The sequence below is a fragment of the Rousettus aegyptiacus genome, unplaced genomic scaffold (assembly GCF_014176215.1).
Source record: "Rousettus aegyptiacus isolate mRouAeg1 unplaced genomic scaffold, mRouAeg1.p scaffold_m13_p_2, whole genome shotgun sequence".
Taxonomy (NCBI): Eukaryota; Metazoa; Chordata; class Mammalia; order Chiroptera; family Pteropodidae; genus Rousettus; species Rousettus aegyptiacus.
Window position 1 is genome coordinate 155,784,277 of NW_023416295.1, and position 64,659 is coordinate 155,848,935.

The 64,659-nt window shown below is 36.3% G+C and overlaps 1 protein-coding gene across 3 annotated transcripts; it reads left to right on the forward strand.

Annotated features, from left to right (window-relative positions):
• The first annotated feature begins 9,965 nt into the window (after positions 1-9,965).
• Positions 9,966-33,904, forward strand: CD163 (CD163 molecule). Of its 3 annotated transcripts, none has more exons than XR_004955757.1 (17): positions 9,966-10,098; positions 11,318-11,404; positions 12,375-12,695; positions 15,003-15,323; positions 20,185-20,505; positions 21,074-21,394; positions 23,180-23,494; positions 23,593-23,907; positions 24,291-24,383; positions 24,465-24,779; positions 25,857-26,177; positions 26,891-27,199; positions 27,932-27,961; positions 28,169-28,282; positions 29,492-29,708; positions 30,730-30,791; positions 33,683-33,904. XR_004955757.1 is itself a non-coding variant. In XM_036237157.1 (17 exons), the coding sequence occupies exons 1-16, from the start codon at positions 10,053-10,055 to the stop codon at positions 30,759-30,761; spliced, it is 3,372 nt and encodes a 1,123-aa protein (XP_036093050.1). In that variant the 5' UTR covers positions 9,966-10,052; the 3' UTR covers positions 30,762-30,791; positions 33,683-33,903. The 3 variants fall into 3 exon arrangements, 2 of the variants coding, with proteins under 2 accessions (XP_036093050.1, XP_036093051.1); XM_036237157.1 differs by having other exon boundaries at positions 29,492-29,602; positions 33,683-33,903; XM_036237158.1 differs by lacking the exon at positions 11,318-11,404 and having other exon boundaries at positions 9,973-10,098; positions 29,492-29,602; positions 33,683-33,903.
• Positions 33,905-64,659: the final 30,755 nt, after the last annotated feature.

Sequence of the window (64,659 nt, forward strand, 5' to 3'; positions counted from 1 at the left end):
TTGTATATTTTGGATATTAGGCCCTTATCAGAGGTGTTGCTTGCAAATATATTTTCCCATTCAGATGGTTGTCTTTTTGCCTTGTTGACAATTTCTTTTGCTGAGCAGAAGCTTTTTAGTTGATATAGTCTCATTCATTTATTTTCATTTTTACTTCCCTTGCTTTTGAGGTCATATTTATAAAATACTTTTTAAGTCCAAGGTCCTTGAGTTTCTTTCCTATGTTTTCTTCTATGCATTTTATTGTTTCAAGTCTTATGTTCAGGTCCTTAATCCAATTTGAGTTAAGGTTGGTGTGTGGTGATAGATAATAGTCTAGTTTCATTCTTTCACAGGTGGCTTTCCAGTTTTCTCAGTACAATTTATTGAAGAGGCTTTCCTTTCTCCACTGTATGTTTTTGGCTTTTTTTGTCAAAAATTATTTGCCCATGTAAATATAGGTTTACTTCTGGACACTTGATTCTCTTCCACTGGTCCATGCATCTACCCTGCTGCCAATACCATGCTGTTTTGATTACTATTGTTTTGTAGTATAATTTGAAGTTGGTCAGACTGATGCCTTCAGCTTCATTCTTTTTTCTCAGGATGGCTTTGGCAATTTGGGGTCTTTTGTGCTTTCATATAAAATGGATGATTTTTTTTTTGTTCTATTTCTTTTTAAAAAACTGATGGTATGTTGATGGGGATTGCATTAAATCTGTATAATGCTTTAGGTAATATGGTCATTTTAACTATGCTGATTCTTCCAATCCGAGAACAAGGAATATCTTTCCATTTCTTTGTATGTTCTTCAATTCCTTTTAATAGGGTCTTGTAGTTTTCATTATTTCATTACATAGGTCCTTCACATGTTTCATTAAATTTATTCCTAAGTATTTTATTCTCTCTGTGGCAATTGCAAAAGGAATTATTTTTTCCATTTCTTTTTCTGACACTTCATTATTAGAGTATAGGAATGCTATGGATTTTTTAATGTTGATTTGTAACCAGAAACTTTACTGTATTTGCTTATTGTTTCTAGTAGTGTTCTTGTGGAGTCTTTAAGGTTTTCTATATAGAGAATCACATCATCCACAAATAGTGACAGTTTGACTTCTTTGTTTCCTATTTGGATGCCTTTTATATCTTTCTCTTGTCTAATTGCACTTGCTAGGACCTCCAATATTATATTGAATAACAGTGGCGATAGTGGACAGCCTTGCCTTGTTCCTGATCTTAGAGGGAAGGTTTTTAGTATTTCACCATTAGGTGTAAGTTGGCTGAGGGTTTGCCATAGATGGCCTTTATTATGTTAAGGTACTTTCCTTCTATACCAATTTTTATGAAGTGTCTTAATCATAAATGGAATTTGTATCTTGTCAAAGGCTTTTTCTGCATCTATTGATATGATCACATGATTCTTATTTCTTCATTTGTTTATGCGGTGTACCACATTAATCAATTTGTATATGTTAAACTATCCCTGTTCCCCTTGGATGAAACCCACATGACTATGGTGTATAATCTTTTTAATATGTTGCTATATTCGGTTTGCTAGTATCTTATTTAGGATTTTTGCTTTTGTGTTCATGAGAGATATTGGTCTATAGTTTTCTTTTTTTGTTATCTTTACCAGGTTTTGGTATCAGAATAATATTGGCCTCATAGAATGAGTTGGAAAGTATTACCTTCTCTTCAATTTTTTGGAAGTGTTTGAGGAGAATAAGTATTAAATCTTCTTTAAATGTTTGGTAGAATTCACTGGTGAAGCCATCTGGTCCTGGACTTTCACTTTTTGGAAGGTTTTTGATGATTTTTTCAATTTCCATACTGCTGATCAGTCTATTTAAATTTTCCAGATCTTCTTGATCCAGTCTAGAAAGATTGTATTTTTCTAAGTACTAGTCCATTTCTTCTAGGTTATTAAATTTGTTATTATATACTCTTACATAATATTCTTATATGATCATTTGTATTTCTGCAATATCAGTCATAATTTCCCTTCTTTCATCTCTGATTTTGTTTATTTGTGTCCTGTTTTTTCTTTAGTGAGTCTAGCCAGGAGTTTGTCAATTTTATTAACCTTCTCAAAGAACCAGCTCTTTGTTGCCTTTATTTTTTCTATTTTTGTTTCGTTTTGTTTTGTTTTTAATTTCATCAATTTCTGCTCTAATTTTGATGATTTCTTTGCTTCTGCTGACTTTAGGCCTCATTTGTTCTTCATTTGCTGGTTTTGTAAGATGAAGCATTAGATTGTTTATTTGGGCTTGTTCTTATTTTTGGAGGTAGGCCTATAATGATATGAACTTTCCTCTTATAACCGCTTTTGCTGCACCCCAAAAGTTTTGATATGTTGTGCTATCATTATCATTCATTTCTATGTATCCCTTGATCTCTCTTATATATTCTTTCTCCAACTCAGTTATTCTTCTGTAGCATGTTATTTAATCTCCACGTATTTGTGGTTCTTTCTGATTTCTTTTTCAGTTGATCTGCAGTTTCAAAGCATTATGATCAGAGAATATGGTGGGTATGATTTCAAACCTCTTATATTTGTTGAGGCTATCTCTCTGTTCCACTATGTGGTAAATTCTTGAGAATGTTCCATGTGCACTAGAGAAGACTGTATAAGCAGCTGTTTTGGGATGGAAGGCTCTGTAAATGTCAATTATGTTCAGCTGGTCTAATGTGTCATTTAAGGTTGTTATTCCCTTATTGATTTTCTGTTTGGATGATCTGTCCATATCCAACAGTGGGGCATTGTCTCCTACTACAATAATGTTTTGGTCTGTTTCTCCCTTTAGTTCTGTTAGTAATTACTTTACAGATTTCAGGGCTCCCTGGTTGGGAGCATAGATATTAATAAGTGTTATGTCTAGGTTTTAAATTTTTTTAAATATCTTTAAACATTCTTAAGGTTTAGTCTAGGACATTGTTTTTTTATTAAATAAATATTTGATATTTGGGGTCTTGCTGTTATGACTTATTTGGTGGAATCAGGGCAGCATTTAGTCTAGGGCTAGTTATTCTCCACCTTTGTGGCAGGACTATTCTTTACACTCTACCCAATGTCCCATGGGTTTGTGAGTTTTCCATATTGGATAAATAAAACAGTTACTCTTCCAGGCCCTACTTGGCCCTGCGTGAGTGCTGGGCAGTGTTAACTCTAAACCTTTCATCATTCTTTCCCCAGGCTCAGTGCTCAACTGAATACACGAAAGTACCTTCTGTAGATCTCCACTGTATTCATTTATCTCTCTCTCTTCTCCTCTCTTCTCCTCACCTCCTCTCTTTCCCTCTTTTTCCCCTCTCCCTCCTTAGCTCTCTCCTCTATGGGACTCATTTCTGGAAATTCTAGCCACCTTGGTCTTTTAGATCCTTAGCTCCTTCTTCTCAATTCAGGGATTCCACTGATGACTGTCTGGGTTGCCTGTTCCACATTCTGGAAACCTAAGGCAGTAAACTAGAGCAGTCGTGGGACTCATTTTGTTCGTTTCTCATCTCTCATGGATCACTGTCCTTTGTTGGCTGATGTCCAGTGTCTTGAAAATCATTATTTCACATATTTTGTCTGTTTTTCACATATTTTGACTGTTGTTTCAGGTAAGACCACAAATATATTTCCTTTTTCTTTATTTTCAATAGAAGCAGAAATTTTTGCTCATTAAGATTTTTATCTTTGTGGGGGAGGAAAAAATGGCATAGATAGAGGCTCTGTTCATCCCTCTGGCAACCACATCAAAGTTGTGATGGGAACAAGGAGCAACCAGCAAGGAAAATTGCCTGGGATCTAGATGAACAAGCCATACGACTAGGGAGAAATCTAAGGAATCACCCTGCAACAGCAGAATGTAGAACAGGGACTGGATGTGAGGCTACTTGGTACTGAGCAGCCAAGTTAGATGGGGGCTGTAGTAGTGGCAGTGGCATTTCCCAGCTGCAGCCAGCAGCTGCACATGCCTCTTAAAGGGGCCATGTCCATGAGCGATCTTTCATGGTGACGGACCTGCTCACTCTGAACACCAGTGCCTGCCTGGCTGCGCAGCAGGGCACCAGAGACTTACAGGGGGACACTGAGTTGTTGGAGTGAGGGCTGAGGTAAGACTTGCTCTGTACAGAAGTGCTGGTGATATCCATTGTTTCTCTGTTGAGCCCTCCCCACTTCCAGTGTGCAGACACAGTGCCACCATAGCAGAGATGTCATCAAACTGGATAACAGAGGTCACTCCACCCAGAGGATTCCCTAAAACTCCGCCTTCTCCAACTTAAAGACCCACCCAAGCCATATTCAGGTGTCTTTACTTAGGTGCCCCTTGCTGAGCAGCGCCTAGACTCACACTGATGGTAGTTGGTCTCAATTTCTGGTGTGGCCTTTTGAGGCAACTATAAGCACAGCATTGGTAGATTGCTTGCTGAATCTTAACAGGTAGCCCTGGAGGGGTAGAGGCTTGGGCTAAATTTGGCCTGCAGCTGAACCCCTCTCAGGACTGTGTCACTGGACACCTACAACACAAAGCCACACTAATAGGACTGGGAAGCTTAAGAGCTTTGCTTAATACATAGAAACAGACACAGAATGGCAGTCAAAATGGGAAGACAAACAAGCAAGAATCATATGAGAGAACAGAACAGAGATCCAGATATAATGGAGTCAAGCAATCTAACATGCGGAGTTCAAAACACTGGTTATAAAAATGCTCAAAGAACTTATGGGAAGTGTAGATGAATTCAATAAGAACTTCAACAAAGAGATAAAAGACATAAAAAGGGAAATGGAAATTATAAAAGGGAACCAGTCTGAAATGAAGAACACATTATCTGAGATGAGAAGTATATTAAATGTAATAAATAAAGTGAATAAAGGAGAGGATCAAATGACCTATGTAGAGGATGGGAAAGCCAAGGACAGTCAATCAGAATGACAAGAAAAAAGAAGCCAAGACTATAATAATAATTTAAGGAGTCTATGGGACATTATTAAATGCCAAAATATCAGCATCATAGGGGTACTGGAAATAAAACAAGACGTTGAAGAGCTATCTGAAGAAATAATGGTGGAAAACTTCCCTAACCTGGTGAAGAAAATTGACATAAATCCCCAGGAAGCTCAGAGAGTCCCAAGAAAGAAGAACCCACGGAGGCCCATACCAAGACACATCATAATTAAAATGCTGGAGGTTAAATATAAAGAGAGAATTTTAAAAGCAGCAAGAGAAAAGCAGTTAGTTACCTACAAGGGAGCACCTATAAAATTGCCAGTTGATTTCTCAAAATAAACTGTGCAGGACAGAAGGACTTGGCACAAAATATTCAATGTGATGAAAACCCAGAATCTACAACCAATATTACTTTATCCAGAAAAGCTATCATTTAGAGTTGAAGGACAGATAAAGAGCTTCCCAGACTAAAATAAGCTAAAGGAATTTATCACCACCAAGCCAGTATTACAGGAAATGTTGGAGAGACTTCTTTAAGAAGAAAAAACATGTATCTAAAAACAGAAATAAAGAATGGTAATAACTACATTCCTATCAACAAGTACCTCAAATGGAAAAGAATTAAATGCTCCAGCCAAAAGATAGAGTAGCTGAATGGATAAGAAAACAAGATTCCTACCTATGCTGCCTACAAGACTCTCGTCAGATTAAAAGACACACACAGTCTAAAAGGAAAGGGATGGAAAAAGATATTGCCTTGATGAACCTAGAGGGTATTGTGCTGAATAAATTGGTTCAGATAAAGACAAATATCACATAATTTCACGTACATGTGGAATCTAAAGAACAAAATCAACAACAACAAAAAAAATGGGAATAAACTCATAAATACAGAGAATATGTAGAGGGATACTAAATGGGAAGGGAATTGGGGAAACAAGAAAAAGGCAAAGGGATTAAGAGGTACAAATAGATAGTTGCAGAATAGATATGGAGATGTAGAGTTTAGCATGGGGAAGATGGTGAATAATGTTGTAATAAATGTGTAAGAAGGAAGAAAGGTAGTAGATTTAGTGGGATGATCACTTTGTGAGTTATGTGGATCTCTGATCACTATGCTATACAACTGAAACTGGTATATTATTATATGCCACTATAATTTTTATAAAAACTCATCGAATTGTATTTCAATAAAGATGGGAAAAATAGATTTTGATCTTTGCACCTGTAGTATTTTTTAAATTAGGCTCTTATACTTTTAGTAGAGTTTTGAAATAACATTCTCCTTTTGCTGCACTTTCTCTTACCTTTATTTCTATTTCCACCCTGTCTGCAGTCATCCTCAATATTACCACCAAGGTAATATAGATAATACGCAAAACATCTCGATACTCTTATTTTTAAAACCACTTAATGTCATTATATATCTTTAATATAAAGTTCAAATTTTTTACCACAGATTATAATGTCCTTCTTCATGTAGCCTTTGTTCACTTCTGCAACAATAATAGCGTTATCAACAACATTTACTACAATACTAAAATAACAAAAAATTGAGTACCTACCATTTGTCAGGGGTTGGTGGATGTCTTGTTGAAAAAGAAGACACAGTTCCTATCCTTGGTATATTAAGCCTAGCAAGTAAGATGAACAATAAATAATCACGAAGAGTATGAATTACGATCTTCAAAGTACAGGTTACCATAGTGCCTATTTTCTCAAATAATCAAAGATTAGAGTAATTTTTCCTAGTGAAGTGGTGTTTAAATGAAACATTATATATAATGTTAGCTCAATAAAAAATAGAAGTGGGAATGCAGTACTCACAGAAGAAATAATACATGTAAGAGCTTTGGCTTGTCCATGAAATGGAAAGAAGTCAGCGTGCACATGTTGACTGGATTCTCCTTGGAAGACTGGATTACCCCAGTTCTTGTGTACCACTAACACCAGACAATATTTATGTCTTCATGATCTATATATTTTTTATGTTTTTATATGCTTTTATTCTTTTGTATGTGCTTTTTTTTTTATGTTCTATGATCCCGTTATCTTCTTTCCTTTTGACAAAGTCCTTCTCATATTTTAGGACATAATTTAAGCATCTTTTCATAGGAAAGAGTTTTCTGGCTGTTCATTCCCATCTCCCAGTCGATATGACCATTTCTTTTTTTCTTTTTCACTTTGTGCTTTGAACCTATTTCCATTATTGTTATCATATCTGACACTCTTACTCAACTTTGAGTTATTTATAGCTGAAATAATGTCTTATAAATTATTATTTTACCATTTATAGAATCTGTAATACTCATGACTAATTTTATTGCTGCTCTCCATTACATTAGAAAAAAATGCAAGTGCTTTCTAGACAATCTACACAAAATTATTTATCAGACACACTTAATTATGGAAACTATTAAAATTGGTTTGATAAAATGTTATTTAATTACATTTTGCCTATTTTACTTTAGTGTTTTTTTAGTCTACTTTATTTACTGCTTTTTTTTTTTTTTTACATTTTAGAGCATTACACAATTACGTTTTCTCATTTCCTGACCTACAATCAAATACCTTAAACAGAATTATTTTTTTAATTATCAAATCAGGTAAACCCGAAATGCAAAAATTATACATATGACAATTAATTTACAAAATAAAATTTACCAAGACGAATCCTAAGATTTTAGGAACAGTCAGTTGGGAGATCTGACCAAATTTAGTGATCAGCTATTTACATATCCAAAGACTAATCTATCTAAACTCCCAAACCAGAAGTTTAAAAGTTTTTGTGAAATCCTCATTGGATGAAGGAGAGAGTGATGATTCAAACCTACCCAGCCTTAGTTCCAAATACTGGGCTATTTCTTCACTCTGCAACTGAATAGGCAGCATCTCAGTTTGTCAAACACCTAAGTATCAACATTGTGTGCCATTATGCACATAAGAAGGCTAATTGTTCATTAGTTAAGAAATGAGTAGTCATTAAATTATATCCACACTATTTCCCCCAGCTCACCAGCCCTTACTGCAATCCCAATATGCAACCTGTGTCACATAGGGATAAGCCATATTATACACACATACACACACATGAATATATGTATACATACACATGTATGCATACACATGTATATATACACATGTATGCACATGTGTGTATATATATGTACGCAAAATACTAAGTACAAATGGCAATTAACAGTCCTTGCAAAAATCCATTCTCAGTTGAAGCTATGGCTCCTACGCCTTGGGATGGTTTTAGACTTCGAAAGTGAAAAATACTGCTAAAATTTCACTTCCTTGGGACAAAACTTGATTGCTTGTTCAGTTTAGTTCTCAATCTAAAAATAGCAATAGGGTAAGTATAAAAAAACAGCCAAGCGAGTGTAATTTTTCTTTCCAATTTGGCCAAGCTATTTATTGAAGTTACTGCTAACTAGGCTAGAAAATCTGTAGTGCCTTCCAATGTTTCTTGCCTACCTGACTATCCATGTGCACGTTTCATATTGTGTCAACAGAGCCTGTACCTCGAGGGTCAGCTGCTTGGCAGCCCTAGCTGCCTCTGCAATAACCTTGTGATACAGGCCTTTGCCCTTTTTATTAAAGCATGACTGGAATTTTTCTAAAAAGGGAGACAGTTGCAAAAAAGCAAGGGAAGATGTTGTTGGAGACCCAAACCATGAAATATGGGCATCCGCTAGAACTAAAAGGCCGTCATCTTTCCAACTCACAGTTGTAATAAGAATACAGGTTGGCCACCAGGAAAGCAATATTTCTTTTGCTGAACAATGTCCACTACAAATATGGTCCTGCCGTCTGGTGTGACTAGTTAGAGATGTTTTTTGGAAAAGACTCATTTTCGAGGAATTAGTGAATTTTTTCTTTCTTCGAAGAGGAAGACGTGAAGGAAGTGGAAGGTTTATGCATACAGCATAGAGGAAAATCAAAGCTTTCAGAACTACACTCAGTTGGAGGGTTTCAAATCATTTGTGCTATCAACGCTACATACCAAAGCACTGGAAAAGTCAGATTTCTTTTGACTTTGGGACACGTAAACATAGATATTGCTTTTGCTGCCCCTTTTGCCCAGTCTCTGTGGTTCATTCCGCTCACCAGGCACAAACACTTAATTTGTATCCTGAACCTCACTGCTGGCCTTGTCAGGGCCTTTGGAGGGACTCTACATTTTCTGAAGAGGCCTCATCTGCTAAGCAGGTAAAGGTTCAACAAGACTGGAGCTTGGGTGCCATCTTGCCACTCCACATTATCTCAAGTCCTGTCTTTAGAGGAGGGTCATTTTCTTCATTCCTATACCTTTGCGGTTTTAAATAAACCCAAGATTAAGGGGTACCTAAGCTAGAATGGTGATAACGATATGTAAAATAAACTTTTGAATGTGCATTTTTGGATGTAGAGGTTTTATTTTGTTTCTTTTGTGCCTTTTCTTTGGTAATTTTCAATACTTCCTGAACTTTTGCATGATCCTCTTACTTTGGAGAACTTTTTAAGGTATGTAATTGAGCTTTCAGTGTATTTGCCTGAGAAGAAACTTTGACTATTCTGCCTCTGCTGTGAGCAATATTTGAAACCTTAAACATGGTATTTCTTTTCTGGCTTTCATTTTGGTTTTTCCCATCTACTTTATGGTCAGGTTTCAATTTTTTGCTCATAGTAGTTATACTTTAATTTCTCCATTTTTTAAATCCTATATTTAGAAGAGTCACTTGCACTGCAACCTTTTCTAATTTATGTTTTTCCAACAATAACAACACTATTTTTACATTTGTCGCACAGAATTTGTTTGGGTCGTAGTCCAAAACAAAGTGCAGAAATTTGAAATATTCAATCCAACAACAGTACATGAGTTAATATTTCCCCTTAATTTTGTACATCTGTAATGAATTTTTCTCAGTTCCTTTGGTTGGTTTATGTCCTGTATTGAAGAAAACATGAGTATGAAAGGGAAACTCACTCTTTGAATGACTTTCCTTTTTGAGTTGACTCCACCTCCGTTATACAGCCTTTCTGGGTTTTTTGTGGAAGTGAATGATTTTTAGAGTTCTTAGTGGTCCTCTTCTTTAAGAGAACATTTCTAGGGAATGATACCAGAAGATTTAGAAGTCATAAGACTTTGGGATGGACAAACTCACAATGGTGCCATACGAAAACCCTGGATCTTCTGGTAAAGCTTGTCATTTATTCTACATTTATCTTTTAATGGAGTATAGCATTATTCTGTTAGTTAGTGGATCTTATTTAATAGTGATTGGCATCAGGAGAGTAAGGAATGAGAAAAGGACATTAAGTTTATATGGCAGGACCTTGTATCTGCCATAGATTCTAAATTGAAAAAATGTTATATGGATTACATTTAGCATCTATTTTGTAAAACTAGTAAGGTGAAATTAAGTAAAGAACTGAAATCAACTGAACTATATTGACTATAAGAGCCATAGTTGTTAGAAAAGATAGAACATATCAGAATGATTATTAATCAAATGTTAATTACTTAGAAAAAATTTGGAATGACACTCCTGAGTGTTGAAATCTACTTTGTGATTTATATAGATGTATTAAACTCATTTAGAATTTTTACATTTTTTTCAAGCTTGTTTTATTGAACTATAACATATCACATGAAAGCACAAACCATAAGTGCAAAGTTCAGTGACTTATCCAAAAATGAGTGCTATTGCATGGCTGCCACAGCATTTTTATTTTTAAATTAGTGTCAGGTTAGTGTAGGAAGGAGAAATAATAACTGAGAGTGATAACAGCTGTAAAGTGCATTTTATGCTGTATCTGAAGATGAGGTCTAATATTTGGGATTTTCCAATATAAACATAGTTACTTTATTCCATCAATGTATTGTTTGGCTGCTATTTAACAGGCACTATTTAAGGTACCAGTTGAACTATGGTGAACATGATAGATATAATTCATTCTCTCATGGAGTTTAACATCTAACAATGTGGATCAGGTAGCTTGGAGACAGGAGCATCAATAGTTGAATATTGGTCTGTGCCTTCAGAGAAAACTACCCACTTATAAGTTTCATTAATGCCTTTTCAATTTTCGAAGTTTTAAGTCTGCTCTTTCAATTCTTTTTCTATCTCCAATTCTCTTCTAATTACTCCCTCCAAGTACACTCATTTTCATGAACATTTCATAAACATTTTCATAAACATTTCATAAACATAAACATTTTCAAAGCTATTTCACTGAGGCTGTATGACCTTGGATATGACTTTTTTTCTGTCTACCTTGCCAGTTAAAAGGAAGGGTTTTCTGCCTTGGTTTGATCGTCTTAGTTAATCTCAAACCTCTGAAATCATCTGCCTTCTCCAAAGCCTCTTTTTTGGGAAGACTATACTTTTGCCTTCTCTCTTATTTTTTCACAGACTTTAGAAAATATTTTGTCCACTTGAGTCCTTTCATTATTGCTGTGGTCTCAGTTTTCAGTGCCTGTTTGATTACCAGTTCTCTTGGTGAGTATTTTGTCAAATCTACTTGCAGCCTTAGCTGCAATGATTCTGACGAGAATCATTGAAAAGCAAATAATTCCCCTGAAGACCAAATAGTATCTAAAAAAATGCTTCGTGGTTTCAAAAGATCAGATATTAAATGCACAAAATAAGAACCTAATCATATGACACATAAAAATTGAATAAAATAATAGCACAGTTTTCCCCAAATAAAATAAACTTTCACAGGAAAAAAAATGCATTTTACTTAAAGATTTGAATTAATGTCTAACTAAAAAATGGGGAACAATACAGAGGAAGAGAAACCTCAGAATTATTGGGGTCAAAGAGAATTTTAGAAACACTTAAATAAATGCAAACACAAAAATTTATCTTCAGATGTATTGAGGAAGTTCAGGTATGTGTATCAGTGCAATCACTGGTTCCTCTGTTAGCTAAAATAATCGTTAGGTGGTAGCTGAGGTACTTGGGAGAAGTACGGGGGAGAGGGAATTTATTTCATGGTAGGAGATAATTAAAACATATCTCCATCTCGACTTCCATTTAAGTAGATACATTTCTGTCAGATTTCAACTAGTATTTTTTAAATGTATGTTATTTTACACATATGTGTGATATAGGTGTAAACTTCCTTATAACGGTCTTTTCATCCTCACCATCAGCCTTCTTTCTGCTTATCTTGGGATTTTGGAGAAATTGACATTATAAAGAGTATCAACCATAAAATGATATCATATAGTATTGTGTTTACTAGCTTTAGTGGTTTATGTCATTGTTTAATTTGAAACCTGTGATACTAGTTTTTGTATTTGAATTCCTATGACATAGTGTTAATTTTCCTATTATACTATGGATAGGTCCAGGATTATTTCTCAAACCTGGTTTTGGAAAATATATAGGTAGTCTAAAGAATGACAATTCTCTGTTTGCTCTTTGGATTGTGACCAATTGCTACCTTTACCCATTGTTGCAGGAGGAACAGAAAAGGAGCTGAGACTAATGGCTGGTGAAAACGAGTGTACTGGGAGAGTAGAGGTGAAAGTCCAGGGAGAGTGGGGAACTGTGTGTAATAATGGCTGGGACATGGATGAGGTCTCTGTGATTTGTAGGCAGCTAGGATGCCCAACTGTTATCAAAGCCACTGGATGGAATAATTTCAGTGCAGGCTCTGGACGAATTTGGATGGATCACGTTTCTTGTCGAGGGAATGAATCAGCTCTCTGGAACTGCAAACATGATGGATGGGGAAAACATAACTGCACTCACCAACAGGATGCTGGAGTAACCTGCTCAGGTAAGACTTGCATAAGTCAAAGCCTTTACATGAAATACTTTGTGGGAAAAAATATGTAGATGGGCTAAAAACAAAAAAGAGCCAGTTTTCCGTAAGTAATCTAGTCTACATATAAAATTAACCAATTCATTGCTAAAAGACCAGAAAACACATGACAACGCTCATATTTTAAAAATATATAAAAAGAGATTCTGAACACTTTAATCAATAAGAAAGCGACTAGCTTCAATTTTTTATTCAGTAACCTGACTATAGCCTCCAACTCTTACATAAAAAATCATGGTCAACCCTCTCACCTTCCAGCCTCTCTCTTAGAGACCGTCGCCTCTATAAGACTGATTTCAGAAAGAACTAATCTCTACTCAGGCATTGTGGTAACACAGGCTAGTATCTAGAAAACTGCTGGACTAAATTCCAGTTCATCCACTCATTAATGTTATTATTTTGAGCACATTTTTAAAGCTTTCTAAACTTCAGTTTCTCATGACCCAGTGATAGAATACATGTAAAGCTACTAGTACATTGTCTGGTATGTAATAGATGTTAAAAATTTTCCCCATGGCTCATTGCATCTCATTACCTTGACAACTCAATTCTCTTTATTCTTCCTTCTCTTTCTCTTTCCTTCTCTTTTTCCTTCCTCCCTCCTCCCTGATTCCTCCCCTCCTCCTCTTCTTTCCCTCCTCCTTTCCTCCTCCCTCTTTTTTCTTCTCCTCTTCCCTCCTCTTCCTCCTCTTCCTTCTTCCTCTTCTTTTTGTCTTTTGTTAATCATCATTCAAAAAAAAGCAATAGTAACATGTACATCATTTACAGCAGTTAAAAATTATAATAAATCTTCACCTAAAAATTATATAATTGTATTAACCAATGTTACCCCAACAAACTTAACTTTAAAAAATTATAACATCTTGCCAAGCTCTTAACCATAATTATGTCTATAGAGTTGACTTTTTAAGCTAAGACACAGTGTAGTACTTTTAATTCTTGTTTTCTATTTTTTTTATGCTTAAGGATGGAGTTAATTAAACTTGTTTTTTTAAGTTTATACATCTAAAAGTCCAACTGGTATGTAATAATAGGAATGCATAGCTACTCAAATCACTAGTTTCATGAGGTTTCGGAGTCTGCATTTTGGAAACTCCACACAGATTAGCACTCAATCCTCAGATCCTCTGCCTCTAGGGGAATTTTTTTATTATCACATGCATGGGGGTAATATACCTCAACAGCAAAGAGAATAAACACTGGTGCTCTACTACTTTTTTTTTTTTCTATGTACTGGCTCTATTATTTTCTAGGTGTTTGATACTTGCCAGTTATTTAACCTCAGTTTGTTTATCTGAAAAGTAGGAAAAGTGGCAATAACACAGATTTCTTAAAGTTGTGAAGACTAAAGAGAGGACATATCTGATACGCTTGGAACAGCATGTTTTAATTGTGAGCTATTTTTATTATTAATTGTTTATAATCAAAAATCTTGTTACGTGAAGGTCTTTGCCTGGAGTTTAGAACTTTTAAAATTGAATTACTTTTTCAAAGATGGGCTTCTAAACAGTTTTTATTTTCATATGTACCAAAATTTCAACTCAAATCTCCTTTTCTCAGGTATCTTAGCCCTCATAAAAAATTTAAAGTATAGTATACAAAGAAAATTTTCTTTATGAAAAAGCTTTTTTTTGCTATAAATGGTCCCAGATGCTTTGAGGATAAAAAAATTTTTTTTTTTAATTTAAACAGGAAATTGGTAAGAAATGAATTATTTTGATTGACTTTTGTTCTCAATTGCTAATAGTTTGGTATACTACAGGGTGCTCTTGCAAAATATTATGCATGCTTATACATTTTATTTTTCTTTTTTCCATTTTCTAATTTCAAATTCAACTTTAGACAATTATTCATGCTCTGAACTGTCTGTAATATAGATTAAATAAAGATTTTAAATGTTCAATAAATGACCAGTTAATCATTTTTGCTACTTTGTTGTTCAAACCAGTTTTACTTTTTCTAGTTTTTTAAATTACTAATTTGAGTTGATTTTATCTATTTCTACATAAGAGAATGTTTGTTCTTGCAAAAGAATGAAAAAAAAAACAGAAAGTAAATTTAATCTGCAAAACATTTTCTTTGGTAACTAGATAAAAGTCTTGTTAACTTGTTTTTAAAAGATTAAAATTCTTCGATATGTGAAGATGGGCAGTATGCAAAATGAGGCACCATTTTAAGGACATAGTGTCCCAAGAAATCTTATTTTCTAAAATTTCTTCTGAATGAATACCACTTTGAACTCTGGTCTTTTCTCTGCTCTAGATGGATCCAGTTTGGAGATGAGGCTGATGAATGGAGGAAACCGATGTCTAGGAAGAATAGAGATCAAATTCCAAGGACAGTGGGGAACAGTGTGTGACGATAACTTCAACAGAGATCACGCTTCTGTGGTTTGTAAACAACTTGAATGTGGAAGTGCTGTCAGTTTCTCTGGTTCAGCAAACTTTGGAGAAGGTTCTGGACCAATCTGGTTTGATGATCTTGTATGCAATGGAAATGAGTCAGCTCTCTGGAACTGCAAACACGAAGGATGGGGAAAGCATAATTGCGATCATGCTGAGGATGTTGGAGTGATTTGCTTAGGTAAGGACTGGTCTGGGTTTGTTCTAGTCTCCAAGAGAAGACCGGGAAAAAAAAAAAAAACAGTGAGGATAAGAGTCCTAAGAGGTTGAACTCTTAAATGTATTAAGAAGTCGGCTTCCTTTGTCATTTCATTATTACCTAATTTCAGGTTCCAGTTCTGATACCAGTGGAGTTTTTACAGTAAGTGCAATTAGGAGTGATAGATTAGGGAGGAGGAATGAACAGTGAAATTGAAATCCAAGTAATGAGGATAGAAGGAGGTGTTCAGAGAATAGTCCAATCAAAAAAAAGGAAAGAAAGAAAGAAAGAAAGAAAGAAAGAAAGAAAGAAAGAGAAAAGAAATAGCTTAATTATTTTACTTTCTGAATGAATTTTAAAGCAAATCACCTTATCATGCTCTGCCTACAATAGTGTTCCCTTTAGCCACATTAACCCACCCCTTCCCAAACTATTAGTTCAAGTTCACCAAATCAAATCATTAATACAAAATTGTTTTTTTCCTATTAAAACCTCATTTATGCTACTGCTGTGGTAAGAGCAGGCACTGTGTCTATCTAGAGGTCTGAGGGGTTGGGAGAATGGGAAAAAGGGTTAAGAAAGTATAAATTAGTAGTTGATAGATGGTGATGGGGATGCACGGCACAGAGAAGGCAGTTAGCATTGATGTAATGGTTAGATGTAGAACCAGAGAAGGGGTAATCAAGGGGATTGTTTCATAAACTATATAAATGTCTAACCAATGTACTGTATACTTGAAACTAATAAAATAAAAATTTTTACAAAGTGTTTCATGTTCTATGCTTGATCAGGGGCCATGAATAATGGATTTGTACGCTCAGGGACGGCATTCACTTTTCACTTGAGTTCTTAGTTTGAAGAAGACCTCATATGTCTTGAACTCTAAGGCACATTTATGATTAGAGTAAAAATGTTCCTGTATTAACCAAGAATCTTTTTTTTTTCTTTCTTTTTGGGGGCAAATGAAGGAATCTCAATTTAAACTAAATTTAAACTGAGAAAATACTGACTCAGAAACCTGAGAAATTCGGGAAGTACATGACTGAATTCAAGCACTTAAGCAATGTCATCAGATTTCTTGCTCTTTTTTTCGTTTCTTGAATTGTTTTTTTCCTTGTTGAACAATATGACCATCTGTAGTCTGAACCACAAAGAATGGGATTTCTATAGAAAATATGAATTTCATTAGCTGAAGAAAATGAAAAGGATTTGGGGTAGAATAAAACACAGTATGTATCTTCCATTTTCCTTTACCCATCAAAATGTTTCTAGGTCCTCAATCAGCACATTTCTCCTCAATGTGTTTTATACATGCTGAGGAATCATAATAAACATTATTATGGCAACAAAAATTAAAACTGCGAGAGGAAAAAAACAATTTATTTATTACAGGATATTACTCAGAATCAAGTTCTGTTCTTTGAGGAATATTGATTGGGAAAAGGTGAAACCAATAAGAGTGAGGTTCCTTTTTTCTTTGCTTTGTTTTTAAACTAAGGAAATAGTCACAAAGGGGCCAGGTACATAATATCAATCAGGTAATATAAGTAAGAAATACAATCAGAGATAAAAGTGAATGTTGAGTATTGAGGCAAACTAGAGTATGCGGGTACCAGCTAAATATAGGCATATATATATATATATATATATATATATATATATATATATATATATATATCAATCCTTGGTTGACCTCACAGATTGCAAGGACTTTGTCAGCTTACAATCCCTTATTTTTTTATTTTTTATGCCTACAGCACCTGGTCTTCCTAGGTGGTCTCCCATCCTATTACTAACCAAGCCCAAACCTGCTTAGCTTGCAAATATATATTTAACAAAAAAAGACAATTCCAACAAAACTCAGTGGCGGTCAAATGAACATATCACTAAATAAAATTCAGCCCCTGGATTTCTTGTTAGGGATTCTTCCAGTAGTGCATGCTTTCTATTCTGAAAAGTCCTGTCTTCTTGCCTGATCCACTCCTTCCATCTTTAATAATTTTTGTTAGTAGTATATCATTGTTTGCTCTGCCTCTGCTGTATCTCTCATTTTTCCTAATTCCTCTCAGATACAGCTATTTGCAGTCCCCTTATTCTTGTTTCTTTTTGTAAATTTATTTTTCAATTATAGTTGACATACGATATTATGTTAGTTTCAGGTGTACAATGTAGTGATTAGACATTTATGCAACTTATGAAGTATTGTCCCAATAAGTCTAGTACCCATCTGACACCATACATAGGTATTACAATATTATCAACTATATTCGTTATGCTATACTTCACATCTCCATGACTGTTCTTAAAACTGCCAATTTGTACTTCTTAATTCCTTTCACCATTTTCACCCAGCTCCCAAGCCAGCTCCCATGCCCCCTTCCATGTGATGACCATCAGTTTGTTCTCCGTATCTATGAATTTGTTCTTTTTGTTCTTTGGTTTATTTTGTTTTTTAAGGTTCCGCCTATAAATGAAATCATATGATATTTGCCTTCCTATATCTGACTTATTCATTTAGCATAATAACCTCTAGGTCCACCTACGTTTTCACAAATGGTGAGATTTCATCCTGATTTGTTGTTGTTGCTGTTGTTGTTGTCATTGTTTTTGTTTTGCCAAGTAACATTGTATATATGTACCACATCTTTACCTATTCATCTGTTGATGGATGCTTAGGTTGCTCCTATATCTTAGCTATTGTAAATAATGAACATATGGGTGCATTTATCTTTCCAAATTAGTGTTTTGGATTTTGGGGGATGAATACTCAGAAGTGGAATTGCTGGGTCACATGGTAGTTCAACTTTAATTTTTTTGAGGAACCTCCTGTGTCTGCACCAATCTGCAAACCCACCAACAGTGCGTGAGGGTTCCCTTTTCTCCTCATCCTCACCAACACTTATTGTTTGTTGATTTATTGATGATAGCCATTCTGACAAGTGTGAGGTGATATTTTAATTTGGTTTTAATTTGTATTTTCCTAATTATTATTAATGTTAAGCATATTTTGTGCATTTTTCAGTTTTCTTCTTACAGCTGATTTCTAGTTTCATACCATTGTGATCAGAAAAGATGTTTGATATGACTTCAATCTTCTTCAATTTATTAAGACTGTTTTGTGGCCTAACATGTGGTCTATCTTGGAAAATGTTTCATGTGCATTTGAAAAGAATGTATATCCAAACAATATAAATTAAATCCATCTGGTCTAATGTGTCATTTAGGCCACGTGTTTTCTTGTTCATTTTCTGTCTGGAGGATCTATCCATTGATGTTAATTGGGTGTTAAATCTCTTACTATTATTGTATTACTATTGATATCTCCCTTTATGTGGTACAGTCTCCCAGGCCACCTGAGCTGGGTGCTCCAGAGGTGTCCCCTGTGTGAGTTGTTTGTGCCCTCCTGTTGTAATTGAGCATCAATTGCTGATGGCATGTCTGTGGGTGCGGTCGACTCTCAAGTTGACTGACTGTGAGGACTGGCGATGACTCTATTGAATGAGTTGTTGTTCAGGAGCTTACTTCACAGAGTAGGAGTCACTTTAACAGGACTCTGGTGCCAGCCAACTTAGCCCTTCAAATGTGTCTTTTGCGGAGCTGGTTGTGTTGTGCTCTGTTGTAGTCTAAAGCCATCCAGTAGGCATATTGGTTCTGGACTCTTTTTGTGGGGGCTCTGGTGCAAGCCAAGTTCATCCACTGTTTGTGTCCTTGGGGCCTCTTGGTAGAAACTATAAAGTGATCTGTAGTTGTTTGCCACTTTTTATGGGCTTGGAGGCACTTGGGGGAGGCTACACTGTGAACAGAGGCCAGCTACCACTTGTTCTGGGCTTGTAGCTACTTAGTTAAAGCCACACTATAGGCCAAGACTGGCCGCAATGCGTATTGAAATTGGCCATCACTTCTGCTGGACATTTGGCCCATTTTGTAAGCTCTACAAGGCATGTTGAGGCTGGCTGCTGCTTATTTAGGGGTTTTCGAACTTTGATAGATTTTGGAAAAGTCTACAGTGAAAGCCGAAGCAGGCCACTTTTGTGGGGAGCCACGGGAAGGAGCTCAGTTCCAAGGAGTGAGTTTGATGAAAGGGGCACAGGGAATCACCAGGAGCGGGGAAATTATGTTAGGCATGTTAATGAAGAGCACAGATTTAATACCCACCTGCACCTGCCCACTGGGTGGAAGGAGGGCTAAAAAAAAGAACGATGGCATCTGCCAATACTTCTATCCCCAAAGAGAGTTGTCCCAACTCATACCTCTCCAGCCCTCACCCTGAAGTTAGTCAGTTAAGTTTCTTCTGTTTGTCACTGAAGCTTTTCAAGCTGCTACCCCTTCACTGGAGTTTAGAGCAAGTGAGATTGTGAATCTGTGCATGGGTACTTTAAGACCTACTGTGCCTCAGTTTCTAGCAGTCCATTGTCTTTCTCAGACACAATCCCTATTGTTTTTTATAGCCAGATGTTATGGGAAGTCTTTTTCCTTGCACTTATGCTTCAAGATGGGGAGTCCAGAGTGGGGCTTGGACCCCTCACTATTCAAGGGGGACCTCCTCAGCTGATATATCTCTCTCAATTCTTAATCACCACACCTTTGGTGTGGGACTTACCCATTCTGCATATTCACCCCTCCTACCACTCTCAACGTGGCTTCTTCTTTATATCTTATATACTCGTAAGAATTCTGTTCAGATAGTCTTTAGATGTTTCTCAATGATGGTTATTCTTGAATTCAGTTGTAATTTTGATGTGGTCATGGGAGGAGATGAACACAAAACTTCCTACTCTCTCATCTTGACTAGAAATCTCTTGTTGTTTCTTTATTACTGACTTGTCTTGTGTCCCTTTTACAGATGGAGCGGATCTGAGCCTGAGACTGGCAGATGGAGTCAATGAATGTTCAGGAAGATTGGAAGTGAAATTCCAAGGAAAATGGGGGACAGTATGTGATGATGGCTGGGATACTAATGATGCTGCTGTAGTATGTAAGCAACTGGGATGCCCAACTACCGTCACTGCTATTGGTCGAGTTAATGCCAGTGAAGGAACTGGAAACATTTGGCTTGACAGTGTTGCATGCCATGGACACGAATCTGCTGTCTGGAAGTGCATACACCGTGAATGGGGAAAGCATTACTGCAATCATAATGAAGATGCTGGTGTGACATGTTCTGGTGAGTTAAAACAAAAATAGAGAAGAAACGAGCTGTGTTCTGTAAGAGTAAGAATAAGTACAAGATGCAAGAAATATAACTTCTTGTTGGAAATTTTTTTTACGGTTGTTAGAAATCTTTAATACACTCTTTATTTGACTAGTTTAGAAGGTTGTCTGACTCTTTTCTGTAATAATTATTCAGACTGCCTGGAGCTCTGAGACACAAAATGTTATAGCTCATTTTTAATATCTGACTTGCTCATATTTTTATGCCATTGACAGTATTGATTAACCCTTGAAATTATAATTCCATTTCTAACCAAAATTATGATTAATAATGGCTGTTAAAAGAGCCATAATTTCCAGTTTCTCAGTATCTTGGAAGGATCAAGATATATGTGTGTGTGTGTGTGCGCGCGCGCGCGTGTATATATATACACACATATATGTATATATGTGCATGTATGTATATATACGTGTATATGTGTGTGTGTGTGTGTGTGTGTGTGTGTGTGTGTGTGTGTGTGTATCCTTTGGGAGCTAACCTCCATATGTATCTATGGCCTAAGTTTATGTTTCTTTTACAGATGGATCAGATCTGGAACTGAGACTTAAAGGTGGAGGCAGCCATTGTGCTGGGACAGTGGAGGTGGAAATTCAGAAACTAGTAGGGAAAGTGTGTGACAGAGGCTGGGGACTGAAAGAAGCTGATGTGGTTTGCAGGCAGCTTGGATGTGGATCTGCACTCAGAACATCTTACCAAATTTTTTCCAAGACTAAACCAACAAACACCTGGCTGTTTTTAAGCAGCTGTGATGGAAATGAAACTTCTCTTTGGGACTGCAAGAATTGGCAATGGGGTGGACTTACCTGTGATCACAATGAAGAAGCCAAAATTACCTGCTCAGGTAAAATGTTCAATCCATATGTTAAGTTTAGTTTAAGGTCTGAAAGTACATTAGAAGTAGAGAGAAAAGTTTCTGCAGATGGACAGAGGCATGAAAAAGCATAGTATGCCCTGGCATCTTTATTTGGGGCATCGAGTGTGATTGATAAAGTAATAAATTTTAAGACTTTCAAGATAACATCATAGAGTATTTTAAAGTATGCTAAGTTATCAGTGTTTATCCATATCTTCTTAATTTTAATAGATGGGTGATACGAAGGAATCTATCAAAGCTCTCAATGCTACAATCTCCTCAAAAGAAAAATGGTAGTAACCAAAAAAGCTACCTCATAGGAATTACATATGATCAATAAGTTGTTATGATTATTATTAGTAGTAGTATCTATCTTCACCAACAGACTAAACTCTGTGACAGACTTTTTATCCCACCTGAATGCCTAAAACATTGTAGGTGCTTAATGGTATTTGTTGAAAGGATAAGTTCTTGTATAAATAGTAAAGAAACATAAAATTATCTTGAAGACAAAGATATTTAAAATTTAATACCGTATTTGTGATCATGTCACAGATTTATTAGAAAGAGGACTTAGAGAGGCAAGGAGACCACTTAAGAAGATATTGCAAAAGTCTATATAACATGATAACAAATTACATTAAAGCAATAGCAAAAAATACTCAAAATATATATGCTGGAGGATTGACAGAGATTGGTGACTTTCCAAATGTCAAGTATATTGAGAGGGTCAAGATTCTAGGCTCTGGAGTATTTTACCTGGTTTCAAATCCCAGCCTGCACTAACTTGCTGTGTGAACTTAGCAAATTTCTATACCTTTCTATGTTTCAGTTTTTTTGTCTATAAAATTGGAATAATTTTAATAAATCCCCTAGGACAATTATAAGGATAAAATGATGTTTGTTAAATATTTAGTAAAATACCATTTAATAGGCACTCACTTAATGTTCACTATTATTATTATTATTATTATTATTATTATTATTATATTTACAATAGATAAAGAAGCAATTTAATTTCAGGTCATTCTAATTTGGTTTGGATATCATTAATTGAGTAAAGAATACAGTGGATTTGTCAATACATAATTCATTTAATTTCAAACTCCTTAAGTTCCAGATGTCTAAGTAGATACGCTTATGAATATAAATTTAAAGAGAAAAGTGTACATGAAAACATATTTATTGGCAGTTAACAGAAGATGTCCATTTATAAAATGGAAAAGTTGAGAATAGAACCTTCGGTCAAGGAATTCATGAGAGATTTTGTTAAAACACTGTTAAGCAGGAAGGAGGAGAGAACAAGAGAAAGAAATGTCTCATGTATCAAGTGCAACAGATATCAAAGAAAAACAAAAAGGTCTGATGTACATTTTGAAAATAGGAACTATATTGAGAAACTTTGTATTAAACCATTTGAAAAAGCCCAGGCAGACTCAGATTACAGATAGAGCAAGTGGATGCACATCATCCATGGTCTCCAATGTTGTGAATGATGTAAGGAAAATACAAAAAGAAAAAAGTTATCCTGCCTCCAGGAATGGTTGACTCCAAGAGGCAAAATTCCAGGATTCTCTCAGATGAATTAGTCTAATGAGGAGGTCTAGAATTTGTTATGCTCAATTCTAGGGGAAAAAAGCCAAGAGAAATGAGTGTGGAAAATCACTAAACACCCTGACTTCTCTTTCTCACTCTTCACTCTTTTCCTGACTTCCATCATAAAGGAAAATCTTTGAATCATGTTATCTTTTTCACTGAAATATTATTTTTTAGCCCACAGGCAACCCAGACTGGTTGGAGGTGACATTCCCTGCTCTGGTCGTGTTGAAATAAAACATGGCGATAAGTGGGGCTCTGTCTGTGACTCTGACTTCTCTCTGGAAGCTGCCAGCGTGCTGTGCAGGGAATTACAATGTGGCACAGTCATCTCTATCCTGGGGGGAGCTCACTTTGGAGAAGGAAATGGACAGATCTGGCCTGAAGAGTACCAGTGTGAGGGGCACGAGTCTCATCTTTCACTCTGCTCAGTAGCACCCCGCCAAGATGGAACATGCAGCCACAGCAGAGACGTTGGAGTAGTCTGTTCAAGTGAGAGCCAGAGAACATGTTCAGTTTGTTCCTTTACGGTGAAGAGGATAGGGTTAGGTAGTCACGGACATCTTTTTTAAATCTCTATTTCCTTCCAGGATACACAGAAATTCGCTTGGTGAATGGCAAGTCTTCATGTGAAGGAAGAGTGGAGCTCAAGGTTCTTGGGACCTGGGGATCCCTTTGCAACTCTCAATGGGACATGGAAGATGCCCATGTTTTGTGCCAGCAGCTTAAATGTGGAGTTGCCCTTTCTACTCCAGAAGGAGCACATTTTGGAAAAGGAAGTGGTCAGGTCTGGAGGCACATATTTCACTGCACTGGGACTGAACAGAATGTGGGAGATTGTCCTGTAACTGCTCTGGGTGCATCATTATGTTCTGCAGAGCAAGTGGCCTCTGTAATCTGCTCAGGTAAGAGGATCAAGGGCAGTCAATGAAGAGCCTCTCGCATGGTGGTGTGCCTTAAGAGCAAGTATACTTATAAGGATGAAAAACAAAAATAAAAGGGAATGATTTATTTTGAGGGGTCATGAGAAGTGTACTGGAATATTAATCCCATTTGTCCTCTTAGAGAATGTAAATTTAATGTTCACGGACTTGAGAGTTATCTAGTGCTTACCATGTGTCAGCCTTTCTCAAAGCACGTGACTAATTTCCAGCCTGGTTGATCCCTGACCCATCCTTTCGTCTATAGCTATGTTTGTCCTCGGCTCATTTATCTAATACTTCATCTGATCTCTCTTTCTCATCCTACCTTTTGTATTTTGTGTGACTGAGCAATTTGATGTTTGCAGGAAACCAGAGTCATACACTATCCTGGTGCAATTCATCATCTTCAGACCCAACAAGCTTTACCATTTCAGAAGAAAATCCTGTTGCCTGTATAGGTGAGAATCCATGACCAATCTATGAAAGTGATCTTAATCCTTAGGAATGCATTTATTTGCTCTTTTCCTTTCTCTTTCCAGGGAGTGGTCAGCTTCGCCTGGTAAATGGAAATGGTCGCTGTGCTGGGAGAATAGAAATTTATCATGACGGCTCCTGGGGGACCATCTGTGATGACGGCTGGGACCTAAGTGATGCCCATGTGGTGTGCAGACAGCTGGGCTGTGGAGTGGCCGTTAATGCCACTGGTTCTGCTTATTTTGGGGAAGGAACAGGGCACATCTGGCTAGATGAGATAAACTGTAATGGAAAAGAATCTCATGTCTGGCAATGCCCTTCACACGGCTGGGGGCGGCACAACTGCAGGCATAAGGAGGATGCAGGAGTCATCTGCTCAGGTAAGTTCTTCTGCACATGACCTCTGGTCACAGTAAAACAGGACTGAGATGGGGCAAAGGTATGCAGGATACTAATCTGAGATAATTCCCTGAAAAGTACAGAGAACTAGTGCAAGAATCAGGATTTGAAGTACAGATTTGATAAATTAGTGCTACCTGATATGCAAGGTAGTATAAAATCAGAAGGAGAAAAATTCAGAAATAAGCTTGCAATGAAACGAATAATGAGTTCTTTTATAAATATATATGGAGTTGGATATTGCAGTAAAGATTCAATGCACCGCTTCATAATCACTGTATTAATAAAGAAATAGATTAAAAGGGACAAGAAGAAATGCATCAGTGCTACATACCCACGTAATTTTTTATGATAGACTCATTAATGACACTCACTTGTCATAGGAGCAAAAATTACTATAAGAAGATACCAATCTTGTTTCGTATACATAGCAAACTTTAGAAACTATTGTGAAGTAAAAAAATGTACTTAGTTGTAATATATTGGGAAAAAACAGTACTGTGACTCAGTAACTGAAGGAAGTGAAAAATTCTATGTGCTAGAAGTGATTTAGATATCATTTGCATTTAATGACATACATTTAGCAGAGGACATACACAACAAAAGTATGAAGTGTCATTTTAAGGTAACATACACAAAATCTTGGTTTTAGTGACTGAGAATCTCACTAAATTTTAACTACCAAGGACAGTTGCAAAAAAAAAATGAATGGAGTAAGATTCTTAAGGATAAAATACAGTAACAGGAAGAATTCAAAATATGTAAATTAATAAAAGGCTTTGAGCCTTTTATTGAGATCTAGAAATAAATTTAGAATCATTGGCAGCACTCTAAAGAGGTCTCTGAGTACAAAACCCAAAACTAGAAAAAGCAAAAGGTATTTATAGAATACTAGATTGTACTAAAATGCACTAAATCACCCAAAAGTTACTAAAGAATTACTAGTAATTATCATAGTGTACCTATTTTTAAAGCCAGTCTCACATCAAAGTAAAGGAATGGAGGCCTCTGAATTTTCAGAGAAGTTATGAAACTACTAACTCTGTATTTTATCCCAGAGTTCATGTCTCTGAGACTGATGAGTGAAACCAACAGAGAGACCTGTGCAGGACGTCTGGAAGTTTTTTACAATGGCGCTTGGGGCAGCATTGGCAACAGTAACATGTCTCCAACCACTGTGGGGGTGGTATGCAGGCAGTTGGGCTGTGCGGACAAAGGGAATATTAGCCCTGCCTCTGTGGCCCAGACAACGTCCAGGCATATGTGGGTGGACAATGTTCAGTGTCCAAAAGGACCTGATACATTATGGCAGTGCCCATCATCTCCATGGAAGCAGAGACTGGCTAGCCCCTCAGAGGAGACCTGGATCACATGTGCCAGTGAGTATCCATTAACCTAAATGAAAATTCCATTCTGTGACTCACCGTCATCTTCTGATCTCATTGACCGGAAATGAGTAAACTCTAATTAATACTTATTCTACCTGGACAGTGTAATTGGTTTTATTTAATTTGACCTATAGATTTTTAGTATCAAAGATAATTTTTTAAAAGAATATCATATTCCTCATGGTCTTCTTGAAAGATTTATTCAATTGCTTCGCCTGTGAACAAATGAGGAGCAGAGAATATGTGATTCAGTATTTGACTATTGAATGGTTTACCTTACCTTTCCCACTTTTCTTTCAAATATTACCTTACTATACTTATGCAAAGAGAAAACAGTCAGAAAGATCAACCCTGAAGTATTTCCCCATTCTCCATCTTCTTAAACTGGAAGATTTCTTTGTACCTGGCAATCTCCCAAGCTCTCTTCTATTTCGGATAACTTAACATTATACAAAGTTAACATTATTCACTTGACAATTCCTGAGTCACACTAATGTTCTTATGTTCAGGATGAAATATTTTGATGAAAGGACGTGTGTTTTCATAAAAGATAAATTTTGTTAATATATTTTTTTAATATGCATTAAATAAGCAAAATTTTGAAATAGAGATTTGAAAAGAGTTTCAAATCCCTCTTTTCCCCCTGTGACCTCTAAGGAGTTTTTATCTTCTCAGAAATAATCTAGATGTCTCTGGTTTTTCAGACAAGATAAGACTTCAAGAAGGAAACACTACTTGTTCTGGACGTGTGGAAGTCTGGCACGGAGGTTCCTGGGGGACAGTGTGTGATGACTCCTGGGACATTAACAATGCTCAGGTTGTATGTCGACAGCTGGGCTGTGGCTCAGCTTTGAAATCACTAAAAGAGGCGAAGTTTGGTCAGGGAACTGGGCCCATATGGCTAAACGAAGTGAAGTGCAAAGGTAATGAGTCTTCCTTGTTTGATTGTCCTGCCAAATCCTGGGGGCACAGTGACTGTGGCCACAAGGAAGATGCTGCTGTGATATGCTCAGGTGAGGATACTGGATTAAAGTTGGAACATCTGGCAGCAAAGAAGGGCTGGGCAGTCAAGTGCATTGTGTAAAGACTGGACGTGTTTAAAAAAAAAAAGATCTAGTGGGGAAAGATTCATGATGTGTCAGTCTGAAGGAATGATGAAAATATTTGTTGTTATATATTGGCTTTCACCAAGGAGAAGCTTATTACTATCTGTATCTCAGTGCAGGAGGAAAGACAAAGAAACCATAGTTTTAGGTGGAAAGGAGTAGTTCACTTGGTTGAGAGGCTCACATAGAAAATAGGAAAAAAAATTTTAATTTTTTCAACAAAATCTGTATTCTTTAAGTTATGAAGTGGTTCCACCACCCACCCGTTTTCCAGTACAAACTTTTTCCTCTCCCTCTCATCTATCACCTCCCCCAGTCAATCACCAGATCCTAAATCATCTTCTTCTTCTTCTTCTTCTTCTTCTTCTTCTTCTTCTTCTTCTTCTTCTTCTTCTTCTTCTTCTTCACATTTCTTCTTGTCTCTTCCTTCTTCTTCTTCTTTCCCTCCTCCTCCTCCTCCTCCTCCTCCTCCTCCTCTTCTTCTTCTTCTTCTTCTTCTTCTTCTTCTTCCTCCTCCTCCTAAATGTATTGGGGTAACATTGGTTAGTAACATTATATAAGTTTCAAGTATACAAAAATAGAAATATTTATTCTAAATATTATTCCTAAAATTGAGTCTCCTCTTTTCTCCTACAAAAGGTACAACCGACGGATCGTCAGATACCACAGGTATATCTTGGGGTTTATGAGCATGGGACCAATTGTCTGTATTATTTAGAATCCTTCTTATTAAGAGACTTTAAGTCAAAAGAAGTCCTGAGGATATGAAATTCACTCCAGCAATTCTGTATCTGACCTACGAGAGAGATAGTAACTAGGGGAGCCAAGTATTTTAACTAAGACATTGTCATCTCTTGTGATGTTTACTGTGCTTAGATCATAGATTCCCACTCCAGGTCACATTTGGAGTCCTTGGGGTCATTCTGTTGGCTGTTCTCATTGCACTCCTCTTGTGGCTTCTGAAGCGAAGACAGCTACAGCGACTTACAGGTCTGAGTCAAATTATGTTTTCTCTAACATTTTATGAGATAAGAAGTCTCTTAGGTAAAAACAAAACAAAACAAAACAAAAAACAAAAAAACTTAGATTCAAGTATCAAATGTCCAGAAATATGGAGGCTATAACAGGCTTTAGCAGTTTCTCCAAAAGAGGAAACAAGATTTCAGAAAAGAAAAGGGGCTTGATTTTATTGATGATTCTTGTATTCCATTTACATGTTTAATTGGGACATTATAGAAATGATAGTTTATAATGAATATGCTTATATGGTTTAGGGTGAATCCTTTATTGCCCAAACATTTATTTGCACTATACACACACACACAGACATACACACACATATATACACATGTATATATACATACATGTATGTGTGTATATATATATATACAGATGTATATATACATATATATGTATGTGTGTGTATATATATATATACACACACACACTGCAGTGTAGTATTATACATTAATAAGAATAAAGAAAAAAGTGGCACAGAAAGGAGAATAACTAACTGTAAGGGAAAGGGGAATATCAGATGCTTTAAGAAGCATTTGAGACATATTTTAAAGAGAAGAGTTCAAAGAACTGGGGAAGATGCATTATAAGGAAAGAGAAAAATATGTACAAGTGTAGAGAAGCTTAATGGGTACCATATTTGTTGTTTTGTTTGGTGAGGGAGTAAAAGTTGAGCTCAAGAAGAGAAGCTACTGACAAGGATGGAGAAGAGGGGGAAAAAAAATTACGAAGTTCTATATTCCATGGTAAGAAGATGAATAGTCATTAAAGAGTGTTATGCAGGGGAGTGAAATGGTCAAGCTGCCTTTCAGAAAGTTATTGACCACGTTATTGACAAGGATAACATTTTGAATTAGTTGAGATGAAAGATGAAAAGGACTTTATAGTGAAAATGGAGAGGAGAGAGATGTGAGAGAGATTTTAGAGAAAGCTCCAATGACTTAGAAAAGACTGCTGACTGCCTTGGGCGAAGAAACTGCATTGTTCTATGACGGCAGTAGAGGAGGTTTAGCATCATCCCACTGCATCTGAGTTTGTGTCATTATAAGGAAAAAGCTTGGTAGTAGAATGGGGTGAAAACATGACAAGGGTTTGGATGAAGATTAAGTATGTTTGCACTCCTGGGGAAAAGCACACATAAGGAGTGAAAGTTTAATTACAGTCTTCTGATTTCTAACCTAGGACCTCTGCTGTCAGTCTCTTTGAGAGGAGAAAATTCTGTCCACCAAGTTCAATATCAGGAGTTGAATTCTTGCATGAAAGCAGATGATCTGGACCTGCTGAACTCCTCAGGTGTGTGGGTTCTTTGAGGGTCTACAGCCCTGGGGTTCAGACCAGGAGATGCAATTGAGGCTGAAGCATTCTACTTTGCATAGCAGTGGAAGGAAATCCCAAACAGGTACTAATAGGAAGCTTATGATGCATATAAGGTAGAGAGGCAGGAATGAACTGAAAATTATTCTTAGAGAACGTAAAAATTGCCATCATGAAGAGATCTCTGGCTAAAAGATCTGTGATTATTTCTGACAGAAGTACAAATAACAGAAATCAATCTTCCAAAAAGTTGTTTAAATTTTCATATACCTTATTTCAGAAAAAAAAATATTTAATGAAAGAAGTAAGAGAGAATTGAAATAATGTGTATGTTTTAAACATTTTTTAGTATTTGAAGATATTTAGAATATCATGAAGATATTTAGGATATTAGAAGATATGTATGGGATTGAAAAATCACATTACTTAAGGGTTTTGTTTCTTTGTTTGTTTTACCAAAACATAACTTAAGCTTAATATATCTAAAATTACTGTTAACAACTGATACGTATTATACCTCTCTTACAGTTTCTTCCATTCTGTCCTGTTACTTTCCTTTCTCTAACTTCATATTTATTATGTTTTCTCTAAAAACCTAAAAATTTGAACTTTATCTCATTAGAAGCCATCACTATTCATGAGATTGGCTTTATTTCCCATAACGTAATGCTTCTGTCTTTATCCTCAGACTTTTACTTAGCACCAGGGCACTAATTCTGCCTCTGGGAAGCATAACTCTGCTGGATTGGAAATAATATCCAATCCCTGCTTACTCCTTGAAGGCTCAATGCCTTTTCAATAGTCCTTACCTTCTGACAGGGGCCTGCCTCACTTCTTCAGGCCCAGGGAGTTGGTATTTGCTGCAACTATGTCAGGAAAACATATTTAAGGCATGGAAAACACTTTTTTGTACCCCTTAAATCATATTTTTTGCCTTCCTAATTGTAGACAGTGTTTCTAAATGTTCAAAGAGCTTCTAGGGTACTTGTGGGAGGTCTGATTTATGTCCCAGTAATTATTTTCTTCATTTCAGAAAATCCCAGTGAGTCAAATGGTTTTAAAGCTGCTGGGCTAATTTCTGTGTCTAAATCTCTTCCTATTTCTAGATGAAAAAGGGAATCGTTTTGAGACACACTAAAAAGGAAAATGAGAATTATAACCTAGTGAGGTGAGTGAAGAGAATTTATTCACCATCACTCTAAACAAGTACATTCCTTTGGAAAATTGAGAAATCTTCTGGTCTTAGAAAAAGTGTATATACACATATATTTCAATATGCAAGCATGTATGTTTAGGTATGTATATGCATATTCAGAATGTATAATAGATTTTTATTACTATGACTCATGCATCTTAGTTACATATATATTCTAAGTCTTAACAATGGTACATCATGAAGCTAAGGAGAAACTGTGTAAATAAATATAAATGTTTTAAAAATATTATGGAGGATGGAAAACAGTATGGAAGTTCCTCAAAAAACTAAGAATTGATCTACCATATGATCCAGCGATCCCTCTCTATTTACCCCAAAGACTTGAAAACCCATATCCAAAAAGGTATTTGCACATCGATGTTCATAGCAGCATTATTCACAGTGGCCAGGCCATGGAAGCAACCGAAGTATCCTACAATAGATGATTGGCTAAAGAAGCTGTGGTACATATATACAACATAATATTACTCATCCATAAGAAGAGGTGAAATCCTGCCATTTGCAACAACGTGGATGGACCTTGAGATAATCCTGCTAAGTGAAATAAGGCAGACAGAAAAAGTTGAAAACCACATGATATTACTTATATGTGGGATATAAACCTAAAAGCAACAAACTAGCAGGACAAACAAACAGAGACTCATGGGCAGGGATTATAGGCTAGTGCCTATAGACTAGTGGTTACTAGTGGGATTGGGGCGGGAGAGGTAGACAGGGTAAAAGGGGTCAAATATAAGGTTTAGGGGGAGGGCAAAGTGGGTAAAGGAGATCAAATATATGGTAGCTGAAGGGAACTGGACTTTGGGTGGTAAACACAATAGAACATACAAATGTCAAATTATAATGTACACCTGAAAATTATATAATTGTATTAACCAATGTTACTTCAATAAACTTAATTAAAAATTTTAAAAAATATATTATGGGGTCATTTTAGGAAAGAGATAAGATATATTTATAGTCATATAATGCATGCCAGGGTAAAGATAATATACTATAAGAATATAGAAAGTCCGCCTAGGAAATTTTGAGAGATTGCGAAGAAGATATAATTTAAATATGAGATGACTGAAAGATAGACCATTTTAAGGAAAGGACGTCGCATGTTCAAAATATGGAGATATAAAAGAGAAGCACGCCTTTGGGAAACAGAAGTTTTTTACACAAAAACATATATATTGAAAATACGGTGACAAGCAGTGTCCTGAGCACTAAAGATACAACAGAGATACTGTTGACGAAGACATGATTGTTTAATGAAATTTCCTACAGTCTATAAGCGGGGAGAGGGAAAATGATGAGAACCTAAGATGAAAAGGCTGCATAGAGCCCTATAATGAATGGTCTTATCTGTTATGTTTCACGTTCATACTTTATTTCAGAGACTGTTGGGCTTTGGGAGACTAAGCTGGGGAAAGACACAATCAGATTTACATTTTATAATTTGCTTTCATGAGGAGAGTATAACAACAACAAAAAAATGAACAGGGCAAGAAATAAGTCATAAGTCATACATCGAAAAGAAAATATGGTAAAATGAGTTAGTGGGTATATTTTCTGTTCTTTTAAAAAAGATTTGGCAGGACTACACATTTAGAAATGATATATAACAAAAGTAAGGTTTTTTGTAGAAATACTACACATAACATATATGAAATAGAGATTGAATCAAAGATAAAAGTTAGAACTCTTTAAAGTATATAAATGGAAAGCATCAATATCATATATATACACATACACATATAATGTGTGTGCATAAAAGGGCAAATATATGTATATACATTTTATATATACATTTCATCAATTGTTAAGATAAAGACATCTAATGAATAATCGGACAAAGCTATGAAAAGACAACTCATACAAAATAAATTTCAAATAACAAATAGACCTTTTTAAATGCTCTAATTCACCAGTATGTCTGGGTAATTCAAATTATGATTAATGATGATACATCGCTTTATATAAATCAGATTAATAAAATTCTAAAACATTAATATTTATTGCTGGTGGGAATACAGAGAAAAATGTAATTTCAAACATTGCTATTGGAAATGAGAAGTGTGGTAGCCTTTGGAGAAAGCAATCTGGAAATGTCTATCGAAAATTTTTTTTGAATGCTTCACAGATTTGTTGACCCAAAAATTCTACCCCTGAGAATTTTTTCCATACACATAAAGCTATTAGCATGTAAGAACATATATAAAGGATTCTTTGCGATGTTGGTAGTAGTGGCAAAAGCCGGAAACAAAGCAAATGGCAATAAGGGAGGTAGTAGCTGGAAAATTATGGTGCAGCTAGCTAAAAAAGGAAAAATCATTCATAAAAATGCAATGATGTCATTTTATTAAGGTGCTTATGTTATTGAATATAATTAAATGTAATATTTAATCGATAAAATTATATGTGTATATGTTTAAAAAAACATTTAACAATTCTAACACTATCATAAATTGAGGACTATAAATTACTTTTGATTTATAATCTCAAACATATGAATATTATTCTGATGTAATAAGTAATGCTTAAACTACTTTTTCCTTAAAGAGTAGCCACTACTGAATAACTGCTTCAGAATCGTGTGGGGGTGCTTTTAAAAGTAGCATTTCTGGGCACCACTGTAGATCTATAGAATAGAAATAATTCTTATATACACTGAAGTCTTAAAAATCTTGCATTCAGTTTTTCTGTTCAGGAAAATAGTGTGTTTTTTAATATAGATGCATGAGTGGCATGTGTATGTGTGTGATAATGGAATACATTAGATTACATTATAATGTAATTTTATATAAGTGCGCTAGAAGACAAAAATAACGGTTTTTCTATTTATGGCTTTAATTCAGCCTTATGACACCTTGAAGAAGACCTGAACTATTGAATGGAGCAAGATTTCACCTCCTTCACTGAAGATCACAATACAGTGCTTTTTCTCCTAGTATTCCAAAGACTGCTGCTGAATTTATAAAAATTAAATCGATGAATGTAACTACTAAAAGTTGTATATAAGACTTTCGGGGTGATTAAATAAAAATAAATATTGCTGATTTGAATTTGTCTTAACTTCCTGTTCTTGATTTTATGAATTTCTGATTGGGTTTTCTGACCTTATTAGAGTTTCAGAAGTATAATGTGATATTTTTTCTTCTGACAATCTGCATTTGCATATAATACACATTTTCCTAGTTTGGTTTAAATAGCAATTTTCTTGTTACCAAATCAAAACAAATTTATTTTTCCTTTAGCTTATTTTTTAAGAAAGAAAAAATTAGCAATTATTAAAGGGTTTGTTAATAACATATGGTTATCTCTACAAGGCATGACTCTCATTGATTCTCTAATTGCTTTTTGTCATTGTAATTCTAGTCACTGACAAAAAATGCTCAGCAACAACTGATAAAGGAACAGACTCCATGGCTCACTGCCTCATTCCTTAGGACAGTATAACTGAAGCTGAAATAAATACATAAATTATGTGTTTTCTATATAAATATATCTATTATAATGGTTATTTTACTAAAAATCACTTATCTGTGTTCCATATAAACATAAAGAGAAGATAACATTTAAAATAAGAGTTACAGTAATTCAATAATACTAAGCTTACCATCTATTAACTTGTTAAATATTTCAGTGTTAGATGCAAAGTGATTTTTAATCTTTTCTCAGTGTTCAGGTATTGCATACACCCTTTACTGACATTTAGGTAGGGCTTCAAAGCAACTATCTTGAGGAAACATGTTTGTCTCTCTTCCCATTTCTTTTGCACCGCTTGTCAATTCAACAAAAATTATTGAACTCCTACTATTTGTACATTAAATATCCAATTATATACCATGTATTATGCACCTAATGTGAGGTAGTATATATATGTGTGTGTAAGTATGTATATATTTATATATCCAATTATAGTATATAATTGGATATATAAATAGGAAACCCATATATATAATAAACATAAATCTTTATGTATTTTAAAGTAATATGTAATATGAATAGTCTTTACCTATACTTAGATTTATTTTACCAAAATTGTGTATGAAACGTTAATTATTAAAATTTTTCCTTATTAATACACTAGTAGGTTGTAAAAAAAAATTGTGGTAGTACTCTCAGAATTTCCACCACCGTTTGAGGGAGCATTATTAGAAATGCCCACTACCACCACCCCTCTCTTTACTGCTTAGAATGTTCCTTGGATGATGAAACTCGACTTCACGTTTTAATAGTTAAGATGTGTTACTTACCATGCAGAGACTGCTTTAAACGTTTTTCATGGGTTAACAATCCTCACAATAACTAGATAAGATACATATATTTTTATACCCATTCTGGATTTGAGAAGACTAAAGGACAGAGAAGTTAAATGACTTGCGCAAAGGCATGCATCTGGTAAGTGACAGAGGTAAAATTTAAAGCCAGTTTCTATACTCTATAGACTAGGCTCTTAGCTGTCATATTCTATATACAGTCTTTCAAAACAAAATACGGTTTATAAGCGTCCAAGACATTTCCAACTTTCATCATCTTGTACCCAATGTAATTTGTAATACTGCTACTGTTTGTAGAGAACCTGTTTACTTTGAAATAAGGACAAAAATAGAGTTTGGCCAATCTCAACAGAGAATAGGACTAAATATTTATTATTAAAATCGTCCTCTCGAGTTTTACCTGTGTCTCTCATCCAAGTCTCTGTCCAGTTTCAAATTTCCTCATTTTTCATGTCTATATCACCTGGCCACTTAAAACACCTACCTAAAAAATTATGTTCTTTGGAAGACGGTGTATTTTAGAAATGGAAACACTTATCTTTCTCTCTCAACTCTTGGATTACTTTTCTTTTACAGAATACTCTCTTCGACCAATAAAAACTTAATACATTTATTCACTCATTAGTGCCTCTCTCTCTTCCTCTGTCTTTGTCTCTCTGTCTCTCTCCTCCTTCTCCTTCTCCTTTTCCTTCTTCTTCTTCTCCTCCTTCCCTCCTCCTCCCTTCCTCCTCCTTTTTGTTCTACTTCTTTTATCTCCTTCTCTCTTACAAGTTGTCATATAAGTCCTAACATTTCTTGCTAAGTTATTTCTAAGTAGTTTGTCACTATAAATATCCTTTTTTCTTCAAAATTTTAAACCATGTTATTGCTAATATAACTCTAATTTCTGATTCTCTTGAAAAATCAGGAGATCTGGAAACATTGGTCCATCATTCTAACATGCCAACAGTGAACTGGAGTTGAGTAGGTTCTTCCTTTCAATAGAGCATATGCTTGCCATTTTAACCACATTCCACTCTTAGGCCACTCCATGTATTTACATCAACTGCCTGGCCACTATAGGCAAGTGCATATATTTAGGGTTGGATGAATTATAAATACAGATGTTGACATTACTTGATAAAACAGGACTATGCCTTCTGCTTGGTGCTACTATTGACTCTATGACCTCACCAACTTATTTGGTAAATATGACCTCTCCTGATTGACCTAGAGGGTTTCTTAGGTCCCTCTAGCTCCATCTGCTCTTCTGCAATCTGTCATCAGCCTCCCAGATCAGAAGCAAATGCCACATCCTCTCAATTAACCACACCCTCCACATAGTCTTGCTCTTCCTACTTCCCAGTTACATGTCAGGTATTATATATATATGTATGTGTGTTAATATGTATATGTTTATATGTAGTCAATTATAGTGGTACCATTGGTAACCAAAGGGGTTGTAAATATTCCTATCATCTGTAACCTTATTTGTATATCTGTTCTACTTTCCTCTAAAGATCTGTCAGTTAGGTGGAAGAGTTCTAAAAATCTAAAATATTTTTTAGATCTCTGGCTTTTTATATTGCTTTCTTGTCATGATAGTTTAAGCCAAATTTCTTCAGCACCCACCTATAACAATGCCACATAAATTATAATGAAGGAAAAAAAATCTTCTCATTCACCCTAAATAAATCTGGATTACACTGGATTGTAAAAACTTCAGATAAAGACTTTTTGAAAAAAGAATTATGTTATGATTCAGAAACTTTTGTTACACATATTTCTGTGACTTGTAGTGATATCATAAATAAATTCTCCCAACAGACAATGTTTGCATTCACAGGTGTAGGAGAGCGTGCTTGTTTACCTCTTTTCAGCCTATTTCCTCAAACATATTCTAAGTATAGCTGTCACAAAGATACATTTCTCATTTCTTTTTTTTACATTTGTAATTAAATTTATTGGGGTGACATTGGTTAATAAAATTATATAGGTGTCAAGTGTAGAATTCGATAATATGTCATATTGCATTGTGTTCACCACCCAAAGTTAAATTTTATTCTATAACCATATATTAGACCCCCTTTACCCATTTTTTTAAATAAACTTTTGATTTTAAAATAATTTTAGGTTTACATAAAAGTTGCAGAAGACAGTAAAGATAGCTCCCATTTGCACCGCATTCATTTTCAATTGCCCCTAGTGTTATTACCTTATGTTATTATGAAACATTTGTCAAAACTAAGAAATCAACATTGATACGGTACTGTTGTGGGTTGAACTATGCCTCCCAAACAAAATGTTCAAGTCCTAATTGCTGGTACATGTGAATACGACCTCATTTGGAAATAGGATCTTTGAAGATGTAATTAAGTTAAGATGGGGTTATAGTATATCAGGTTGTGTTACTGGTGTCATTGTAAGAAGAAGGAAATTTGGACACAGAGACACCAAAGGAGAATAGCATGTTGTGATAATGGTAGAAATTGGAGTAATAAATCCGCAAGCCAAGAAATTCCTAGGATTTCTGGCAACCAGCAGAAGATAGTAAGAAGCAAGGAAAGGTCATACTTTAGAGACTTTGAAGGGATACTCTGATTTAGGACTTCTAGCACCTAGAATTGTAAAAAAAAAAAAAAAAAATTAATTTCTGCTGTTTCAAACCATCCAGCTTGTGATACCTCATTATAACAGCCCTAGAAAACTAATATAATTACTGTGAAATATATTCCAGACATTATTTGAATTTCACCATTTTTATTCATTAATATCCCTTTGTTTTATTCCAGGATCTCGTCCAGGATGTCACATTGCATTTGGTTGTCCTATCTCCTTGTTCTCCTCTAGTATGTTACAGTTTCTCAGTCTTTCCTTGTTTCCCATGACCTTTACAGTTTTGAGGAGTATTGGTCATGTATTTTTAGAATTTCTCTCTCTTTGAATTTACTTATTTTTTTTCTCATGAATAGTCTAGAGTCATGAGGTTTAGGAAAGAAAATCACAGAAGTGAAGTGCCTTATTCATCACAATCTATCATGGGAATACATGATATACACACATCATCACTAGAGATATAATTCTTGATCTTTTGGTGGAGGTGGCATTTATTGTGTTTCTCCACTGTAGTTATTATTCTCCCCTTTCCATACTTTATAATTTGGAAGTAAGTCACTAAGCTAATGAAAGCCTGCTGGTAATGAGTTCTATCAAATTTTATTTGAGGACTTTTTCAACTTCTCCTTCAATTTTAAAATACATTTTCACTGTGCATAGTATTCTGGGTTGACAGGCTATATTCTTTCTTTAGGGTCTTAATACATGTTATCTTCACTGACAAGGAGTCTACTATAATTATTATTTTTGTTCCTCTTTATGTAATGTGTCTTTTTTCTCTAACTTCAATTCTCTCTCTCTCCCTCTCTCTCTCTCTCTCTCTCTCTGTCTCTATCTCTCCACCCCCCTTTCCCGCTCCCTCAGTTTAATATATTATACCTAAGTATAAAATGTGTGTTTGTTTCTTTTTTTGCTTGATGCTCTTTAAGTAAGTTGGACCCGTGGTTTGATATCTGTCATTAATTCTTGATCATCATTCATCAAATATTTTTTTCTGTTCCATTCTGTCACCATTTTCCTGCTCTTATTGAAATCATAAGTATGTTACACTGTTACATGTTGTCCCATAGCTTTTAGATGTCCTGTTTTATTTTTCTTCACTCTTTGTTTTAGATTCTTCTCGAAATGATTACCAACGTCTTCCAGAATTTCTTTAAGTATTTATGCCTTGTGTAATCCTCTCCTTTTTTTGTGAGCTGGAACTAGTAACTCGCTTCTAATGAGTAGAATATGGCAATAGTGCTGAGATATCACTTTCAAAATGAGCTTATAAATGACTGTAATTCCATCTTTCTAATATTCTCTCTCTTACTACAAGAGCTCACATTCTCTCTTCCCTGTGGAGAGGTCAATATAGTAAGGAACCGAATACAACTTTTAACTCAACAAGAAACTGAGTCCCTCAGTACAACGTCCTTTGAGTAACTGAATCCTGCCACAGCCTTATTAGTGATTGTGTCAATCTGCCTGGGTGGCCATAATCAAATTCCCACAGATTGGGTGACTTAAACAACTCAAATTTATTTGCTTATAGTTTAGGAGACTAAACGTTCATGATTAGGGTGCTGGCAAATTTGGTGTGTTGTGAGAGATCTCTTCCTGGCTTTCAGATGGCCACATTCTCACCACGTTCTCACAAGGCCTTTTTTCTATGTGCATGTAAAAAAAAAGAGAACTCCCTGGTTCTTCCTTCTCTTCCTATAAGGACACCAATCTTATTGGATTGGGCCCCACGCTTAAAACTTAATTTAACCTTAATTTAACCTTAATTACCTCCTTAAAGGTCCTAAACTAAAAATTTTGAGGTACACAATTAGTCCATAACAGTAACCATGGAAGCAGGTCCTTCCTGGGTCTAGTCTTCAAGTGAAACCAAAGCCCAAGTTGACAACTTGATAACTACTTTATGAGAGACCTTGAAGAAGAATATCCAGCTACCATCCAAAATCAAAGGTTATCACATTCATTTTACCTGCCAATTATAAAGGTAAGAAGGAGACTCAAACATTTAGATTAAGATCTGCTGCCAAGTGTCTGAGGGAAATAACTTTGGAGGCTGGAAATGGAAGGATCCCAAAACAGAAACAAATTTGTTGTGTAGGCAGGAGTTGGTACAAATGTTCTGTCAAAAAATAATGATAACCAGACTTTCATGTTTTATGTTTTTAGTTCTCACTTCTGTGAGATTAAAGTTCAAATATGTATCAGAAAAGGTTTGTTCTGGATTGTGTCTGCATAAAAATGTTAAACAGTAAAAATATTTTCACATCCTAGATCTTGAAAATTTTAGGAAATGTGGCTGAGGAACTAGATACAAGACCAAGTTTCAGTACCTGCCCTTTGTATCCTTCTTTCTCCCAATTATTTGAGCTTATACTGGAAAGTAAATTATATTTCTCTCCTAACCTGTTTTATCTCAAGTTTTTCTAAAAAATGCTTTTCTTGTTCTAATTGTTTCTGACTTGGAGTGTTTACTTCTGTTCTGAGAAAAAAGAGACTACATCAGAGGCATAGCTAGCTCATATCTAACCATCCCTAAGATTTAATTAGATTTCTCCCAAATACATTTAGTGTTAATTGAAGTATAATTTTATTTAACCTTTGTTATGTGGTCTGCCATGTATTCAGGTTGACAAGGAAGGGACAAGAAAAATTGTGGTCTTGAAATTAGCAATGGATATTTATTAGTGCTAGTTACTTATCTAAAGTCTTTGTTTCTTTATGTGTCATTTTAATTTCTGTATGATAGCCTACTCCATATGGAAATATGGTATAAAAAATCCTGATATGCACTTTCATGGACTTGTTGGCCTTTCCTTAGACTAGTCACTATAATTGAGGAGTCATAGACTTGTAAGATGTGAGCTCTAAGTATTAATAAATGAAATATCATGGAGAAAATAATTCTTCCCAAATAAGCAGAGTAAGTCATATAGACCATTAGAACATAGAACAATCACTGTGAGCTGAGAATCCCCTTCTTGTTTTCCATCAAATGTTTTAAATCATTTAAATAAATGTTTTTCAAACTCATTTGAAAACTAAACTCTTTTTTTTTCACATTTTAATTAACACTAAAAAACTAATTTTCCAAGGACTGCATTTTATATATTTTTCATAGATCATAGAATATTTTCAAACATGTTTTTATCCAGGTTCATGTCAACATCAATAAAACTTTCATAGAGAATCCAGATTTGAGCGATGTAATTTTTCTCTGAGCCCTTTAACATAAGGTGTTGTAATATGTATGTTAAAGTAAACAAACCTAGTAACATATTTTATCTTTTAAGTAAAATCCACATAAATCTTTTAATGTGAAATATGAATCTCTGAAAATTCAGGGTGGCTGTTTTCAGGCAGATTTTATAACTTCCTTTGTTGTCCCATATTCAAACATGATAAGGAAGTAACAAGGAAAAACAACCTCAGCTTTAATAATGACTTCTCCTTTCAAGTACCAGAAACTCTATTTTATGGTCTTCTTATTTCCAATGACAAATCTGTTTTCACAACAAAAGAGGATCCAAGAATTATTTCATAAGACTCAGAAAGAGGTAGTCTCATAAAGATGCTACCTCGAAACTCTTGGCATGTTGGTAAGGTTTGTTTTTTATTTACCCTGCCATTTGGGAGAAGGTGGACATGGTAGGAGTATGTATGTCAACAGTTAGATATATATTTTTTGCAGTAAGGACAAAAATATAAAAAATATTGGAAGTTTTTTGAAGCTTAGAGTAGCAGCAATATTGGAGGATTCTCACTCTTCTTACCCAAAGTTCATGATTAGACAGTCCTCAAATTGTTTTTTTGCCTTTGGTCAATTTCCACAGTTCTGAAATAGTTATTTTTTCAATTATTTTTAGTTTTATAGTTTCTTTTGGAGGACAGGATTTGCCAACCTGCTCATTCCATCATGCCCCACTTACTAGTGATAGCATCCATTATCGTCCTTGAATCAATTATTACTATGATGATTACCAAACAGTAACTTTTAAATCTATAATTTCTACTTTATTTGTTGAAATTCTACAGTAAAAAATAGCTTTTCCTGTTCTGCCACTTATTTATAAGTTTGTTTGTTCAATATAAATACATGAGTTTTCACTTTATTGAAGGGTTATAGCCTATTACTAACATTATTTACATTAGTGCACAAATCGTCTCACATTTGACCAGTAGGACTTCCTCATGCTAGGTCCTAAGTCTATTAGACACATTTTTATCCTTGTTTGAATACTTCTTAAATTTATGTCACAATTAGGTACAAACTTCCAGTCAAGATACCAAAGTAGGTAAAGTGTGTGCTTGCGTCCTCCCATGAGCAAACCATAATTAGAACTAAATTAGAGGACTACCATCATTGAGAATCTCCTGAAGACTAACCAAACAGAACTCCAATAACTAAGGGTATAATGAAGAAGCTACCCTGAGACTGTTAGGAGAGACAAAGACATGGAATGGGCAGGTCGCATACTCACACTGTGGTGATTAAAACTCAGGCCGTAATAAGAGACAAAAAACGGCACTTCATAATAATAAAGAAATCTTTCAACAAGAGGATATAATTCTTGTAAATATCTATGCACCCAATGTAGGAGTACCTAAATACATAAAGCAAATATAGAGAGACACAAAAGGAGAGATCCACTATTAGTAAGACAATAATAGTAGGGGACTTTAACACTCCATTGACATCAAAAGATAAATTATCCAGACAGAAAATGAACAAGAATACAGTGATTTTAAATGACACATTAGACCAGATGAACTTAATTGAAATTGCGAGGACATTTCTCAAAAAGCAGTAGAATATAGATTTTTTTCACATGAAACATTTCCCAGGATAGACCACATGTAGGGTCTACAAAACAAGTCACAATAAATTTAAGAAGATTAAAATTATACCAAGCATCTTCTCTGTTTACAATGGTATGAAACTAGAATCAATTACAAAAATTAAACTGAAAAACACACAAACACAATTAGATCAAAGACCATGCTATTAAACAATAAATGAGATCAAAAAGTAAATTAAGATACTTTGAGACAAATGAAAGAATAAACACACCAACCCAAAATCTGTGGGGCACAGCCAAACCAGTTCTAAGAAGGAAATTTATAGCAATACAGGCCCATCTCAAGAAACAAGAAAAATCTCCAATAATCAATCTAAGCTTTCACCTAAAGGAACCAGAAAAAGAATGACAAAGCATAAAGTAAAAGAAGAAAGAAAACAATAAAGATCAGAGTAGAAAGAAGTGAAATAAAATCTTAAAAAAAAAAAAAAAAGAAAACAAAATGTGAAAACTTGCCAGCTGACATTTTATTAAAACACTATCCAAAAAATAATAATAATAATAATAAAGATCATAAAACCACGAGTTGGTTTTATAAAAGAAAAAACAAAATTTATAAAACTTTAATTAAACTCATTAAGAAAAACAGAAATAAGGCCCAAATAAATAAAATCAGAAATGGAAGTGACAGCCTAAAACACTGAAATACAAAGGATTATTAGAAAATAGTGAAAACAATTATATGCCAATAAATTCAACAACCTGGAAGAAATGGATAAATTTCTAGAAACACACAATATTCCAAGACTGAATCAGGAAGAAAGAGAATCTTAACAGACTGATAACTACTAACAAAATTAAACCAGTAATCAAAAAACTCCCAACAAAATAAAACTAGCAATCAAAAAATTCCCAACAAAATAAAGTTCTAGACCAGATGACATCACAAGCAAATTTTACCAAACATTCAAAGGAGAATTAATACACAAACTTTTCAAACTATTCCAAAAAATTGAAGAAGATGGAAGGTTCTTAAATTCATTTTACAAATCCAGCTTACCCTGATTCCAAAACCATACATTGACAATACAAAAAATGAGTGAATTATAATCCAATATTCCTAATGAACAAAGATGCAAAAATTCTCAACAGAATATTACAAACCAACTTCAACAATACATTAAAAAGATCATGCACCATGATCAAGTATAACTCAATATCTGCAAATTGATTGATGTGGTACATCATATAAAAAAGATGAAGAATACAAATTATATGATCATATCAATAGATATAGAAAAAACACTTGACGAAAATCCAGCATCCGTTTTTGATAAAAACTCTCAGCAAAGTAGGAGTAAAGGGAACATTTCTCAACATAATAAAGACCATATTTGACAAATCCACAGTAACTTCACACTCAATGGGGAAAATTGGAAAGTTTTTTAATTAACATCAGGAACAAGGCAGGGATGTCCACTTTCACCACTTTCATTCACATAGTATGTAAAAATGTAGCCACGGCAATCAGAAAAGATAAAGAAAAAACATCAAATAGGAAAGGAAGAAGTAAAACTGTCATTATTTGCAGATGACATGATACAGAGAACCCTAAAGATCTAACAACAATGAAAAACTATTAGAACTGAGAAATGAATTCGGTAAAGTAACAGGATCCAAAATTAATATTTCGAAGTAAGTTGCATTTTTATACACCAATAACAAACTATTAGAAAGAGAATGTAAGAAAATAATCCCATTCGCAATTGCATCAAAAATAATAAAATACCTAAGAATAAATTTGACCGAGGAGGCAAAAACCTATACTCAGAAAACTGTAAGACAGCCAAGAAAGAAAATGAAGATACAAATAAATAGAAGGATATACCATGCTCCTGGATAGGAAGAATTAACATCATTAAAATGTCCATATTATCCAAAGCAATCTACAGATTCAATACAACTCCTATCAAAATACTAATGGCTTTTTTCATAGAACTAGAACAAATAATCCTAAAATACATATGCAACCATAAAAGACCCTGAATAGTCAAAGCAATCTTGAGAAGGAAGAACAAAGTTGGAGGTATCATGCTACCTGATATCAAACTATACTACAGGCGTATAGTAATCAGAACAATATGGTACTGGATTTAAAACAGACACAGAGATCAATGAAAGAGAGTAGAGAGCCTAGAAATAAACCCATGACTATTTGCTCAATTAATCAATGATAAACAAGGTAAAACTATATCATGGTGATAAAGACAGTCTCTTTATAGATGGTGTTGGAAAAATTGAACTGCTTATGGGCAGGTGTTTTAGGCCTAAAGATACTCAATAACTTCAATATATCTTTTTCCTACAAAAAAGTCCTTTCCTGCTTATGAAGAACTCCGTTCAATACTTTTAATCTTTTTTGTGTAGTGTTTATAACCCCCATATAAATAAATATTAGGAAAAATTGCAATACCATTTTAATAATCATGAGTAAGATATTTTAAATATATATATAAATATTTGCCTTTCCATTTGAAACTTTAATGATAATGACCCAAAATATTAATGTAAAGAAAATAACCGAAAATACAAAATTAAAGGAGAAAAATAGGGGTGGCTGACATTTAAATGATATATGAGAATTATATGGAAAGATAATAATAGTTCAATGGAACCATCTTTATCTGATATTTAGTGTTATTTTATCAAAGGAGTGGCAAATGAAAGGTTTCTGGAAGTTTTCTTCCATGGCATCATCAGCATAAGAGATAACTCCTTTTGAATTGTAAATTAACCATGATGAAATGTTCACTTATACAAATATAAGGAAAGTAATGACCCATTGTCCAGGAAGAAAACTACGAGACTATCTTGAATCTCTATTTAGGTCACAGAAATTCATTAACGATATATGTTTTTTAATAAGTTCATTAGGCCTATCAGCCAGGAAGCATCTTTGAGAAGCACTGGTTTCTTGGGAAGAAAATTAAGACTAGAATGTTGGTGCCCTACACATGATATATAACTTATATCAACTAAGTCAGATAAGATTTTGGGGAAACAAATGGAAAGCTTTTGTGATTGTAGCGTGCTTTTAGAAGAGTAAGGAAGAGGATGATTTCCAGACTTGGAATTAATATCTAAAATGATACAATCTTGGTATAGTATGTGGAGTAATGTTAAACCTTCTAACACAGCACCTTGAAGAATCCCTGTTAAGAACAGAAACAAAAGTAGCTAGAGGAGTCCTGAGGTGTAACTGGTAGGTGTTCTGCTCATGATAAGCAGAGAGTTAGCTCCCTTTGCACTAGAAAGGCAACTGAACTGCATTATTTCTTATCAATTCCTCACCATTCCTGCCTCCTTTTATGCTCTCCTTGAACTGACTGAGACTGGGAGACTGAACTACATTTCCTACAGTCCTTTCAGGATCAGTTTGGGCTAGGTTCCATAAATGATAGGTTCTCCTATTCATAGGAGATTTAGTTTTGTAGAGGCCTTTGCACCTGCCCTAGTGTTGCAGCATCGTGACCTTTAGCATTGGTTTTTTGCGATTTATGAAACTTCATGATGAGGATTTCATAAGGAGATAATTTCCTGTAGTAAACCACTTCCTATTTTAAATACCGACAGAGCTTTCTAGTCTATGTCTGATTTTGAACCCTGGGTCTCCTCAAATTCATTTAAGCTTGGGTGGAATTACATTGTTGGAGTGATACAGTAGGACCTTAGAGTTGTATTCTTTCATTCCAAAGTAGTGAAACATAAAGAATGAGACAACATTTGAAAATTGTTGTAAAAGAAATTAAGTTCAGTAAGAAATAATCAGAGACTTAGGGAATAAACAGGAAAAACAAGCTCAAGCCTAGAAATTATTTAAAATTCTTTTAAACGGTCAGGATATTAAAAAAATTAATAAAATTCAATAAATAACATGTAAAAAGAGAACAATAAAAATAAACAGAAAATAAAAAAGAAGTCCCCCCAGAAAAGGCAGAAGCATCTATAAATAAAAAAAGATAAACATAAAGTGATACACACTCCCAAAGAAACAGATTCAGGCATGAGACCAATATCCCACGGCCAATCTGAATATCATCTTAATAGACATCCTATAATTTTACAAACATCAAATGAGTTGAGACTTCAACAATTCTTTATTACAAATTATATTAGACAACAAAGGGACTTTTCCAGACTGTTTAACATTTCTATTGACAGGATTTCCTTTCATCTCAAAACAACCTATTCTATGTTTCAGACCCAAGTATCTCTCCCCTTCTTTGCCCTCCCCTCACCTCTCCTCCACTCCTTCCCTCCCCTAACTCCTTCCTTCTTCTCTGTCTCCTTCCTTTTCTCCTTCACCTCCTTACTTCCTCCACCCACCCTCACCCACCATCCCTTATATATCTCTCCAACTAGAGGTTTTCACTGGATGCCTCAATGACCCAATATGACAGAGATATTGCACTTTGTTAAAAGAGGCAAACAGAAAGAGTAGGTGGACAGGTATATGTGGTAGGTAAAGATGAGGGAGAATTACATGCAGGGACTTAACATGAAAACCTGATGTGGGAGAGGAGAAATAAATATACATAAATATATAAACAAATATATAAATACATACACACACACACACACACACACACACATATAGTTTCACTTGATAATAAAGAAGCAATACTGGAGAGGGGCCATTAAGCTTTGGATAGAAAAGAACACCCGCAGTAATTCCTTCCCTATCATCTATCTCCATGAAACCACATGGCGCTTATATAAGAAAACTGCAACCTAGACAGAAATTTTTACAATGTTCAGATGAGTTTGTGTAATCATCTTAAATGGAGAGAGGAAAGGCTCAGCTGTAGTCCTAGATTAAGCGTTTGCTTAGTTCTATAGCGGTCATGAACTTTTCTTACCCTATAAAAATGACTACATATGTTGCTTTAAGAGAATAAGATAGCATAAGTCATTCACCTAGGATTACGCCTAAAAGTAAGAAATTTGTTCGAGATTTGTGTTTACTAAAAACAATTGAGTGTAAGAAGTTATAATTTCAACAAAAAATTCCCGGTAACATAGAACTTTCCTGAGAGTCTCAAAATATTTATTATCTTTTTTTCCAGTATAAACATGGATAATGAGGGTCTCAGAAGCCCTCTCCTGTCCGGGATATGATGTCACAGATGATTTCTTACAGCTTCAGCCACCTTCAAACTGATGGCCCAGAGCTACAGATCTCAGAATCCCTGGACTCTCTCGCTACCCTCACAAACAGTGAGGGATCTTTTCCCAGCCCATCTTCCTTCCCTCCCAGAGCTTCTCTTCTTGGTGACTCCAGAGGACAGCCTGAAACAAGAAGAAAATGGCTTCATTATACCTGTGACCCAGCAGAGTGGCAACACCCATTTTAGAGAGTCAAAACAATGAAAGAGATGCAAATAGTAAAAATTTCTGTATATCATTAAACACTCAGAACAATCCCATCAGGAGAAGATAGTTTGGAAATACTTGTCACAAGAGGTTACTACTTCTCAGGATGAGTATGTAAGAAATGTTTTAAGTTACCAACATTAATTCCTCAGTGACAGACCAACCTTTACTTTATGACTTTGTCCTGATTCCCAAAATAATTATGCAGATAATCTCAACCTTTATAATAGTTGTTATATCGTGGGAGTTGTTATATCGTATGAGCTATAAAAGTCAGTCTCACCAAAGGGCCCACAACTTTTACCTTATACAGCAAAGAGAAAATCAAGTGTTCTCATATGCTAATCAAAAATAATATAGCTGATATTTACTACTTCAGCTCTAATATTTCTATCCCTAAGGTGCTATGACTTTACAAGTAAATCAGGGATAATGCTCTCCCCATCTAACCCAAGAAGCTATATATCTGCACTGAAATTTAGTCTAGTATATAGAGGATATTAGAGGCAATGGTCATGATAAGGTAGGCAATGTCACCAAAGTGTTCATATTTTAGCATCTTGCCAGACTCCTCACTCTTTGGTCACAAGCAGAAGTATTACAAAAATCATTTGACAAAGGAACTAATGTTAAAATTTGAGAAATACGGTCACAGTAGCACAACATGTGTGCATCAGTGACCAAGAATGAGGGCAGGAGAGGAGGATAACCACAGAACTCAAGATTTACCCAGGCTCTGGAAGGATACAGAGAAATGACAAAAATGCCTTGAAAGGGCAAAAGTTATAAGAGAGATAGCAGCCATCTCAGCTTCTGAACTCTAAGAGAAAAATAAACTTGCCTTGGGCACTTACAAAAGACCCTAGTTGATAAATCTGTGTCTATAAACCCCTCCCTGAGGGGAATATCCCTCTCTTTGCTGGAATAGGAAAAGCTTCAGACAAACTGACTCATTCGACCCCTTTGAAATCACCACTTGGGGTATCATTGTTCTGATTTTCGGTTCTAAGGAAAAACAAGGGTCTCGAGAGCAGTAGTAGAGGTGAAGTGTAACATGAATTGGGCAAGTGAAGACATTCGTCCAAATGACTGAGAGTTACAGTGACTTCCTGTGAAATTAGGGGCAACAATAAAAAATTATATATAAATTATATATTCTCAAAATATGTTTTTATTTATATAATGGCAGCATTAGGCTAGATGTTCTGGTTGCTCACCATAAAACCGCAATATACTTTATTTTATTTACCTCAAAGTAACACAGTAACAATAACCTTTTAGAAACCAGGTATTTCAATTTTGTGTGAAGGAAATTTGGTCAGAGTGTCTGTAGCATATATTCATAAAGAGGTGACAATGTTGTGGGTACAGAGAACCCAAGAATCCAACATGTTCCCCTCCCTGTGATGTCACAAGGGAGGCACAGAACAGTGCAAAGGAGGGCAGAGCTGACCTTAACTGAAAAGGCAAGTCACCTCTCATACACAATTTGCAGGAATTATGGTCAACAAGCAGTCAGAATATTCCCCCAGGAAAACGAACTTTCAACCTCCCCAGGCTCTTCATATGATGATCTCATCTCTTCAAAGTCTTTCTGCATTTACCCCCACCACAAAGGCAACATTATAACAAGTTTTTGGAGAAAAGGCACCTATTTTTCATTGTCTAGAATGAAAAACTTGTATTTTAGTCACTGAGTCACTTGACTTTGATAAGTAGAGAAACATCACAAATATATATGAGAAAAGAGATACTTTTCCAGCCTCAAGAAGCTCTAGGTAATAAACCTGTGTTTATTATGGAGTTAATGGGTACTGAAAATCAAAATTCTGCTTGAAAAATATTCTCGTTAGATGTCTTAGGCTAAACATGACATGAGAAGCTGTCTCACTGAGACCAAATTTGAGTATGGCATTCTCAACTATTTTGAACACGGGCCATGGGAGTTAACCAGAACTGCCAGCTTCTGGCCATGTGAATCAGAGGTGAAGAGCAAAGACTACTTACCTGGCCTTCCCAGATGGTCCATCTTTATCTCATTGTTTTCTTTATTCTTACACACAGCATTACGCAAAGAATACCTGCATTTGATCAGGACTAAGACAAAGCACACTGGGTCAGAAACAGTCATCCAGAAATTCCCTCATATATTCCTAGATTCTACAGGGTTCCTTTTATCCTTATATCTAAGTATTATGTCAGCTCAGGCAGGGCCCCAGATACGTACTTGTGCCCCACTGGTATACCAGAAATGGGTTTTCTAACCTAGTCATAATCTGTCTCCCTTGATACTTTTAACATATATAAGGTTATGATTTTTCAGACCTCTTAGCACTGGGTCATTAAGACCTTAGAGATCAGAAAAGAGCAGAAATAGCTGTGTGACTCCCACATTATAATGTATACTATCTCCTCCCTTCACACATCCATTCTCTCATTATAGTTCCCCTGTGCCCTAAGGCCCACCATGGCACTTACATTTCTTTATATGTTGGTCTATCTCAAGTAAAAAGGGAGAGAACATGACAAAAAGAAAAAATACAAACAGCATAGCAAAGAGGGCATAAAGCCAAGGAACACCATTCGGAAATAAACTGGCCCCAGCTTCAACCTCCGCCATCGAGATCTGAGAGAAGATGTGGAATTCTCTGCCCCAGCTGTCTCACCTCCTAGGTGACCGGAGTGATGAAGTCACAGCTTCAGGCATAATAGGAGTGATGAAAGTCTGGGTGGGGATTGGCTGAGCCTCATTCCGTTTATACTATACAGGAACAAGTAATCTCAGGGAGCTTCACTTCTACTACAGCTCCATTAAACTGAAAATATTAAACCAGTGGGTTAGACCATTAAGAGGGTATATTGCTACACAGATATTTAGAATGTGGATCTCACTGCATCAGAACCACAACCATTCACAAAGTGAAAGAACTATTTCCCTAGACTTCACAGCCCTAGAGCCAGTCTTATTAAATAGAATGATGTCAAAGTTGAAGGATCAAAAAAAGACAGATTGCCCTAAGGAAAGATTTCAGATCCTTTCCTAGAAGTTCTGGAAAACACTGTCTTTTAGAGTGTGCTTATTCATATCAGGAATGTGTATCATGGATCATGGGAATATCTCTCTAGTCACATGTAAATGGGGAGAGAAGAGTTTCTTTTCCAGGATGGGGGTTATGTTGTCTTCTGAACTAAACAGAACTTTAAGCAGTGAGGTTGTTCTTATTTTCACCATCTTCTGAATATCTCCTCAATCCTAACCTCCTATTACACAAAGATATCTAACATTTTCCAAAGAACTTAGATCGATAGATTCTTCCTTATTCAAAGGAGCATTTGACAGCAGAAATGGTCTCAGGCTTCAAGTCACTTTCCCTAGAGATCTTGGCCCACTGTCACAAGAAATGCTTTGTCCTACCATCGCTTCACAGTGCATCCATTGACCTCAATTCTTGGTCTGAGCTCAAGCCTCCCTCAGGTGACCATGCAGACCCCATGACAAGATGCTAATGTGCCTCCATAATGTCTGCCATATTCCAAGACTTGTTGCATATCATCTCCAGGAACACACTTTACTCTCTATCTTCCATGAGGAGGATGTCTTTGTCCACATTGGGCTGCCTGGCATGGAGGAGAGGTTACCAGGGTAATGTGCAAATGTCTTCTCTATCCAATTCAATATGTCTTTTCTTATTTCTTCGCTCCCCCAGATGCTGTAATCAGTTGCCTACAGTCTTTAGCTCTTCTGAAGGTATTTTTGGTGTGGATAGTTGATCAAATTGATAGTACTGGCACAGGATGAGCACTAGAAACTACTATGCTGCCACCTTAACTCAGAAGTAGATATGTAAGAGTTCTTGAGTTGTGCACTTAATGTTTGTGAAGGTTACTCTCTAAGTTTGTAACTCTATAAAAAGGACAAATTAGTATGATACTGGGTTTGTTAAATGAGCTGGGACTTTTTTCCTCTATGTTCTATGGCTTCTATTTCTCTCCATAAAATAGAAATCGTTGCTTGAGAGTTCGATGAGACTTACCAATAAAACCATCAAGGCCTTTGTTTTACTGAGAAGATTGATTTTTGAGTCATAGCACTTTAATTCTATTATATTTATTGTTGAAGTCAATTTCATTGTTTCTTCTTATGTTAACAGCAGCATTATAAAATTGTGGCTCATATAACATATTTCTCTTTACTCAGGAATGATATTTTTGCTCTACTTACAATTCCAAATAGAACAGTCTTGTTACCGTCAAGGTATTACTATGTCTTCTAAGTAATGTTGCTACTGCGAAGTTTAGAGTCAATCTGATTCTTCTTTCTTGGCAAAAGATGTGCTTTTTTTTATGGATATTTACTACAATATTTTTGTTATTTTCTCTATAGTTTGCCTGGGTGTGAATATTTTTCCTTATTTTACTTAAGTGGCAGTCTACAAGTCCTTCTAAAATGATACCTTCCATGCTTTTTTAAAAGTTCTATGAAATTTCTATCTATCGGTTCTTCAGCTCTTTCTTCCTCTCTGTTTTTATGTTTCTTACTACTGGCACCCCAAATAACTGTGTGTTGGTGCCTTTCTTCTGTGTTCTATATCTCTTAGCATTTTATATTTTCTATATCTTTATTTTTCCTTCCCTTCTTGTAAAAGTATTCGCATTGATATTCCAACTCACCCATTTATTCATCTAGATTTATTTTATTGTTTGTATTTTAATTTTTGTTTTAACTTCTCAGCTTAGTAGCACTTTTTCATATTCGTCAAAGACACAACAAGAAGCTTAGATTACTGCCACAGATTTTTGTGGCTGTAAAATAAGCAATAAGATTAATTGAGGAAAATGCAAGTTTAGAACTTCGCTCTGGTCTACACTTTCGTTTTCTCCTCTCTCAGCTCTCTTCCCAGGTAGGTACAGCACTTCGCCAACCTCTGCCTGGCCCACCTCTCTCCACTCGCCAGTTCAGTCTTCTCCAGAATGGTCTCACTCTGACATGGTTAATTCTTTAGATATTCATTTCCCTTTTATGTGTAATATTTCTCCAGAACTGGTTTTAGGAATTGGCCACCTCTGTTGATTCACCATTTTGGCAAGAATAGGGTATCATGGCATATAAAAGAAATTATCCCACTGAAGAAGAAATATTTCAAGAACATAATATAAATATTTGTCATTTTAAGCCAAACTACAAAAATGTTACCAATTAATACATCAAATTCAAATTTATAAAATTAATTACCCTTTTATCATTATGACTGATCAACAGTGAGACTGTTATTTTAGGAAATTCTGTAGATACTGTAGATCTTTTAGAGCAACCTAAGATGTACAAAGTATACCACAAATTTCTGCCAAGTAGAGATCAGTAAGGCTTCTGACATTACTGTTAATCAGATATTACTGAAGGTGCAGGAAGTTTTTCTGTTCATCATTAGGCCTATTGCAATTATAACCACAGTGGGATGTACAGGAAATAACATTTTGCTATATCAAAAAAAGAAATAACAGAACTTGCTTTTCATTCAGGAAAAGGGGGTGGGTTGTGGGTAATAGTAAAGGTTAATGTTCTACACATGTATTTTATTATAGAAGGTCTGTCAGTACTTAAAGATTATCATTAGACTCATATTTTTTACAGTAAATCTACTATGTGCACAAGATTTCCGTGAGTACCAATTAACTAGACTAATCTGTTTATATGCTAAAATTCTGTCATATTCTTATACACGAATTTAGGCAATCCCTGCTAGACCAAAACACAAGGTTGGCTTAAACTCTAAATAGCCAGAATATGCAAATCCTGTTTAGTGAGGTCAGCTTGTGCACAAAGATACCTCAAATATGAGAATTCAGGAAACCAAAAGCTGACCAGACAGTGACTGCTAGAAAGACAAACCTTTCTCTGATTTTTTGTCCTTGAATCAAGCATACATTCTCAAGTGAACAAAATTCTGCTACTTTGTCTTAGTTGGATGAAGAATGTTTTATTGCCTTACTCTCCCCTTACGGATGCCCCCACACCTGAAGCAGGAAGGTCAATTTCAAGAGATCTTAAGTGAGGCATTTCAAAGCTTATGTGAGGGAAATCAGAAAAGGTCAATAGAGGCAAGAGTGTATATACTAAGTAATGGTAACAGTTGGGGTTAAAATGGAAACAAAAACAAAAAGAAATCCCTTCAGGTGTCTATATTCCTTCTTCATCCACCTTTAATACTAAACCAGTAAATGTTGATAATATAAAATAAACTTTCGATAGCAATGTTTTAGAGGAGGAAGAAGCAGCGAAATGTCAACACATTAGGTGAAATGAGTCGGAGAGAAGACAGGAGGCATAGGAAAAAAAGGAAGCAAACAGAGATTGAGAATTCAACAAAAATACTGTTAGGAAGTAGTAGTATGTTAGCCCAAACACACTCAAGAACCATTAGAAATACTAGGGACGGTACACAGAGCTAGTGATTTGGATCACCTTATTTTTCAAAGGACTTGAGAACTTGGACAGCTTTTAGGTAGATGGTAAAATTATTCTCGCCAGATGTGTGAACTCAATGAATTTTCCAAGAAGTTCAGAAGATTAGCTAATCTGACCCTAACTTGTATAATACATGAGCCTATTGACTCTAACACAGCAGGTCACAAATAACAGACCTCATTCGCTTCCCTTTCCCCTGATGGGGACACATTAGGATGGAATTTGGGGATAAATGTAGGCACTTTTTTACATGTAAGAGTTTGTCATTTGACTTTCCTATACTCCTGCCTTGAATGTAGAGGGTTACTTCATTTCTTTAAAACAAGCAATTCAGAATTAGTAGAATAGAGAGTAATTTTACAGAAAGAGTGTAACTACTTATAATAAAGCTATTTTCCAAGATGTCAGGCACCAGTGTCTTCTAGGATATGGTGAGAAGACTATCCACACTCACCATGACCATAACACACTGAGGCAACAAGAATGGCCCAGACTCTAAAGAATCTGGCTTCCAACATTCTTCTTACCTTCCAAGAGACATGTCATTTCTGATATCTTTCTATAGCCAGAAGAAGTGAGAACGGGGAACCAAAAACTATTTTCCCAGCTAAAATCTAACCATACTATGGGGTACTTCAAATTGATTTACATTTTAAAAGATCACTGTACTTAAGGCTATAAGAGATAATGTTCATTTTAATTAACCACACAGCACATGTTATGTGCCACACCCAGTAACTCAACCATGAAAAAGGGTAAGTTGAGGTCTAAGAATCTTCACAGCCAAGGTTTCAAAGTTAATAAAAAATCATTTTGCCTCCACATGACTCTGTATTTCCATATTCCAATTATGCCTCTGGGAAGTGTTAAGATTTATTTTTACTAAAAAAGTTCCGCCACATTGCTATCTACCTCCATGAAATCAAATTACAGAGTCTAAAGGGAAAGGGGCCAGAAATATGTAAGAGAAGATGATGTAATTAGGATAGATCATTTCTAGAATATCCAAGTGTTTTTCCTGAGAGGTCGCCTTGGGATGAGAAGCACCTCAACTCTGGACCTAGACACAGCTTCTCCCTCAGCCTGACCATAGGTCACCCACCCAGAGTTTCACCAAGGAGAAGAAAATATATATTTGAGATAAAGTGGCTAGGGTATAAATACTGTAAAAGCAGTTGTGTTAAAGTCTCTAGATAGTCAGAAAGATTTCTCGATAACACAGAACTGGTCTAAAAGGACCAAAGTATTTATTATTGGACAATTTGTATGACAATGGAACACAAGTCCACATTATCCTCCCTGAACATAGACAATGATATTTTATAAACCTCTAGTCTGGACCAAAATGTAACAGGTGTTTCAATAGAGGCATATTTTTTCTCCAGATAATATTCCATCATCCTCAAGCTCAGCATTCTGACTTCCAAACTTGTCATCTTCTTTCAGGAGTCTCTCCTTTCCCAGATCTTCTTTCCCTGACGAATGTGAAAACCAACCTGAAAAAGCAAATTCAGTGCCTAGTAATAACTCGGAGACTAAACAGAATCCTCTAGAAGCTTTGGAACCATGGGCAAGGTGAAAACCGCATCCCTGGGGACCCAGATTGAGACCATTTCTGTACAATTTATATTCAGGAAAATCATATTAGATACAAATTGTTAATCTCAGATCATTCTCTCAGAAATATTTGTAATAGAGACTAAAGACCTCTATGAAGAGCTATTTCAGTCTATACAAACAGCAGGGACATGAAATTAGAGAAAGAAATTGTGAGTATCCTACATTTCCCAATAAGATTGGGCTGAATCATAGGAATTTGGGGACAGGAAGGTACATTTCCACTACCAGCTATTCCATGAGGACACTAAAGGACCAGACCCTGACTTTCTGTATGTCCGCAAGGATAATTCCAACCTTTCCTAGAAATCCTCAAGCAGGTATAGCTGCTTCAGCTTCAGCTTCTACAGTGTTTCTGCCTCCAAGGCACCCGCCACCTCGACATGGGCTGCGGAAGCAGATGTTTTATCAGGCCTTTCAGCTCTGAAACTCTGTGGATCAGGGCCAGCTTCCTGGACGTGCAACCTACACGTCCTCAGACGGGCCTTGTGCCAGCTTAATGTTCTGTTGCCACCATCTTCAAAGTCTTGTTTTTGAACAAGGAATCCCACATTTTCTTTGTCACTGGGTCCTGAAAATTATGGAACCAGTCCTGCCATGAGTCGTAAGGAAATACAGACCAATCCTCGCCCATCGCCCAAAACCTGCCCTAATGAAAAGATTTTTATCAGAGTAAGCTTAATGTATTAGTAATTATAGAGTATCAGAATGTAGCCTATCAATTTTTTGGTTTGTTGTTTGTTTGTTTGTTTGGTTTTTGTCTATCAATGTTTTGATATTTTAACTTCTGACTGTGTTTGTTGCATCTTGAAGTAACCCCAAAAGTCTTTTGATAATCTCTGTAGTTGTTGTGATTGGGAAAATATGGTCACAGCATTAAAAAAATAATAATAATAAATGCATGGAACTGCAGGAAGGTTCCTATTACAAAATCCAACGTACTCCCATTCTCCCTAAAGATACCTAGAAGCAGCAGAAATGATTTAAGAAAGTAATTCTGGTTGCAATTAAGAAATATGGGCCAACTCAAAGTTTATCTTTGTAGGAAGGATTGATTGGCAATTAAGGACTCAAAGTCATCTTCCCAGGAAAGACTACGAGAAATCGAACTTCCCTTTTACTTGCCTGTGCGGAACTATTCTTTGGGCCAGACAACTTAAGGGGCCTGTTGCAAAATAAAATGTAGAGTCTCTTGTTCAAAAACTATCAAGACATTCAAGATGTGACAGGAGAATAATAAACCAAGTGCAAGGTCAGGTTTTTCTTATTGTGGGGACCTGTTGCCATTGCACAGGTCTCATTCTCATGAAGGTGGCTCTGAGCATCTCCATCTCATCCATTTCATATAGACAAACTTCAGGAAGAATTTAAGGCACAGAAAACCTTTCCTTTTTGTAATTTTATTCTTGATCACCTGTCTTCTGTCTTGTATCAGCAGGCAAGGGTCTCTGATTGATAGAAAGCAGTAGGTAGAGTGGACCTAGCTTAAGGAATGAGGAAAAGGTCATCTTGCATCCAACAGTGACTTCTTGTGTAACCTTGAGAAAGTCACATGTTATCTACTTTCAGTTTATTTATGGAGTAATATTTGACCATATGATCCCTTCAAATACTGATTATCCCAGGGTCTATAATTAAAGGCATTCTGGATAATTGGAGGAATACCAGCTTCAAACTTTGTTAGCATTATCCCCATAAAACATGAAAATGTTCACCAAATCTCAATATATTTCAGTAAAATGATATTTACTGTCATTACCCACCCTAAATTTCTACAGTTTTTAGGCAAAGGGATTAACATGTACTAATTGCTAGTAACAAGAATTGTCACAGAGACATAAAATGCTATATAGTCTAACATTGTAATAACTGAGTATGGTGTCAGATGGGTATGAGACTTATTGGGGTGACCACTTCATAAGTTATATAAATATCTAATCATTGTGTTGTGCACCTGAAACTAATATAATCTTGCATGTCATAAATAAAAAATAAAAAAAATTTTTTTAAAAAACTTTTACAACATTTTGTCAAACTAGATATCTTGGTTTAGGAAATACAATTATATTATCTAGATATGAATGCATATCTGAAACTATTAGAGCAGCTATGCATGTGGAAAACTCAGTCTATATCTTCCTTTCTGAGGTCACGAGGCAGTCACAGGAGTGTCATAAAAAAATTAAAATTTAAATTTAAAAAAAAGCAGAGTTTAAACCAGCTGGAGAAACGGTCCCAGAAAACCAGACCCTCGTCTTCAGAGACCTGAGGTTGCGATCTCCCAAAGTGCTAGTCTTTCCGGTGTCTCCTCCACACAAGGCCTTCTTACCCTCAGCCCCATTCACAAGAGCGGATTGGCCTGCCTTGCCTAGGATATGTCCAAAACCAACTTTGTCTTCACACTCCTTGCCACACAATGACAGTTTGGACACAGAATGATCTGACAGGTAAGAAACCTTCCAAGAACAAACATGAAAAGAGAATTTTGCACATGCAAAAAATAGATAAGGATTCAAAATAGAACCTCAAATTTGAAATATTTTCTTTTTAGAGAGAAGACTGTGTTCACTGGGGATCAGAGGGAATTGCTGATATCATCATAGTGTGGTTATGAGGTGAGACCCAAGAATGTTGTGTGTAAATGCTGTGCCCACAGATGCTGCAAATCGGACCATATGATAGTTTATGGTCAGAAGAAAAACATACTAGGGAGGGCAAGAGACATTCGCCTGCCTCCAGCTGTTTCTTCTCCCCAGTTTTATGGTCATCGTCTATGTCTTCACTTATAACCTCACATAGATAATACTTACATGGGGCGAGATCAATACAAAGATTCTGAGTCAGAAACTCCCATCTTGAAACACATTTATATAGACCCACCTTGCAGTCTCTTGGGCCGATCTCAGATCATCAGAACCCCGACCCAGTCCTGTGTCCTCACCCCTGGTGCTGAACTTATTGCTGTCATATATGATCCAATGCTTCCTTGACATTCCTAGTCCAAAGTCACTGAGGCTTAGAGTCCACAGAAGTACCAGCATCATTTTCCAAAAACGTAATAGGACAAGATGCAGATTCAGTATCCTACATCACAATGGGCCCCTTCTCATCCGCTCCCCACAAGCTGTCTTCATCCTTATCTACTTTTTAGAACCTACCTTGGCACTTTATTTTCTTTCTGCACTGCTGAGTCACCAGGAAAATGAGAAAAAGAAAGAGGTAGGATCCCAAGATGAAACCAAGGATACCTGTCGCAAAGATCCCACAGCCAGGATTTGAGCCTGAACGAGTCCCTGAAGAAAGCATATCCTCAGGATGGGAAAGGACATGGGGGAATCCTGCTTCTAACTGTCACCTGTTGGGCGCTCAGATGGTGAAGTCACAGCTTCAGGCACAATGGGAGATTGTGAGAGACTGGCAGAGACTGGCCAAGGCCTTGTCCTTTGAAGACCTCAGCTCTATCATATAGTTACATAAGAGAATGTTAAAGAATATCAGAACCTTCACAACCACCACAGATTCATAGTTCAGAAGCATATCCCTTTCCAGGGATAGAACTCACCCACATCAGAGCAGGAAGAAAGAAAGCTCAGAAAGCTTGTGTTCAGGATGAGAAGAATATCCCCAAAGGGAATAGTACCAATGTACATAGTGAGTCATCTGGTTCCCCAACTATTCGGCCCCAATTCAACTCAAAAAAAGGAAAAACATATCCAGGAAGGAATTCCTGATCCTTTTCAGAAGAGTCTCTCAGAACACACTTGGGCCTGTCTGAAATGTGTCCACCAGAGAGAATCTTAGACTATATCTTCTAATAGGAAACACTATTACCTATTTAAATATGAGGCAAATTTTCCCTATTGTCTGGACAGCAAAGAAAAAAATAGGGTTGTTCAACCATCACCAGGACATGCATCCTGACTCTTTCACCTTTTATTCTTGGGAGGACCTAGGTGCCCCTCCTCCAAAAATGCCTGGAGAAAGTTTAGAAAGACAAGCTGCAGCCCTTGTCGGTCACTGAAGTTGGGTCTTGAGTCTATGACTGCAAATCATCATCTCCCTCCTCTGCCACATTCTATATTTCCCATACCCTCTATTAGCACCTCTGCTGGTCTAGGTAGTTTGTCTGGTGAGGTGATCCAGACCCTTAACCTGGAGTGTCTGAAGCCCTGGCTACCAGACCCTTCCCAGGCTGTGGCTGTTGCGCTGGTACAATTATTCTCAAAATGGGACAAGAGAGTGGCCAAAAGATACACAAATAGATGACTTGAGTACAAAATATATTCTTGTCTGCACCCATTGTACAGCATTCTCTTCCTGCTGATGATTAAGGCCATTTACCCCTAAAAAGAATTTTATTTTCTTGCTTGTTGATAATTTGACGTGATGATCCTGAAGGGACCAAGAAGCATTTATAGCTTAAAGTTTAATGTAACACTTACTGTGTCTCTGTGGAATCACTTTTCCTTCTATGAACAGATCTCCTAAATCCACAAAGCCCAGACTTGGAAGATAAGAAGCACAAATTCCTCAAGTGGACCACTGGGAATGAGGGTAAACATAGCCACTTCTATGTCCACTGATTCTTGGGTCTATGTGTTCTGACCTGTTGTATATATCATGGGTAACTATATAATGGTACCTGATTTATAGTATATATATTTTATTGTGGAGGGTGGGCCCCATCTTTACAGGGTATCATCTCCAAGCTGGTCTTCAGCTATATCTTCAATAGGCATTTTCATCAATCTGACAGTGTAACAGATTCACTGTTCAAAAGTCATGTAACTCTTGCCAAATCTCCTTGACCATAAAGTGAACCCCTTGGTCTGAAGCAATGTGGTGCAGAATCTCACATCAATGAATTAGACACTTTATTGGACCCCGCGTAGTGGTAACATCTGAAATTCTGCAGGCAGAAAAGACAAGCTTATACCTAAACTATGTGCTGATTCCAGCGAAGGCCAATCACTGCTCTTTCCAGGGTGAAGGGAGTTCAGTGTAGTCACTTTGCCACCATGTGGCTGGTTGGCATCCATGGGGAGCTCGAGAGTTTAGATGTTCTTTCAGGTTTGTCCTGATGAAGCAAAAGAACTGGGCCTTAACACTCCTGCTTTGACCAGTTATTGTTATGGGCTGTCCCTGGGTGAGAACTTAGGGGATGAAGCTCTGCAGCAGAGAGCAGTTTCCAGAGAGGAATTCAGATGAAATAAGTAACTAATTTGTAATCTGTAGTCCCACCATGTTCCAGGAAACTAGAATTTATTCCTAGGTGAAGTGTCTGTATTAGTTACGGCAGTCTTGGGGGCAAAAAATTCTCTGTGATGTGAGGGAAGGAAAGAAAAGGCAAACTTTAAACTTGCTGCCATCAAAAGCCCTGGATCTTTATAAAACTTTCTCTTAACCAGAAATAGAATGAGGGGAATTCCCACCCTGTGAAACCAATAATCATTGTCCCCTGGACATGATTATTGTCTGTCTCACATTTTTTTTCCACGTACCTGGAAAATTTTTACCTTTCTCATTTTAATTTTCTACTCAACTGACTTTTTGTTCTTACCAGTAGATACTTCTTGGGTTTTTTTGCAGCTACCATATGTTGGTCATTTCACATTGAAAATCTAGGTCCTGTTAAACCAAATCATTTTTTCTTGTGCCTGTGGAGTAGTAGAACTGACCCAGAAACAGTACATCTGACTGATCTCATCAGCTGAGCTGAACCAGCCATCCACCAGACCTCTGGAGTGCAGAAAAGAAAGGGACATTTTTTTTTTTAAATGTAGCTTTACCATATCAGCTTTGAGGGCAGAATAATATCTGGCATCAGAAAATCTTATATCTCATCTAAGGAGATAATTAAGATTCGACATCTCATTGGTGTTTGAACTTCGGAAAGTTACTTTTGATATAGTCTCTGATGGCAGGGAAGATATTAAGCAGGGTTTCTACTGGCTCCCAGACAATGGCAATGTCCTGCTGGGGGAGCCCCCATTAAGGACTGCAAGGATCCCTTATTGGTTTGAGGAAGCTGAGACTACTGCTTGAAGACAGGAGGGTCACAATGACCATGATGGACACTGCTTTCTCCGAGGACTTGCTATTTTCCTCGTTAGTGACCTAGTGGGTGCTCAAGGTAAGAAAAGCCTCACTCCTTAAGATAAGCAGTGATACCAGATTAGCTCTAAAATTCTGGAAGAAATGACCCCTGGGATTGGAAAGATAACACCTCTCTACTGACCATTGGTTTGGACCAAATATAATCTTTAGTGACAATCGGTGTTGATTGTCCTCCTGTGGGAACCCTATTTTGCAAGTTCAAAAGTGAGATATTGCGGAGATGTAAACTCTGTTCTCACATTGACCCATATTTGTGCTTCGGCCCTCTCCAACAATACTTAAACGCTCAGAAAATGTCTGATCTCTTCCTGAAATGGATTGTGGCTGAGGGACTGCCCCAGGCTGCATCTCTGGTCTGTCTTTTCTGTATTCTATATCGTCTCTCCTCACAAGTATTTTGGTATTTCTGCTATTTTAGTCAATAGATTTGTGTATGTGTGTACATATGTGTACACATGTGTGTCTGAGAAAGAGAGAAAGAGAGAGAGAGAGAGAGAGAGAGAGAGATGGGTGAAAGGGAGTTTGAAGAGTATGTGAAGGCTAAATGTGTCAGCAAGAATATGTCTGCCTAATGAAAGTCAACATTTTAGAAAAGAGTTCATAGAATTCACAGTTTTTAAGCCAGACTGCTGGACTTGGTGGAGTAGGTGGTAGTGGCGGTGATGTGTATGTGTAAATGATGAGGGCAAATATGGAAATTTTGTTGTCTATAAAGGTAGCCCTCCCAATATGAGCTAAAATAGAGGTAAAGAGACCATTTCGGCTGGTGATAAGAGGTAAGATTCAGTGAATGTCTCAATAACTCAACCCATTCTATTTATTATGAAGCCCATGTTTTCCCTTGTCATTGGAACCAAGGACCTTAAATAATCCTGTTTTGGGACCAGACCATGCCCAGCTGTCTTTGATCCAGGGCTTCCCTGTGACAATAAGACACAAGAGCTGTGCAACAGCTGCCCCCTGCACAGGTACACGAGCCCCTCACACCTCCCCTGTTGGTTCCCAGGGGCTCGGGCCTTCCCACCAGGTGCAGTAACAGGAGGTGCTGCTGCCTTTTCAGACAAAGAGAAGCTCCGACTCAGGGTGAGTGGAGGTTTGGTACAACGGCTCCTGGGGCACAGTATGTGACAACTCCTGGAGCCTGGCAGAGGCCAACGTGGTGTGCCAGCAGTTGGGCTGTGGCTCTGCTCTGGAAACCCTGCAGGAGGCGGCGTTTGGCCCAGGAAGTGGACGCATGTGGCTGGACGAAGGGCAGAGAGTCGTCCCTGTGGGCCTGTGCTGCGGAGCCCTGGGGACAGAGCAACTGCAAGCATGAGGAGGATGCTGGAGTGAGGTGCTCTGGTGAGTGGAGGAGCTTGGATTCCACGGGCTCTGGCTGAGCCGGGGCTGGGCTGGGATATGATGGGGAGTTTGTATTCAGAAAGCAGCTAGGTCCTATAGTCTTGAATCTAGGAGAGGCAGAGCTGGGAGGACTCAACATTGATATTGGGGGAACTGAGGGATGACTTCAAGGCTCTGGTGAGAAAAGAAGGCTGCCTTGTGACTGACCAACTCCTGTGTTCTAAACGCCTGTTTAGAACAGAAGTCTAGATAAAAGAACAACATTGCCCAGCACTACAGCAGGTACAGTGCCATGATCCATGAGCAGAGGAGAATATTCAGATTCACGGTATGTGGTGGACCAAGGCATTGGATTAGAATTGAGAGAGTTGCAATTTGCACCCAGAAGCACTTCCTGGATTACATAGCTTTCTGTACTCTGGCTTCGGGGGAAGCTTTTGCCTGATCTCCTGATATGTGGGGTAAAAACAATATGGCAGTGGTGGTGGATATAACCCTACAGCTTGTTCAGGCCAACTCAGTACAGTGATCCTATTCTTCTTTTCTTCTTTCCAGGTGAGAGGACAACAGTCGCCCCCAGCCATGGAAGTGATTATTCCTCCCTGGATCACGTGATAGAAGAGACACCCATATATTTATGGACTTGTTCTATGGAATCTACATATTTCTGGAAAAATTAACCATATCACTATAGGAAAGCCCAAATAGTCAGATATTTGTAATCTTATGAAATTGTGTCTGCTGTAATGCTTCAAAGCCGTTTATCAGCTTCTATTTTATAAAAATTCCTTAGAACCAGATTCAATTCTGGTTGACAAAGCTCAGAGAAGGACCTGGATTGATCACATCTTGGGTTTCAAGCAGACCCATTGTATCCGAATAGCGATTTTATGGTCTTGAGGACTCAGGAAATGGACTCAGGAGAACTCGTAAGAGGAGTTCTCCTGAGCTTATGACCCTCTCTAAACCATCATGGCCTTCTTCTCTCCTCAGGCACCGATTCCAGGTCACCTCCTATCCTTGGTAACTTCTCCCTACCTGAGAGCCTCTATATCATACTTGGTGCCCTTCTCTTTCTGGTTTTTATTATCCTGGGGATTCAGCTACACAGATGGAGAGCAGAGCACCAAGGTAGGCCTTAGGGATGATAAATGATCTGTAAAGTAGTGGGAAGAGTATTGAGC

What these genes read in the sequence shown, in the direction of transcription:
- CD163 (XM_036237157.1), top strand. Translation starts at nt 10,053, where the DNA reads ATGGACAAACTCACAATGGTGCCATACGAAAACCCTGGATCTTCTG. An exon ending in CGAAAACCCTGGATCTTCTG is followed by an intron (nt 10,099 to 11,317) that starts GTAAAGCTTGTC and finishes ATTTTTTCACAG; the next exon opens with ACTTTAGAAAATATTTTGTC. An exon ending in TGCTGGAGTAACCTGCTCAG is followed by an intron (nt 12,696 to 15,002) that starts GTAAGACTTGCA and finishes TCTCTGCTCTAG; the next exon opens with ATGGATCCAGTTTGGAGATG.